This window comes from Myotis daubentonii, chromosome 3 (assembly GCF_963259705.1).
Source record: "Myotis daubentonii chromosome 3, mMyoDau2.1, whole genome shotgun sequence".
In the NCBI taxonomy this organism is placed as follows: domain Eukaryota; kingdom Metazoa; phylum Chordata; class Mammalia; order Chiroptera; family Vespertilionidae; genus Myotis; species Myotis daubentonii.
Window position 1 is genome coordinate 215,226,047 of NC_081842.1, and position 59,606 is coordinate 215,285,652.

The following is a 59,606-nucleotide window of genomic DNA, read 5'->3' on the forward strand; positions in this document are numbered from 1 at the left end:
AGGCCGCCCTGGTTTCTCAGGGCCGGTGGGCACGAGCCACGAATCTGAGGCTCTGACACGCGTGGCGCATCCACGTGGGCAATGTCTTCTCCCTTCCCCGCCCCCCATCCAGTGGCCGATCCAGAGACGGGCCCTGCTCCCATCCCCTGAAGGGCTTTGGGGGCAGGGATCTGATTAGAATAGCGATCAGGGTTCTTGCCTGGAAGCTGACGGGCAAAGCGCTGGACAAAGACGGAGATGACTGTTCACAGCTGAGAATTGGGGGGCGGGGAGGCCGGGGGGGGCAGGCGAGGACTCCCCAGGCCCCTCCCGGTGCTGCCCCCCCAGTGACCCAACCAAGTCCTCCCAGGGCGTCCCAGGCAGAGCCAGGAAACGCCCTCCCCTCCTTGGCATCTTGCCCCGTCCGGGGGCTGTGAGCCCCCTCGCAGGACAGGCACCGTCACCGGATTACACACAGGACACCAGGGAAATGTCTTTCAGAAACAACCAATGGCGTTTCAGCAGAACTATGCCCCAGATGCTGCACGGGACATGCTTCTACTTGAGTTGCATTTCTGTTCTCCGAATTTCTCTGGGCGTCCTGTAGGTGGATTTGCTAAACCTGACGACCCTCATGGCGGGGGGCAGAGCTCAGCGTCCTGGGGACGCGCCCTGGTCCCCGGAGCCAGCTCGGCGGGCGCAGCTCCAAGCCGGCCTCCGGGGAGGAGCTGAGCGTTGCCTCGTTCTTTCAGTTCCAGTTCGAGTTGGGTTTCTGTCACTTGCCACCCAAGTGCAGGGCGGCTCCCCAAGCGGTATCAGTGAGCCACCTGGCCACGTTTCCATGACAACAGCACAACCAAGGCCATCACACCACCGACTTGTCCCCGCCCCGTGTGCTTCGGGGCAGAGGCACCACCAGGGACAGGACGGGACTGCGGACTCTGGTCTCCAGCCTTCATCACCGCGGGACCTTCCTCCCCCCGTGGGCTCTGGGGGGGGGGGGGTTGTCACCTGTGCCTCTGGGTCCCTGGGGAGCCCACCCTCTGATGTGCACGCCGCTCTGGCTCTTGCCCGCCCCCCGCCCCCCCGCGGTTCTGCAGTTTTATTTGACTGCCCACAACCCTCACGTCCCTGGAACATGACACAGGTTGGGGGCGAGCACCAGGCAGAGGACATGACAAGGCCAGCAATGGCCCCGGGTCCTGCTGCTCGGAACTGCTCCCTCCTGGGCCCTCCCTCGGGGGGGCGTCTCCATCCGGGGGGCTGCTGGGAAGACGGGGAACCGTGAGATGGGTTGTCTTGGCTCCCTGGCCCGTCCAGGAGGCCCAGGGACCTCGGGCGACGGGAGTCTGCAGTGGGTCTGGAGGGAGCCCTCCCTCCAGGCTTCCCTACCCCCTCCTCCGAGGACACACAGCTCAGCGACGGGGCCACAGCCCACCACCCTCCAGCTCCCACAGAAAGAAGGAAAACATGGATTCTGGCAAAACAATTTTATTGCTTAAAAAAATAAATGTTGCATCTGACATAGAAAGTCATTTTAAAACTCTGAACGTGTCTGTTTGAGGCATCTTTAAGAGCCCAGTATTCCCACAGAAACAGGGGCAGTTCTCTTGGCAAGAAGGCACCAGTCTTGCTGCTTTGGCGGGAATGGGGGGGGGGGTGTTCTGCCCAGCATCTCCCCACCGCCAGGGGTTTCCCCCGGCTCCCTGCTCCTTGCGTCAGCCCCGTACCGTTTCCCAGCCCGGGACAGAGGACAGGGACGCGATCCAGACCCAACACCCGCTTCAGCGCCCACACTCCCTCCAGGTGTCTTGCTGGCAACTGCCCCTGAGCACCCGACAGCCGGGCCTTCCCAGGTGTAAACCAGGCACAGGTGCTGACAGCCCTTGGCCCCAGAGAGGCCCTGCTGGCATCTTCCCTCACCCAGTTCTTCCAAATGCAGACGCTGAGGGTGGAAGGAGTGCCCTCCTTCTCATGGAATTGCCACCTAACAAAGCCAGGGGCACCTCGAGGCCCAGCAGAGCACAGGGGTGTGTGTGGGGGGGGCACACTGCAGCCCCATCCTTCACTCCAGCAGTGACCGTGGGGACTGGCCGTCTGGAGTCTGTCCCGGGACGGCAGGTGCTGACCGCACTGGCCTGTCATGGGGACCTGCCCTGTCACCACTGGCCTTTCCTGGGGCTGTTCCCCGACATGCGCCAGGCGGCTTCTCTCCGTGTGGACTGGGCCTGCGGGGCCCGTTGGCTGAAGATAAAGACGCGCTGGGCAAGGCCGATGCAGGCGTGAGGCTGTGGGCATTTCCATTGAGAAAACTTGTTTCTGTGAACTAAAGTGTAGGAAAGGTCTGATGGAAGGTCTCTCCTTTCTACCACACCATCCTGGGGGGCAGGCCCGGGGGAAGGGGAGGGGAGCAGGGCAAAGCAGGCCGGAGCCCAGCCTGTGATTGTGGAATGATCTGAAACACCAGCCCCGGCAGAGTGATGAGCTGCTAGGAAGTGCTGACTGCAGAGGAACGGGGGCAGACAGGGGCAGGGGCATCCAGGAGACTAACAAGGAGGGCTCCCGCCTGCGGTTCACAGGAAACGGCTCCCAGGTCACGATCAGATTCCAGCTCCCAGCAACCTGGAAAGTCCCTCATCCTTTCCAGACACACAGGGCAACAACGCTTCTCCAGAGATGCCCATCTGACAGGCCCTCCGCTGAGGCTGACTGCGCTGCTCCAGCACCCAGGGCTCCCTGGAGGGAGGTGGCCCCGCGGGCGGGGGGGGGGGGGGCATGTCTAGAACCCCCAAGACCCGGCTTAGGAGCAACTGGCCTGTTGTCATTAGACTTCAGTTTCAAAACCCCCAGTAAACGAGGCTCCTTCCACCTCACAGGGTGTTGAAAGGATCAGAGACCACGCTGTGCAAGATGTTGAGAATCTACCCCGGGACTTAACCCCTCCGTCACCATGGCTCCCAGGCTGGGGAGGGCTTCCTCATCACCCACTGCTCTCCCCCTTGTGAAGGGCCCGGGCAGCCCCGCTGTGCTGGGTGAGCCCCCCCCTCTGGGCTCAGGCAGCCTCACTCTGGGTCCGGGCAGCCCCGCTGTGCTGGGTGGGCCCAGGTGTGAGGCTGCAGGGCTGGGAAGCCGGGTTCGAGGCCCCGCATGGGGGCAGTGTCCCCGTGGGAGCCAGGGTCCTCGGCCTGTGGGACGGGGTAACGCTGGATCCTGCAGCATGTTCTTAATGAGACAGAAAGGAGAGGGCACCATGTTCAGACAGGTCCTGACCACGCTGGGCTGGAGACAGATTTCCAGGCCTCCTGATGTGACAGGTTCCTGGCTGTGGGTCACAGTCCCAAACGTTTGGAAACCACCAGCTGAGGTGGCCTGGTTCTGAGACTCCCCTTCCTGGCACAGGGCAAGGAGGGGAAGGGGGAGGGAGGGGGAAAGTGAATGCTGACAGCGTCTCCCGGGGACTTTTAGGGCAGCAGCTGATTCTGGGAAGGAAACCTTTGGCATTTTTTGCCCCATCCCAAGCCCGTGTGCAAACTCCCCAGACAAAGGGTGCATTCGGGGCAAGGCAGCCCTCTAAGAACAGGACATCCTCGGCTCAGGCCCGCCGTGACTCACTCTTGTTCAGAAATGGTGACAGCTCACCCTTTATCCCAGACGGAGACGCGGGCTGTGGAGGTCCCTTCCGCTCTGGTGTTGCAACCACAGAGGAAGAAGTCCCTGGGGAACAGCTGGGGGAGTTGCTGGGGCCAAGGGCCCGGGGAGGCAGAGTACAAAACTGGGAGCAGGACACAGGGGGAGTTCCTGGGACACAGGGGAAATGCCTGCGAGTCAGACCGCAAGGAACACGGGCAGGGATGGTGCGCGAGCGCCCCCACGTGGACACCGGGGCACCCGACCTGCAACCACCTGTACCGCCAGCATCTCTAGAGCAAAGAGGCTAAGATGCTGACCCAGAAAGGGAGGAGACTCCCGCCCGGCACTGGTTCTGTGCTGCCGAGGTCAGCGCCCGCCTGCCAGCGGAAGCAGAATTTTAACGGGAGTGCCCCTGGCTCAGGCGCCACCTCCCAGGCTCCCATCGCACGGAAACAATATTCCTTTAAACCCGTAGCCGTGAGGGAAGTCTGAACAGCCAAAAGTAGAGAAACGGATTTCGGGGCGCCCCTCCTCACCAAGGAAAGCCCTCGCGCCACGCGGACACGTGCCTGTCTGCGGCGTGTCCGCCGCACAGTGAGGCCAGGAGGCGGGGCTCAGTCACACGAAGCATCTTATTCCCTGACAGCCACAGCTGGGGGCGCGACTAGGTGCAAAGCTGGAATACAGACTGTGCCCTGTCGCTGCTGTTTTAAAAAGCATTTCAGAGACACCCCTGGGGGTGTCAGGAGAACAGGCCCCCGAGCCCCGCTTCTCGAGAGCAGAGCACCCCCCTACTCCTGAGAAGCCGCCGCCCTGTTCCCGAGCCTCCCACCTGCAGTGGCACCGTGAGCGGCAGGAGGGACCGGCGGGCAGGGAGTCGCGGGCTGTGAGGCGGGTGCTGCAGCCCCAGCGCCACGGCCGCCCCAGCAAAAGGCCTGGCTCCTGTCTGGTCAGATCAGAGCGCCTGGATGGTGCATCGCTTGTCGTCACAGCTCTCCCCGCAGCGAGCTCTCCCCATCAGAGAGATTGACTAGGTCTTTCCTGGTAGAACAGGGAGGACACTGTTGGTTCCCTGAGATGGAAAGAGCCCTCGCAAGGAGGGAACCCGGGATGGCCTGATGGTTATGCCCAGCGGGCGGGGGGTCCCCCCATGCAGAGAAGGTCATTACTGAGGAAGGGCCCCTAACGAGTCACGAGGTGTTTGGCACCGTTGTAGCACCCAGTATTGTGGCAGTGTTCTTGTCATCTTTCTGTCTACAATGGGAGGGTCTGGGGACAGTCAGGATACCAAGGAGGGATGGGAGGCCCCCCGAGTCGGGACGAGGAGGAAGGACCGGACACACGGAGCAGGAGGCAGCCCACAGGGGCCAGGACAGCAGCCGACGGCAGAGACTCCGGAAGGAAACGGGAAGCAGGGCTGCACCGGCCGGGCTCCGGGCAGTCCCAGCACCTGCCCGGCACGGCCCTGCACCCACTGTGCCGGGCTCCCCGCTCCCTGCTGCCCGCACCCTTCTCCACGGGAGCCGTTGCAGGGTCCCCCTCCAGGACCCTCCTCGGCCCCCTGCACGCCTCCTGCTGAAGCTGGGAGCTCCCACGCTGCAGCCTGGCCGCGAGGCGGGCTGATGTGGACGTGGAACCGCCAGTCTCTCCTAACCTGGATTTGAAGCTTCTCAGGAGCCTCCATTTCTTCCTTGTTTCTGGGTCTGACCACACCTGGACAGGGACGGTCAAAGGGGTTGGGATGGGGCCTCTCCCGGGGCTGACCCTGAGGCATCCGATTCCAGAGAGCCAGGCGCCCGGGCAGGTGGCAGGACTCGGGGGAGGGGAGAGGACGGGGAGAGACAGCCTGGGAGTGAGCAGGGGGCGAGGCCCCATCACCCCAGAAACGCCTCGTAGTCCATGTACCACACCAGCTGGCCCGACACGGGCCGGACGCCCGAGATGGGCCACTTCTTGGGCTCGTGGCCGACGCGGCTCACCAGCAGGGTGATCTCGCGCTTCAGCCGGCCCATGACCAGGACCGCCACCCTCCGGGCGCGGTTGATGAGGGGCAGGCTGAGGCTCATGCGCCGGCGCGGCCCCGAGGGGCTCTCGGTCAGCACCACCAGCTGCTCGCCCTCCAGGCCGGTGGGCGACTGCGGGAAGAGGGAGGCGGTGTGCCCGTCGGCGCCCATGCCCAGCAGCACCAGGTCGAAGCTGCTGTTGGCGACCAGGGCGGAGATCTCCTCGGCGTAGGCCTGGGCGCCCTGGTCCTCCTCGGCGCAGAGCCGCTGGCGCAGGTGCACGGGCATGGGGTGGACGTTGTAGTGCGGGAGCCGGACGTGCCGCAGCAGGTGCGTCTGCAGGCCCTGGAAGTTGGACTCGGGGTCCCAGAGCGGCACGCAGCGCTCGTCCACCAGCCACAGGTGCGTGTGGGCCCAGGGGAAGGCGTAGTGGCCCATGGCCAGCTGCTGGAACAGGGCCACGGGGCTGGAGCCGCCCGAGAGCGCCAGGTGGAACTGGCCAGTGCGCCGCACGGCCTTCATGGCAGCCGCCTCGACGTCGTCGGCCAGCTTTGCGATCAGCTCCTCGGGCCAGGCAGTGACCAGCGGGCGATCTCGGTACGTGGACCTGAGAACCTGGAAGTCGCTGGGCGCGGGAGCGGAGCCGGGCCCCGGCACCAGCTGCTCCGGCTGCTGCACCGAGAAGGACAACTGGCCGCCACTGAACTCAAAGTCCAGCAGGTGCCCGTTCTCTGCCCCTCCAGGGTAGAGGCGGGGGGCCTCGTGGGCCAGGCTGTCCAGCAGGGGCGTCCAGAAGGCCCAGGAGGCCAGCAAGTTCTCCGTGGTGATGAAGGAGTCCTTGCGGCCGTGGAAGATGCGGGATATGAGGACGGAGTAGGCGTCCTGCTCCCGCACAGGACTGTAGGCATAGAAATCAGACAGTGGGCGGCCGAAAAGGTGGAGCCCGGGCGGGCCCCCCAACTCCTCCCAGCTGCTGGGCAGCGTGGGCCTGAACAGGTTCCGGCTCACCAGCACCGCGGGGCTGCCCAGCGCGCCGTGCCCGATGTAGAAGATGATCTGGCGCGGCAGACACGCGCTCTGCTCCGCGACCCAGTGCTGCTCGCTCTGCGCGCAGCACGCCCGGTTCTTGAACAAGACCCGGACGTAGCCCACTCTCTCGTCCAAGGCTTTGCCCGACATCAGGAGGAAAGGGACGCCCTCCCAGCGAAGGTTGTCCAGGTGAACGAGGATGCCTGCGGGGACAGGGACGGTGGAGGTGACACTCCAGCACGGGAAACGGACTTCCCACCCACTCACCTCCCCTTCCTGCCTCCCTGCCAGTAGCCCTCCCCCCCCCCAACCCCTCCTCTGGGCACCCACGGCCTTGCTAGGCTCACCCCCCACCTTTCACCCCTCCCATGATCTTCCCGCCAGCAGTGCTCAAAAAGCAGCCTCGCCAGGCCAGTGTGGCTCAGTGGTTGAGCAACAACCTATGAACCAGAAGGTTACAGTTCAATTCCCGGTCAAGGGCACATGCCCGGGTTGTGGGCTCAATCCCCAGTGTGGGGCATGCAGGAAGCAGCCAACTGATAATTCGCTTTCATCACTGATGTTTCTCTCTCTCTCCCTCTCCCTTCCTCTCTGAAATCAATAAAAATATATTTATAAAGAAAGAAAGAAGCTGTAACCGGTTTGGCTCAGTGGATAGAGCGTCGATCTGCGGACTGAGGGGTCCCAGGTTCGATTCCGGTCAAGGGCATGTAGCTTGGTTGTGGGCACAACCCCAGTGGGGGGTGTGCAGGAGGCGGCTGGTCGATGTTTCTCTCTCGTCGATGTTTCTAACTCTCTATCCCTCTCCCTTCCTCTCTGTAAAAAGTCAATAAAATATATTAAAAAAAAAAAAAAGAAAGAAAGAAAGAAAGAAAGAAAGAAAGAAAAGCAGCCCTAGCCAGTTTGGCTCAGTGGATAGAGTGTCAGCCTGCGGACTGAAGGGTCCCGGGTTCAATTCTGGTTAAAGGCACATGCCTCAGTTACAGGCTCGATCCTTGGCCCTGATCGGGGCCTGTGCGGGAGGCAACCAATCGTGTCTCTCTCACAGCAACGTTTCTCTCTGTCTCTCCCCCTCCCTTCTACTCTCTCTAAAAATCAATGGGAACATGCTCAGGTGAGGATTAACCAAAAAAGAAAAAAAGAGAGAAAGAAAAACAGCCTGGGGAGCATCGCAGACACCGCCTCTCCTAGACTCACCGTCCCCGAGGAAGGGGAACTGGGCTGAGGTCGGACCCAGAGCCTCTGAGAAAAGTCCCAGGATGGGGGATGCTGGCTCCTGGGGCGGGGCGGGGGGGGGGGGGGAGGGAGGACTCAGGCATGCCTGAGCAAGGTCAGGTACAGAAGGGAGGCGGGTGTGCCAGTAAGGAGGACTTTGAGGGCGGGTGGGGGCTGTGGGAAGGGCCAGGTGCTGAGCGTCCTCCTGACTCAGTTCCCTGCCCGTGTCCCCATCACTCTGCCTGCAGATCTCAGCAGGTTTTTCACCGTCACTGAACCTCACATTTCCTCCCTCTAAGTGCAGGTAATAACATGCCTGCCACGTGGGTGCATGCGTGTGAGGACTACATGAGATGACGCAGATAAAGTGCCTGGCACACAGCAGTGCTGCTCCTGTTGTGGGTATTATCTGCAGCCTGAGGGAGCACCCTCTCCCAGAAAGCTCTGAGCCTCAGGGGCGGCCCAGAGGATGGCTCTGGGGGGCCCTGCCTGACCAGCGTGGTCCTTGCCCGCGGGGGGTGCTTTGGGCAGTGGCCGGACAGGCTTGCGGCCTCATTGAGGGGGTGGGGTGGGGGCCTGGACGTCAGCCCCATGAGGGTGAGAGCCAGGCGTGAGCCGGCCCTGAAGGATCTGTGGACAGGGACTGAACTGTCACAGGGTGTCCTGCACCCTGAGGGAGCCAGCAGGGGACCTGCTGCTTTAAGCTGATGGGAGGCCCCCGAGTGCCCCTTGAAAACCCCGCTTCAAGACCCTTCTGGCCTAAACCCAAGGGCGTCTGGGCTGGGAAAGCAGCGTCCAGTGGGGAAGTCCGCGCCCGGGCCGGGGCCCACCTGCGAAGGTCGGCGTCAGGCTGAGGAAGCCGGCCGGCTTGTCCAGCTCCCTGCGCACCTGCTCGCTGTAGGCCTGGTACTGGCCCAGGACGGCGCTGCCCTTCCGGAGGCCCTGCAGCGCCCGGAAGACCTGCAGTTTGTGCCGCAGCACGTCCTCCGAGCTGCCGACGTCGGGGGGCAGCTCCATGGCCACCAGCGTGAGGATCTCCGTCAGGTGGTTCTGCAGGACGTCGCGGATGACACCGTACTCCTCGTAGAAGCTGGTGCGGCCTGGCGGGAGGAGAGGACGGGGAGGCCATAAAGGTGGGCCACAGGCCCGATGTCCGAGGTGCACCGAGACCCCAGCCCGCGTGCCTCGTCCGCACGCCAAGCCCGGTCCACAGAGCCCACAGCATGGCTTACGCAGAAACCCTCGCGAGCCGTTTAAGAGAAGGTCACTCTCCGGGCTTCTCTTGTTTGACGGAGGAAACACGAGTTCCGTTTTAGGTGAGTTTCAGGAATTGCGTGGGGCAGGCTCTGGTTCCGGCAAAGGCCAGATTGCACTTGCAGACGCCTGGCCGGCCCTGGCCCCGCCCCTCCCTGGCATCACGGAGAAGACCCAGGCTCTGGGGTCTGAGGGCCGCTTCCTAGGTGTGACTTCTGAGTGCCAGTGTCTGCCTCCCACCAATCAACGGGGCTGGCGACTGCCACCCGTTACCAAGTGCACCAAGGTGCCAGGCAACATGCAGGCGCCAAGGACACAGACAGGTCCTTGTGCTCGGCTTCCAGGGAGGGGAAATGGGAGGGAGGAAAAAGCAAGTGAACAGAGACATGCAGAGATGTGACAGAGGGACAGAGAAAGCTGCTCTGAGACTAAGGAGTCGGCCCTGCAGTGGCAGGGAGAGCAGAAGCCGAGGTAGGATGGAGCCTGGCTGGCTCCTGCGCCGGGGGAGGGGGCAGGAGGGCAGGGGCCTGGAGCCCAGGTAAGGGGCTGGACTTGCTTCTGAGTTCAGGGGGAGCGCCTGGAGGGTTTCAAGCAGGAAGGGACAAGTTCAGATGCGCCTTCGGCCTAGACCCCGCCTGCTGTGGGGAGAAGGGCTGTAGAAACGAGGAGCCCGGGGACAAGGCTGTGGTGGGAGCACAGGGGCTGGAGGGAATGGACGACTCATTCTGGAGTCGGGACTGACTGGGCTGCTGAGCAAAGAGGAGAAGCCAAAGTCACTCCTAGAATCGGGGCCTAAGCGAAGACGGCGGTGGAGGCATCTGCCAAGATGGGGAGACGGGAGGGGCAGTTTGACGGAGGAAACACAAGTTCCGTTCTAGGTGAGTTTCAGCTGGACATCCAGGTGAAGTCAGGTTGGCAGGTGGACAAGGTGAGGGCACGGCCCGCGTGACAGCCGACGCCCGCTGTGGCCTGGCACGGTGCAGAGGCTCACAACACGTGCCCTCTGGTCACACCCACAGGTCCTGCACGGCAGCCACCACGACTGTCCCTGCTCCACCAGAGCAAGAGTGTACCTGCCCATGGCGAGTACAGCAGCGCCGGGGGCGGGTTCACACACACACCCACACACACACACACCCACACACACACACACACACACACACACACACACACACACACACACACGCCTGCCCCTCTCTAGAGCTCGGCGGGAGCCGTGACTGTCAGAGTCAAGTGCAGAGGCTCCAGCTATCTGAGATCTTAGGTGCCAGCACCCAGCTCCTCGCGTGGCACGGCTCCTATCCGCACCACAGCCGACGACACACAGAGAAGGCTCACGTCACGACAGGGGGGCAGTCACGGGTGGAGGCTTCACCGCACTGTCCACGACGCAGGCTGGTTCTTACCCCGGCAACGCCACTCGTGCGCGGGTCTCGGGTCCCAGCTCCGGGAGACGTCACTGACCTCCGGCCCACCCCGCGGGCCCCTGCCTTCTGCCGGCCCCTGCCTGACTCAGTGCCCGCCTGTCACTGCCCCGCGACACCCGAAGCTCCATCGGGGCAGGGGCTGCGGCCCTGCTCACTGCGGCAGCCCTGGCACCTGAGGGCGCGCCCCCCGCAACCAAGGGACACTGTGCAGCGGAGAAAACGAACAGACGCGTCGTCACGGATCAACTGCAAAAAGCATGTCGACAGAAAGAAACGTGAATGCTCCCAAAAAATTAATTCTGAACACAGGATGGAAAATGCCCACGAAAACAGAACTTAAGACAGAGGAAAACTGCTCCTGGGACTTAGAAAGGCTTTATGTATCAGAAACAATGGAAAAGAGTCAGTTACTAGAAGTCAGACCTGAGAGATGATCCCAAATGCAGGATAAAGGGACAAAAACAGCCACCTCCATCCAACACACAGCATGAAGGGTCAAATGCCACAGCCGCTGTCAGGGGTCAGACAGCCATGGCAACAACAGGCAGGGGCCAGGGCACGGTCTACCGCAGTTTGGAGCACTGCAGGCGAGGCGGGAGGGGATTTGGGGAGGGACCCGGAGACACCAAAGCCCTGTTTTGAAGTCAGGCTGGGGGGTACGTGGTATTCGCTATACCACAGTCCTGTAGATCTTACGCGTATTTTGTAAGCATTCTTTTTTATTGCGTCAATATCTAATTCAAACAAACAACGAGGAGGGCTCCCTGTTCAGGCCGGCGTGGCCAGCACACTGCTTTCCGCGGCCACCGGGGTCCTGAGTGAGGTCCCAGCCACCTGCCTGCCCGGCTCCCGGCGCGGCTCCGGCCAGCTGGACGGCGAGCAGGACCAGGCCCGCCCTGAATTCAGCCCAACATGCCATGCCCAACGCGAGGACCAGTGCTGTGGGCCAGACAGGAAGCCGCAGCCTGCCTGCAGGAGGCACCCGTGTCCCCGGTGCCGGAGTGACTCTTCTCACCCAGAGTTCAGCGTCCCTGGCCAGAGCGGAACCCCGGGACAGCAGGCCGCCCAGGCCTGTCCAGGCCGCATGCTCAGAGCGCCCCACTGAAGACAATGGCCGAGCCCGCCCCACAGCGTTCTGACTGTCAAAGTCCTTACAATGTTGTTGAGAAGACACCAGGAAAAGCTATGACAATAACAATGCATGGATATCAGCCCACTTACTCCTCACCATACCGATATATGAGGACGTCCTGCTGTGACCTCTGGGGCTCGGAGAAGTTAGGTAACTTGCCCCAGGTCACACAGCTGGTTAAGGTTGGAAGTCAGGCAGTTGGACCCAGCACCTACAGTTCCTGCCACCAAATACCTCCCTTTCAACTTCCTGCCACCCATTGAAACGACCACAGAACATGGCACTCAGTGTGATGCTCAGTGGCCCAGGCACCAAGGACTTCAGAACAGAGCACAGTGGTCGAGGAGCAAGCTGAGCGGGGCTCCAGAGGATGGGATAGGTCAAAGGTCAGGGACCCCATGCCCGGGGGCCCAGTGCAGGTGTGAGGGGGTGGGGCAGCGCTTACATCCCTCAGGACAGTTAAATGCCTCAGCTGCCATCAGGGGGTGCCGCACTGGAGTGTGGGCTCAGGGTGACCAAATCTAATTTTTTTGGAGAACATAAACATTTGGACCAATGAGTGTAATCTCAGGATTTTTAAATGTGCACACGTAATTCAGATTGCTTAAAATGCTGCATGTCTCAAAGACATGTATGTTGGGCTGACTGTCCCTGGGCCACATCCCAGTTGGGGTGGACAGCACGCGCCAGAGGGCAGAGGCCCCAGCACACAGCTCAGATGGCAACGCCTGGCCCGGCAGAAGCAGCTGGTTTGTGGCTGGGAGTAGCAGGAACCCGGGACAGACGGAAAGGGCCTTGGGCACTAGACTGAGGCGTGTGAGGAGCTATTAAGTTCTTGACCTCCACTAGTTAAGGAGCTACCATGTGACCCAGCAATTCTACTGTCACGTAGACACAAGAGAAAGGAAGGCGTATGTCCACACAAAAACTTGTACACGGATGCTCATAGCCACATTACTCACAACAGCCACAAAAGAGCAGCATCCTGCATGTCCAGCAGCTGATGAATGCATGAGGAGCACGTGGTCCACCCACACAACGGAATATTAGGCAGCAACGAAAGAGGTCGCTCTGACAAACGCTACAACATGGGTGAACTGTGACCACATCATGCTAAGTGAAATAAGCCAAACACAAAAGGCCACAAATCGTATCATTCCATTGATGTGAAATGCTCAGAACAGGCAAATCCAGAGAGGCAGAAAGACCAGAGGTTGGGGGGGGGGGGGGCTGGGGAGAGGGGGGCATCAGAGGGGCAGCCACGGGGCACAAGGATGAGAATGCTCTAACGTGGGCCGTGGGGATGGCTGCCCAACTCCGTGAACACACCCGAGCCGCTGAACTGCACGCCTCGAACGGGTGAGCTGTGTGGCATGTGATTACCTCCCAGCAGAGCTGTGTTTTACCGAGTGTTAGAGCAGGAAGTAGAGACAGGAAAGAGGCGCTGTGGGAAGATCGCGGCCGGGGCCTGCCAGGTGGCCTGCCAGAGGGGCAGCGGCATGACATCAGGCAGGGCGGGGCGCGTGGAGCCGCAGCGACGCGGACATTCCGTGGGTGAGTGAGCACTGGGCGGAGACGGGCTGTTCAGGGTCGGGACCTGGAGTGGGGTCTCCAGCCAGGCCGCCTGCCCGGCCACGTCTTAGCCCTGTGGCCCCGGGGAGTGGCTGTCTCACACGTAAGAGAGGAATCGGCGCGTGCCTCCCAGCGGGGCTGCTGCGAGGTTAATGAGTCCACACACACGCAGGCCTGGCGCACAAGAAGCACCATGAACACTGGCTGGTGTTTGTGTCGTTACAGGGGCGGCATGAGAGGGCCCCCAGCCAGGCAGCTCGGACAGCAGTCACCATGTGGAAATAAAAAGAGTTAGAAAAAGTAGTTCTATTTCATGAGAAAAATGCAAGGATGGTTTTAGCCCTAACTCCGCTGAGTCTGAAGAGGTGGTGTGGCGTCCAGTGAAAAAAATCTAAAAGGTGCCTGGCCAGTGTGGCTCAGCGGTTGAGCATCAACCTATGAACCCAGGAGGTCATGGTTCGATTCCCGGGCAGGGCACATGCCCCGGTTGTGGGCTCAATCCCAGGTGTGGAGCGTGTAGGAGGCAACTGATCAATGATTCTCTCTCATCGTTGATGTTTCTATCTCTCTATCGCTCTCCCATCCTCTACAAAAAAAAAAAATCCTAAAAGGTAGCTGGTGGTCTGAGACGGGCCTGGGGAGGTAATGACTGGGGGGATATGCTGGATTTTGTCAAATCAAAAATGCCATCGATGGTGAAAATCATTTTTTTATAACCTTGAAGAAAAGGGGTGCCAATTCAACTGTCACTTCGCCAGTGGGAAACCCAACTTCAGAGATGGGGAAAATGTGTCTTAGAATCGATGAATCGCAGCAGATTTAAGAGTATAAAGAGAATAAAGCTTTGCAAACAGAGGAATTTTTGATGGCGAGAACACAGCAGAGTCCTTAAAGGCCCTGTTATCTGCTTACTATTCATTAGTTTAGCAAATCCCTCAGTGGCCCTTTTCCTATTTTTATCCCCTCTTGATCCGTGGGGAGAAGCACTTCCTAGGCTTGCTGCCCGCTGCGTAAAAGAGAGCTTTCTTTCTTCCTAATTTCAAGCTTCAGGGGGTGCCGCGTGCAGCACAGCCCACAGATTGCAGGCTTTGATCCTTTCCTGGCTGGCTCTGTCTTTTCCGAGTTCAAGTGCAGTGACCTGAACCTGTGCCTCTCGGGGGGAGGCCTGCAGCTAAGCCCAGGCGCAGGGAAGGGAGGGGCGAGGCCTCCTGAAGATGCCCGCCAAGCTGGGTTTTGCTAGTTGCCACCAGCTGTTGTGGACTGTTCTTTGGTGGCTGTTTTTTTCTGAAAATGATCTATATTGACCCCTAGCATCCTTGCCTGGGTTGAAAGGTGAGGGTCAAAGTCCATCAATGTGAACAGGATGGAACACAGCACAGTGGCATGGACGATGGAAGGAAGGCCCATACACTGGCTTCCATCCTGCCCGAGTCCAGGGCTCGTCCATGCTCACAAGCCGCTTTGCCCCCCAGCTGCGCTGCCCCTCAAAACCTCAAGGGGTGGCATCCCAGGGAAGGCAGGAGAAGTCTGGGGAGATGTCATAACAAAGTAGACTTCCTCCTTTGGCCTATCAATTCCACTTCAGAAGTATACTTAGAGGAAAAATAAATTTAATGCTCATAAGTGTTCTAGAATTAGATAGTGGTTGTACAACTCTGAATATATTAAGAATTAGTGAATTGTACATTTTAAAAGGGTAAATTTTTTTTAAAAATCCATTTTTATTGATTTCAGAGAGGAAGGGAGAGGGAGAGATAGAAACATCAATGATGAGAGAGAATCACTGATCAGCTTCCTCCTGCACACCCCCAACTGGGGATGGAGCCCGCAACCCAGGCATGTGCCCTTGGCCGGAATTGAACCTGGGACTCTTCAGTCCACAGTCCAATGCTCTATCCACTGAACCAAACCCGCTAGGGCTAAGAGGGTAAATTTTATGACATGTGAATTATATCTTAATTTTTTTTTGAAAGCTCACAAAGGACTATTTAAAATGGCAAAAACGGAAATAACCAAAATGCCTAATAATAGAACAATCCATACTCTGTGGCATAAACAGAACTGAACAGAAATATAGAGCTACTAAAAGGTATATATTAGCCCAGCTGTGCTCAGTGGTTGAGCATCGCCCTACGAACCAGGAGGTCACAGTTCAATTCCCATTCAGGGCACATGCCCAGGTTGCAGGCTCGGTCCCCAGTAGGGGCAGTGCAGGAGGCAGCCAATCAGTGATTCTCTCTCATCATTGATGTTTCTCTCTCTCACTCCCTCTCCCTCTCTGAAATCAATAAAAATATATTTAAAAAATAAAAATAAATAAGTCAGGTGGAGCCCAGGGCCTGAGGCCACGCCCACTTCCTGTCCTTGCCAACGTATAGAAAGAGCAGCATTTCCAGTTGTAAAGTATTCCCACGTACATACATCTCCAGATTTAGCCCTCAAGACACCCTAAGAGAGACAGAGAGAGAGACGGAGACAGACAGACACTGGGTCACCGTCACTACGTAACAGAGACTGCTGGGACCTGAAACCAGTCCTGCTGCCTCCACTTTACGGGAGATCCCAATTTCCTGGTAAAAACAGGGCTTTAAAAGCACAAGAAACTAAAAGCCAGCTGAGATCCGCACCAATGCCTTCTGGGATCACTGAAAATAAAAGGGGGCTGGGCCCAGGAGTGAGCGGTCCACTGGTCAGGACGCCTGGCACTGCCCTGCGCTCATCTTGGCAGCTCTGCAGATGGAGGCGGGGGGGGGGGGGGACGACGACTGCACTGCTGAGTGCGCTCCGGCCCCTCTGGCACACGGGGCGGCCCCTCTGGCACACCAGGCGGAAGGCAGGCCAGCTGGTACCTGGGAGGACCCTGGCTGCCCGTCCCTCAGTGAGAGGCACTGAGGGGTCACTCCGCCCTCAGAAGTGAACATGCATCATGCTCCCCCGCAAGGTCAGGACAGGGACCCTCCCTAGCCGGGCCTCAGTCCATCAGCGGCCCAGCCCTCCTTCCACAGAGCCTTTGCCAGTGGCCAGGAGCCGGACCAGCAGGCGTCATCTCCACAGAAGCCAAGTGGCCCAGCCGAGGTCACTTCTTGCCCGGCCCATGGGGCTGTTTCAGGAACCCAGGTCCCAGGTTCCCGTGACTCTCAGGGGCTCACTGGATGGGGACCCCTCAGGAGGGCGCCCAGATGAGAAGAGGGAGCTGCACTGGCAGCTGGGGGAGGACTGCTTCTTCCTTCCCTCCTCCCAAGTCTCTCTCTGTCTCACTCTGTCTCTCTCTCTCTCTCCCTCTCTCCACCCCCTCCCTGCTGTCTATGCAGTGGCCTTGATGCTGCAGCAAACTCCTCTGGGCCAGAGGCTGAGACAGAAAAGGAGGAAAAACAACCACTGGCGGCCGTGGAGGGAGGGAGCTGGGGCAGCCAAGCCCGCCCCTGTGGGTGCGAGTGAGTGGGGGCGGGGACACCCTGATGACCTTGCAGCTCACAAGTCCCTCCCCGGGGCCTGCAGCAGCTCAGACCGTGTCCCAGCCTGGCTCAAACCTGCCCCTGCCAGCACCCGGGGTGGTGGTCCAGGCTGCCACCAGGGACCCAGCCCTGCCTCCCTGCACAGGACTCAGCGAGGGGTGCACACCTGCAGGAGAAAAGCCAGGGGCTGAGTGCTGGGGGAGCGGGAGGGAGAAGGCCCCAGTTGCCCTGTGGCTTCATGGTCAGAGCAGAGCGCCGGGCTGAGCCTGCCTGCTGGCCACACGCAGTCCCCCTGCGGCGGGGGAAAGACTGCCCTGCCTGTTTCCTACCCAACCCCGGAGAAGGCGAGCCGAGGCCCTGACATGCTGGACACAGGGCTTCCTGGCCATGGGGGGGGGGGGGGAGGGCTGCAGGTCAGTGCTCGGGCACCAGAGCTGCACAGGCCACTTCCTGGATGTGAAGAATGTGTGTCCTAAGTCCCATGGGGTTGGGGGGGAGAGAGAGACAGAGAAAGACACAGAGAGAGACACAAGGAGGGAGAGACACAGAGAGAGAGAGAGACAGAGACAGAGACAGAGAACTCACTTCCTCCAAAATGCTGCACTTTGTCTAGCCCCTGGCTCCATGGGGATCCTGCAAAGAAACCCACAAATGACAACGGGTCCCAGAACTAAGAGGCCATGGCGCCCACTGGGACCTCCAGATAGTGCGGCTCTTCCCCAACCTGCGCGGGTGCAGAAGGAGCTGCAGTCAGGGGGGGAGGAGGGGGGCACCCTGCGTCCTAGCCCTGCGGTGAGCAGGCCAAGTCCAGGCAGAGCAGGTGCTGGCTCCCACAGCAGTGCAGCAGGCTCCCCACCCTGCCTGCCCTCGGCCTGCCCGCCTGCCCTCGGTGCAGGGCCTGAGCGCACCCTCTGCAGACAGAGCACGCGGAGGCCCAGCGCTCATGCTGCCGGGACATCAGACACACACAGGCCCCAGCGGGAGCCCCGGCCTGAGCCCTCGCCAGGACAGCAGGGGCCTCTGGCAGGGCTGGGGGGATCCTGAGGCCTCGGAAAGCTCACTGCGCGGGGACCTCTCTTCTGATGTGGGTCCAGGCTGGAGAAACCCAGCTCCTCTGAAGGACAGCAGTGCCCTTCGGGCCTGGCTCCCAAGGGCTGCCTGACGCCCCAGCCCACCTCCCTCCCTCCCCTGCCCCACAGCACCCTGCCTGCCTCATCCACTTGGCAGTCTGTCCCGATATCCTCTCCCCCCACGAATCTGTGAGGTATTGGGGGACAAAGGCTGCATCTCACTGCTCCCTGTGTCACCAGGGCTTCTAGCTCTACATACACATCCCAAGAGGAGGGACAGCAAGCTGGAGAGAGCAACCAGGGGAAGAGAAAGAAAAAGAGGAAGAGGCAAAGAACAAGAGGCAGACCTCCTGTCCCCCACCGGGCCCGAGGGTCCGGTCCGCTCCGCCCAGGCACACAGTGTGGGGCAGGGACGGGCCCTGGGCTCCGGTCCGGGCTGAGAAGCGGTCTCAGCGTGAGCTGGAAGCCGGTGCGGGAGCCAGACCGCCTGCCCAGGACCCGGGCCCACCACTTCCAGAGTGATCTCGGGCACATCCCGAACCTCACCCGTCAGTGGAGGTAACCACAGTACCCACCTCATTTGGCTAATGAAGGGTTTGGGACACAACAAGCATGAGCTTTTATTATTTTAGGTAAGAACCAAGGCTTTGAACATATCCATGCTCAAAACACTTGATGAAATCCCAGAATGCCAGAGCTCAAAGGGGCCTGAGCCATGGTCACCTCCGCAACCTGCTCATCTCCCAGGTGAGGGGAGAGTGTGCTGAGGTCACCAGGGGAGGCAGAGACAGGCCCTAGGCAGGTCTCCTCTCCCAGCTCAACCTGCTCACTCACGGGGGATTCACCAGCACCTCCCAGGAGTGTGCCAGGTGCCAGCGCAGGGATGGCCTGGGCCCTGTGGTCTGCAGGGACAGGAATATGACGAGGAAAAGATGGGAGGGCAGCCCGCCCGTGGCTCAGTTGACTGGAACGTTGTCCCAAACACCAAAGGGCTGAGGGTTTGATCCCTGGTCGGGGCGCATGAGGGAGGCAACTGATTGATGTTTCTCTCTCACATTGATGTTTCTCTTTCTCTCACATCAATGTTCCTCCCTCCCTCCCTCCCTCCCTCCCTTCCTCTAGAAGGGCAGTGAAGGGAGGGGCGGCGAGGGGAGGCGGTGGCGCTGTGCCAGGGGAGTGGATCTGGTTAAGATGCTTAGCAGAGGCTTCCTAAGAAGGTGACACCTGAGGTGAGGACCAGGCACGGGAGGGGCCGGAAGGCGAGGAGATAACGAGAAGCCTTCCAGGCAGAGGTCGCCACTTGGACGAGGACAAAAGTCTGAGGACGCCTCATGCGACCTGATGGTCCCCCACACCCCCAGAGAACTCGGGGTACCTTCCAGCATCAAAGCCACATTTACTTGAGGAGACCCCACGCTCTGAGGGCAGCGCTGACCCCTCAGGTCTGCCTGCAGGGCCCTGGGGGCTAGCGGTTCACACACCAGCAACAACACCCTCTGGGAGGCACTGGGGAGGCATGGGGTCAGCCAGCGCGCAGCAGACACAGGGCAGGACCAGGAGGCGTGAGCGGGACCATTCACGCACCTTCTGCATCCACCGTCTCCTTCATCACGATCTCCACCCGCTCCACGTGGTGCCGGTTCCACAGGCCGTCCAGGGCCTTGCGGTTCTGGTCTCGGAAAGGCAGGATCTGAGCCACGGCCTGGCGGGGAAGCGGACGGGTGTGCTGTGGGTCCGGGGGCGAAGGAGGAGCCTGACTCCCAGGAGGGGCCCCACCCTCTCTCCGACTCCGAGAGACGCTCAGAGCGATGGCCCCTGGGCGTCAGGCTTCCCGGCCCAGGAAGGACTCCAGACCTTTAGGTGCCCTCCACGGGGCCGCCAGCTCTTCATTTTGCCAGGAAAGGAAATAGGTAAGATTATCTTTTGCCTATTAGCATCAACATTAAATAACAGAAAGCTACTGTAACACCAAAAATGGAATAAGGAAAGCTTCAAGTTGACATTCAGTGCTATTTTTTTCATTTTCTCATAAACAAGTGAAATCTCCCCGGGACAGGCCCTGGTCTGAGGACCACTCTGGGAATATTGCAACTCAAATGGGGCCTGAGGGTTGGCGTTTCCGGGGGGAAGTGTCCTAACGGGGCTCCGAGGGCGCAGTCAGCTGAGGTGCGCCCCCGGGCCAGCCCCACGCTCTGCCACGGCCCAACTGAGAGCATGGCCTTGGGGTCCTATTCAGTTTTAAGATCTTGCTGCCAGCCTTCTGGCTCAAAACAGAACCCAGCAAGAAAAAATACTGAAAACCAGGCCAATGGGTGTGGAATAAGGTGATCAATTCTAATTCCCACAGCATACCCAGCCAGAAGCCGGGCTCACCCCAGTGTCTCGGGGCCACCTCCGGGGGGGGACACAGGGCACCGCTGAGCGATCAGAGCCTGGCCCCTGCTGGGAAACAGGACAGGACACGTGGACAAGGGCCACACAGACCTGCTCACCATCTGCCCTTCACCCCCTCACCTCCTGCCCCCCTTCACAATGACCACGGAGCGCAGGTTTCACACGCCTTCATGCCCAATCCCACAGTCGGTGGTGTGGCCCCGTCCACGGGTCGACCTGTGCCCAGCTCGCTCGGCCCGGCAGGCTCACCTGCTTGCCCAGGTAGTGGTCCACCCGGTACATCTCCTCCTCGTGGAAAAAGCTCCCAAGGTCCGTGGCCAGCTGCTGCGCTGACAGGTGGTTGTGGCCGAAGGGCTTCTCCAGGACGACGCGCAGCCAGGCGCCGGGGCCCGGGCGGCAGCTGCTGTTGATGCTGCGGGCGATGTCCGTGTAGGCGAAAGGTGGCACGGAGAAGTAGAAAATGCGGCCCGCCTCCCAGAGGCCCCCGCGCTGCACCTGCGCCTCGATGTCCTTGCTCAGGGCCGCGTAGTCCTCCGTGGTCTTCAGCTGGCGGTACTGGCTCAGCCGCTGGAACTGGTCCTTGAGTTCAGCACAGCGAGCGGGTGCCACATCCTTGGGGCAGGAAAGGGACTCCAGGACCTTGGCCACGACCTCCTGGCCCTGCTCGGTGGCCGTCAGAGCAGTCCCGTGGAAGCTGAAATTGTGGCCCTTCCCCACCTCCTCCAGGTACAGCTGGAACAGTCCCTGCCACAGGTACTTCTTGGCCAGGTCCCCAGTGGCTCCCAGCAGGACTATGGAGACGTGTCCCCGCAGCTCCTGGGCCCGCAGGCAGCCCAGAAGGGCCACGAACACGGCCACCGCCAGCATCCTCCCCAAGCCCGGGCGCCTGGGAGAGACACACAAGGAACAAGGAAGGATCAGACACGCTCAGGTGGCATAATGGGGGGCGAACACGATTCCAGGCTATCGAACATTTCCTGCCTGGCAAGAAACTGCCACGTGTTTCTCAGGAAACTGCTAGTCCCCGAGCTTCCCCCCTCCTCACAGCTTGTGTTAATGCCAGGAAGCCGGCGGGTAGGCAGCGTGCTCTGTAAACAGGACTCTGCCCGCGAAGGTGGCAGGCCACTGGCGGAGGCGGAACATTTTGCTACAGGAGCATGGGAAGGTGGCACAAGCCATGAGGGAGGCCCCAGGGCTGCCATGGGATTGGAGCTGTCCACCTCATGACCATGGCCCGTCTCTGCCCGGCGCACAGGCTGCCTGGACCATCAGGGCAGCTCAGGGATGGTGGCGGGTCCTTAGCTGGTAGCTGGAGCTGTGAGAGACGCTCACACCTCTCCCATCTCCCCTGGCTTCTCCCACGTGCACTGGCTCCAAGCACACAGTGAATACAGGTCATTGCTACCCATGGTGGTAAAAAGCACAGACTGGAACCAGAGGACGGAGTTTGAATCCCAGCTCAAGCCCTCACCTTGGACAATTATACAACCTCTCTGTTCCTCGGTTTCCTCACTTGAAATGGGAGTGTTAGAGGTACCTACATCGCATGGTTGTTACAAGATTACAGTGAGTTAATATTTATTTTTTTTTTAAATATATTTTATTGATTTTTTTACAGAGAAGAAGGGAGAGGGATAGAGAGCTAGGAACATCAATGAGAGAGATCGATCAGCTGCCTCCTGCACACCTCCTACTGGGGATGTGCCCGCAACCAAGGTACATGCCCTTGACCGGAATCGAACCTGGGACCCTTCAGTCCGCAGGCTGACGCTCTATCCACTGAGCCAAACCGGTTCGGCGTGAGTTAATATTTAGATTGTGCTTGGGACAGTGCTGTATAATCATCGTGGTATACTAATTAATAAGAGCAGCAAACACTGAATGCTAACACGTTCCAAGCATGAACCTGATGCGCGTGAGCATTAGATCTCACGGAATGCAGACAGGAACCTGAGAAGACCCAGTGGTGAGTCCCACCTCGTCACCCTCCTGCAGGTAGAGGAGCCGAGGCCCGGGCAGCTGAAGGTCCCCAGGTGAGAGGTGGGGGAGCTGGGCAGGCACCAGCCCCCTGGCTCCTGAGCTGACTGCACAGCCACGGCACGCTGCGGCCTCCCCCGGGCAGGCCTACCACCTGGCTGGTATCAGCCTCGTTTGGAGCAGCTGACATGTATGAACGGAGAGAGGCCTCGGACCTGCCACAAACGCACCAGAGGATTCGACTTCCCTGGCCTCTGTTAGAGCTGAGGGTGTAAAGGTCATTGGGCTCAATTTTACTCCGAGGCTCCCCCATCCCCCCATTCCCGCCCAGGCCGCGCTCTGAGGGACAGGCCCCCCATCCCCCCATTCCCGCCCAGGCCGCGCTCTGAGGGACAGGCCCCCCATCCCCCCATTCCCGCCCAGGCCGCGCTCTGAGGGACAGGCCCCCCATCCCCCCATTCCCGCCCAGGCCGCGCTCTGAGGGACAGGCCCCCCATCCCCCCATTCCCGCCCAGGCCGCGCTCTGAGGGACAGGCAGAAGTGAGGAAGGAAGGAAAGAATCCGGCCAGCAGCTGGGTCTCAGAAACAGGTGAGGGAATGGGCCCAGCCTGGCTGTGCTAATGAGGAAGGAACTAGGCTCGGCCGGTGTGGCTCAGTGGTTGAGCGTCGACCTATGAACTAGGAGGTCACAGTTCGATTCCCAGTAGGGGCACATGCCCAGGTTGTGGGCTCGATCACTGGTGGGTGCCCTGTGGGAGGTAGCTGATGAATGATTCTCTCTCATCGACGTTTCTCTCCCCCCTCGCCCTTCCTCTCTGAAATCAATGCCATGTACTAGTATATTTATTTTTTATTTTACTTATTCATTTTATTTTTTAAGTAGGAACTAGAATGACTAATTAGCACCTATTATATGGCAGGCAGATAAAGGATGAACAAAATCCTCCACCATGAGTCTGTAATCTGGTCTACAGATAGCGAAACTGAGGTTTAAAGAAATCACAGGAAGTGACAGAAGCCCCGCAGCCCGGCTGGCCGACCTCCGCAGGCCTGCCTCGTCCCTGGATCGAGGCCCGAGGCCCGAGGCCCGGATCTGCCTCCTGACTCAGGCATCTGACCCCTCCTCCACTTTCCCTACCTCGCCCTCATCTCTCTCGGGACCCATCCCCAACGGCACCCGTTAGCAGCCAAACCAAGAGGAGGGTCCAACCAGTGTGGGCACCAGCATGCCCAGGACACGGGCATTTCCCTATGGCAGCTTTAGCTAGGATCAAGGGCTCTACTCTCCTCTACCTGCACTCACCCCCAGCGCAGAGGAGCCACAGTCCCCTTCTACTTCCTTCTCCTGCTCTCCAATCCCTGGCCCTGGCCCTGCAAGCACTTCCTTCGTCAGTGGCAATCCCCTGTGGGGAGGGAGGAAGAGCTGCAAGGTCAGAGCAGGAGAAAGGTGAAGCCTGGAGCCGCCAGCTGGCAGGCTTCGACTCAGGGCTCCTGATCCGAGTGGCGGCCAGGGTTCTGGACGTGCCGGTACAAGCCGGGGAAGGAGCTCCAGAACCTCCAGGGCTGGGGGGGCAGGTGAGGGGGCCCACGGGCCGGGAGGACTGCAGAAAGCGGCGATGGGTGGCCCGGGCCTGCCCGCCTCCCAGGCCCCTCTGTAACGCGGTTCTGACTCAGAGCTCTTGCTGCAGCCTCCCCTGACCAGCCCAGCTCTCAGGTTTGCCCCCTTACCTCTTGTGTATGTCCCCAGAACTCCTTGAAACAAGCACAAATCAGAACTACCAGTGATTACAGCAAGTCGCTTACTCTGTGGTTGCTAAACACCCGGGAACCGCTCCTCCCCGAACCAGTGTGGGTGGTGTGTGTGTGTGTGTGTGTGTGTGTGTGTGTGTGTGTGTGTTTGGATTGGTTTCTTGCCATGTTTGCTTAACCTTAACAGTGTTTCTCAAACTTTAATGTGCATTTGAGTCTCTTGAGGATCTTTTTAAAATGCAGGTTCTGAAGCAGAGGATCCAGGGAGGGGCCTGAGATGCTGGTCCAAGGAGCACACTTAGAATAGCGCGACTGGAATACGAAGCACTGAGTCTAGACCAGTGATGGCGAACCTTCTGAGCTCGGCGTGTCAGCATTTTGAAAAATCCTAACTTAACTCTGGTGCCGTGTCACATATAGAAATTTTTTGATCTTTGCAACCATAGTAAAACAAAGACTTATATTTTTGATATTTATTTTATATATTTAAATGCCATTTAACAAAGAAAAATCAACCAAAAAAATGAGTTCGCGTGTCACCTGTGCCATGCGTGTCTTAAGTTCGCCATCACTGGTCTAGACTCTAGAGCAGTGGTTCTCAACCTTGTGGCCCTTTCAATACAGTTCCTCATGTTGTGACCCAACCATAAAATTATTTTCGTTGCTACTTCATAACTGTCATGTTGCTACTGTTATGAATCGTAATGTAAATATCTGATATGCAGGATGGTCTTAGGCGACCCAAAGGGTCACGACTCACAGGTTGAGAACCGCTGCTCTAGCGCGACAGCTCGAATCAGAGGCACCTCAGATCAACACACACTCTCCTGCCTCCTGCTCCCTTCACCATGGCAGTGGGATGACCCGCTGCAGCATGCACGGCAGGCTTGGATTTGCCGTCCCCCGGCAGAAGCTGGCTGCTGGCCGAGAGCCTAATGCTAACGCCGGAGGTGCCTGAGCAGGCAGGGTGTGCAGAGGGTTAAGTGCACCGTCTCAACCTTCCCCCAGACGCCTGGGGAGGAGGCTCTGCACAGAGGCTCATTTACAGCGGAGAAAACTGTAGGTGAGGCAGCTGTTGGGCTAGCCCAGTGGTCGGCAAACTGCGGCTCGCAAGCCACATGCGGCTCTTTGGCCCCTTGAGTGTGGCTGTTCCACAAAATACCACGTGCGGGCGCACACATACAGTGTGATTGAAACTCCGTGGCCCATGCACAGAAGTCGGTTTCGGCTGGGGCGAGTCTATTTTGAAGAAGGGGCATTAGAAGAAGTGGGGGGTGTCGGTCGGTCGGGCGACTGGAGACGAGGCGCAGGCGGGCCGCGGGATATGCAGCGCGGGGAGGTACATTGTTTTGAGGTACGTTCGCTGAGGTCAACCCCTTCCAACTCTCCCATCCACACTTGTCTATCTGAAACAAGTATACAAGACGAGTGTGGATGGGAGAGTTGGAAGGGGTTGACCTCAGCGAACGTACCTCAATCAGATTGAGGACGTTTTTAGCAAAGGCCAGCTTAGGAGTACTCTAATTAAGTTAATAACAATGTGCCTACCTATATAGTTTAAGTTTAAAAAATTTGGCTCTCAAAAGAAATTTCAATCGTTGTACTGTCGATATTTGGCTCTGTTGACTAATGAGTTTGCCGACCACTGGGCTATACAGCCTGAGCCATGCTCCTGTGTAGACGGAGCGAACATTTCAATCAGAGGACCTGGCGTGGCCGCACACCCTGGCTTGGCAGACAGTAAGTCAGCTCATCAGTTAGGGTCCCCGTCTCCTCACTGAAAAACAGGGTCCCCCGGAGGCCCCAACATGTGCCTCTGGCCTGAGCCCCCTCCGCTCAAGGCTCTCCTTCGGGAGGTTTCGCAGAAGCTCGCCCTCCTGCCTCCTCGCCTGCTCTGAGAGGAACGGGCTGGGGAAGAAATCCCCTAAAGTTACATCCCTGAAGCTCACCCGAAAGATGGAGGTGGCATTCTGACCGCTGACCCTGCTACGAGTCTCTTCTCTTTATCATCAACGAACAAGAAAACCCTTAGTGAAAAGTTCGAGAAGCTGCAGGGCAGGCCGGACGGAGCAGGGGACTGAGCTGGAACATGTGGTGATTCTCGCCCGGGTCCCGCTGCTAAACGACCACACCACCTTGAACGAGACTCCTACCCGGGCTGGGCCGCAGCGTCCCGTCCAGGAAATGAGGTCTGAGCTACAGGACTCAACACACTCTCCTGTCCCCAAGTTCTAGCTCTCCAAGGAAAGGCGGTAACCATCTATTAGCAGAGAGACACAGCCCGAGGCCGAAGCAGCAGGTGGAAATGCAGGACTAAAATATGAAGCAATAAAAAGATAATAATAATAAAATATGAAGCAATGAGTGTCATTCAGAAGTTAAGACAAAACTCTTTGAAGCTGTAAGTTACATGCGCAGAACAATTATTATTCAAGACACTCGCCAGAAACACGCTGCACAGCACAGGGCAGGCCCGAGGCCGCCTGGGGGAGGGGCAGCAGGTGGTCTTCTGACGTCGGGGCTTTGGGGCTGACCGGGCACATGCACAGGGTCCAGGCACCCCAGCTCCAGACTGAGGGGTCTACAGGCATCCTGGGGACTCACCTTTCACAGCACAGCTCTGCTAACATCACAAAGTGTGACCATTGGCCGGCCAAAGGGTTTGGATCAGAATCGGGGTTCCAGTCTTTGCTTCTCCCAAGCAAAAGAGGCAGCTATGGGGCCCGCACAGCCGTGCCTGCCCAGGCCGCACAGACCGGCGCGTGCTGTGCTCGGCGGTTCCAGCAAAGCCCAGGAGGAAGCAGCTCTGGTCCTCTGGGCCCAGCAGCCGCGGGCGGGAGAGGAGCAGGGGGTAAAGGTCAGAGGCTGCTGCTGCCCTGCCCCTTCCCAGCACGGCATGGCATCCACACCTTTGCTGGTACCCACACCTTGGGCGCCCGCTTTCCGTGTGCCAGGCAGGAAGGAGGAAGGTTTTCTCAAACCACAACTTTGGAATTTTTAAAAGGATGTGTAGAAGGAAAACAAGTGAAACTAAAGATCCTTTTCAACTAGAGTACAAGGGGCCGTGCCCAGTCCCTTCTGTAAGTGCCAACTCGAGTTTTTCCTGCACTCTTCCTACTTGGGGGGCCGTCTGCGCCACCTCCCCCAACCCTCGCACATGCACGTTAAACTCTGGGCCATTTTTCCTAATCCCAGAGAGTCTATTCCCATCATCTCTTTAGGAACCAATCTTGGGTCGCCATGACCCAAATGCTGTGCTGGAGCCCCCTTACACCTCCCCACAAGATTCAAGTGCTAAACCTCCAGGAATTTTTCAAGCCAGTTGTTCAACACAGCCATTGTTAATAACTGGATGATGCAAATTTAGAACTAAACCAAGTATATTAAAAACACAGTTAAGACTACATTTTACTATTATCTATGCTCTTGACAGTAGCTATCTCTGTTGTATCTGTAAGGGAAGATATTCCGTAACAAGTGCTTGAAGCTGGCCAGCTAGGAGTGTTTACACAGCAGATACTGGCCAACACTACACACCAGGCTCCCCACCAGCCTGCACCCCTGCGGGGGAGGTTGTTACACATTTACCAGCATGCCTGGCCTGCTCTGCCAAGTCTGCATTCCCAGTCTGGACTTTCTCCCCTAAACGGCACACTCAGACAACCAACTGCTACTCTGACACCATTGGCTGGTTGTCTACAAGACTTTCCACGCTTAAAATCAAACTGACTGACTCCCAACCTGCTCCAAATGCAGATTTCCCCATTCTCAGTAAAAGACAACTAGCTAGCCGTTCCTTGGCATTTTCAGCCGTGAGGTGGTTAATTGGTCTTGTAGCCTGCGCCCGGGGAAGGATCGAGTTGTCATCAATGCGTCAGCAAATCCGACAGTTTTGTAAAAACACCCACCTCTCTTCACCGTCCACCTCCACTCTGGTCCTGGCTGCCCCATCACCTGTCTGGGCTGCTGCAGAAACCCGCTAATTGGCCTCCCGTTTCTCTCTTCCACTGAACACGGCAGTCAGAAGTGATCTTTTACAGGCGGCTCAGATCATGTTGTTCCTCTGTTCAAGGGCCTGTAGGGTCTACACATTCTGGCCTCCCAGCTATTAGCTCTTTGATCTCTTCCCCGGCTCCCCTGCCCCTCTCTAGGCTCCAGCCACCCATTCTCCTGCCCCAGGGCCTTTGTCCTTGCTGTTCCCTCTGCCTGACCTACTTCTTCCTGCAGACAGTCCACTTGGTTCACCCCTCATCAACTTCAATTCTCTGCTGAAATGTCACCTTCTCACTGAGGCTTTCTCGGCCGACTATGTAAAACCTGCCCGCCCCCAAGTCCACCCGTTTCATTTTTCCCCTTGGTACATGTCACTTTTTAATGTGTGATTAAGTGTGTTTATTTTGTTACTAGAGGCCTGGTGCACGAAATTCGTGCACTGCGGGGGGGGGGGGTCCTCTCAGCCTGGCCTGTGCCCTCTCGCAGTCCAGGAGCCCTCGGGGGATGTCCTGTGGGGGGAGCGGGCCTAAGCCAGCAGTTGGACATCCTTAGTGCTGCCACAGAAGCCTGGCTCAGGGCTTCTGGCTGAGCGGCGTTCCCCCTGTGGGAGTGCACTGACCACCAGGGGCAGCTCCTGCATTGAGCATCTGCCCCCTGGTGGTCAGTGAGCGTCACAGCGACCGGTCGTTCCACCATTTGGTCATTTTGCATATTAGCCTTTCATTATATAGGAGGATTGTCTGTCACCGCTCCCCTCAAGAACATACGTGCCAATAGGGACAGAGGTTTTCGTGGTGGTTCAATGCATGTCTCCAGTATCCAAAACAGGGCCTGGCACACAGAGGGTGAGCCAAAAACATCTGCTGAATGAACAAATAAATTCCACTGGCAGGAGACCACCATCCCCTGTGTCTGAGCTCTCTGCGTGTGAGTGCCGGCACACAGGAACAAGTCTCTAGCGGTGATGTCAAGCTCCATGGCACGGCAGCACACATTAGCTGTAACTTACCACTTGTACCAATACTATGAATAATAAAAGAGACCTTTATAGAGTATTTAATCATGTGTCAGAGGCTAGGCTAAGAGCTCGACATGCATCACGCCACAACCTAAGAAGAAATGCTATGACTGTCCCCATTTCTAGAATGAGCAGAGAGGAAGCTAAGGTGGGGAGAGGAGAAGTAACTTACTGAAGGTCAGGCAGCTTAGAGGTGATAGGATCTGAATCAGGCAGACTGGCTCCAGCCCTACCTCCCCCCACAACCTGTAAAAATGCGTGACTCCAACCCCAAACGGCGACACGTATACACTGTATTAGTGTGGACACGATCCTGCTCCTCTAACAGCCGGGACACCAGTGGTTTGAACGACAGGCCATTTCTCTAGCATCCGCTGCCCATTCAGGGAGGCAGCTCTACACCCTGAGGTCAAGTGGCCCTGAACACTGGCCGCTGTAATCAGCCTCGGCCCACTCTGCCTGCCTGACAGTGATTCACTCTCCTCCTTCCTCCTGACGTCAGGAGAACACTGTGTGTTTAAGCCTGAGTGGCTCTGTTAAAACCAGGAAGGTCCTCACAGTTTCTGAAGCGTGAGAACTCTGGGTTCCAACCCTGGCTCGGCCACACAACAGCTGTGTGACCTGACACATCACTTAACCTTTGTGTACTTCACCGCAGAGAGGGAACACAAGTCGATAAGAACAAAACGAGACGATCGGTATAAAGAACTTGGCACGATGCTTGGCATACAGTAAGCACCCAAGAAACGTCAGCCCCACCATTACGCAACCAACGGCACCGTGAGCAAAGGGGCTTATTATGAAACCAACGGCGTCACGAGTAAAGGGACTTTTTCTTGCTGGCTTCCTGGAACGGCTACAAGACCAATTAACCACCTCACGGCTGAAAATGCCAAGGAACGGCTAGCTAGCTCATCGACAGCTTCCTGACCGTCCGACCACACAGATGAAAAAAATCAACGGGAAATGATGCTGAGATGGTTAAAAGTCCCCACCCAGCCCGCGAAGGGGTTAAAACTGGGCCCAAAGAACACAGGAGAGTAAGCCTCTAACTCCATAGCCCTAAGCTTTCACTTCACTGCTGAGGGCCTTTTCTCCAGCTGCAAACTGGGGATCATCACCTCGCTTTAACCCCTGGCCCCAACCCTCAGAAATACGATGGGAGGCAACAGTGGTGAGAACTCTCCCAAAGAGCCTCCTGGCTCCCAACTGGGGGCAGCACGAGGCAAAACCAGACTCCCTGCTCCGCCCCGGGTGAGGGTCGGACACACTCCAGGTGCAGCTTGCCAACCAGGGATGACATCTGTCTGGTTCAAATTCCATCGACAGTGAGAAGTGGCCGGGCCACAGGTGGCCAGAGTGCCTCGCGGCTTCCCTTTCCTTGCCCACAGATGTAACTGTTTCCCCTGTAAATGGCCTAAAACCATCTGACAGTAATTTAGCAGCCCTGGCTGGGTAGTCAGCTGGTTAGAGCATAATCCCGAAACACCAAGATACACCGAGGTTGTGGGTTTGGTCCCGTCGGGGCACATGTGAGAATCAACCAATGAATGCATAAATAAGTGGAACAACGTATCCACGTTCCTCTCTCTATTTCTCTCTCACACATCATTGTTTAAAAACAATTTTTTAAAAGAGTAACTTAGTCAACTCCAGCCTTTGGATACAAATGACTTGAGTGTTTGCCTGGAGCGATTACTGATGGGCGGTCATGTACCTCAAAGAAAAGTTATGCAAAAAGCCCCCAGGAAAATGAGTTCTGTTCATGCCAAACACGGGGCATTTTTACCTTAGGTGCTCCTAAAACTCACAGACGGAGCCTCATACGCTCAAATATTCAATCAACCATCCACTGCTGCAGAGAGAGCAGAGCATGGCTTAAAATGTGCCCACGCTACACCAGCGTTCCCTCATCGGCTACCTTCCCTCCTGGGGGGCAGGGAACCGAGGCTTATGATTTCTCCATAAGTTCTCAATTCTGGCAAAACTTTCAAATTTGAGCGAGCTGATTTTCAGAGCTCTGGGCAGGTTTACTTCTGGAAAACTATTCATTGTCCATGTTCTGGAAACGCTGCTTGTAACCCGAAGGCTAATGCCAAAGATAAAGCAGATCCCAGGAAAAAAGCACTGAGTTCCTCCTCTCATCGAACTGCATCCCAGGGAGGCTCGGAAGGGACCGATGGTTCCCGAGACTACCCTCGCGGGGGCCAGGCTGCCGGCTGCAGCGCCCCCATCAGACAGAGCCTATGCCCAGGGTCAGGGCGCGAACAAGGACTTTATTTTGCTGAGCGGGTGGGAGAGGAATTCCTGAAGCTCTGGCCCCGCCTGCTCCCCAGCGGCTGCAGGCAGGCGCGGGGTGGCGAAGGTGACTTCCCAGCAAAATGCCCGAGGGTTTTACAGCCGCGCGTGGCCGGCGGCCGACCCACCGACCTCGGGTTCGGCCCCGCGCGCGCGCGCAGCCGCCGTCGGGCCAGAAGGCGCGCCTGCGGCCCAAGGGGCCGAGAGAAAGCGGGGGAGGAGCTTACTTCGTCTCGCCCAGCCGAGCCGGCCGCTGCTCCGGGGACGTCGCGACGCGCGGGGCGCTGTAGACCCGGCTCAGGCTGGGGCCCCGCGCATCCCTTTCCGCGGCCCGGGCTGCCCGGCAGGTGTGCGTCACGGCCCCGCGCCTGCTGCGCGCTCGGGTTCCGCCAGCGGAGCCGGGGCGGCGAGCAGGGAGGGCGCGAGGCCAGGTTCAGCCCGGCCGCCCTTGCCCTGCCCGGGAGCGCGGAGACCCAGGCGTCCTCGGCGCGCGCGCCAGGGGTCCCCGCGTCAGGGCCGCGCGCGCAAGGGGTCCCCGGGTCAGGGGCGCGCGCACGCGCAGTGGGACCGAGCCAGTGGCGCGCGTGGGGGGCGGAGGCGCAGGCGAGGCCACGCCCCCTGGCTCGGGGTCAGGGGGCGGGAGGGGGCGGGGCCTCCGGGACGATTTCCTGGTTCGCGTGGAGGCGCCGCACTTCGGAGCGCACGGCGCGCGGGCAGGTGGCCCGTCCTCCCTCCCGTTCGCAGCGCCGGGCCCCGCGGGGCGACGGAGGGGCTGCCTCTGAGACGCACGGGGGCCGCGGGAGAGGTTGTGTCCTGGGAGCCTGCTGGCTGGCTCTTCCCCAGAGTCTGACACGCGCTGTGGGAACGGGGTTCCTGACACAGCCCCTCCCCCCCCCAGGCCTCGCTTTTCTCGATCCGGGTGGATTGAATGGGTGGCTGGGCTCCTCCCATGTTCAGTATCCAGCGGTAATGATGTCGGGGTCGGAGAGAGCCCGCTGTTGCCAGGCCTCCACCAGGCAGCTTTATTCTCTGCTTCTCCCCGCGTGACCTTGAAGACGGTAATCTGGGCCTCCGTTTCCTCACCTGCGCCCGCCATGGGGGCCAATGAGAGCGCACCGGCCCCAGGGTTCCCCGGCCTGTGACCCGTGCTCAGTAAATGGTAGCCTGCCCCTGGGCGGCTCTATTAGGGAGACAGTGAGTGGGAAGAATGCCCTGCCCCCTGTGGGGTGACCTGAGGGGTATGGTGCATCCAGGGAATGGAATGCGGTCCTCCACCCGACTCCTCACCGTCATCCTGGGGCACCCTGACCCTCAACCTGCAGCAGCCCTGAGCCCACTTTTCTCCCAGCCCCACCTGCTGTGAGTGCACCCCGGTGAGGGGGCCCCCAGGCATTTCAGAGGCAGCTGGTCCTCCCTGCTTCTCAGCAGGCCCTGGTGACCTTGGGCTAAGGAAGGCAGGGACCCTGCCACAGCGGCCAGCCAGAGGCCCTGGGACCAGCTCTTGGACATAGATCCCCCCCGCCCCCCGTCCCTCCTCCAGACCCGCCTTCCCCCCATCCCTGAGACAGGAGAATGCATGGCCATCTCGCTGAAGGACGCCAGACCCCCTGAGAGCGGGCGTCTGACCCGAGCGGGGAAACTGGAAGCAGCTTTTTATTTCTTGAAGGGTCCGGTGGAGGTCGAGGGTCGGGAACGAGCAGAGGGAACTTGGCAGGGGCCAGCAGGACTAAGTAGGGCCAACGGGCGTAATTACCACACAGGATGTTGGGCAAGAGGGTTCCAGGAAGGCTGGGGAGGCAAGGGGGGCTGGGCCCTCTGGGGGCCTGCAGTGGGCTGCTGGAACTCAGGAGGGATTTCACCATCCTGGGTGGGACTTGTGCAGAGGGTCAAGGAGCCAGGAACCCACTGGCTGCCTCCACAACTGGACATGGGCCGTAGGGTCTGGGCAGGGACCAGCCAAACCGGACTGGGTGATACCGGGACTCTGGGTAGGAGCCTTTCCCATGCTCTGTAACCCGGGGTGCTCCGTGCACCCGCACAGCTATGTAAACCCGGGCCAAGGGAGGCACAGGTAGGAGAAGCCAGGTGCCCAGAGACAGGTGAGCGGAGGGGACCTTTCCCAGACCCCTCTGCAGCCATCACAAGGGTGATCGTCGGGGACCTTGAAGGCATCTTTAAACATACCCCAAAGCCCGTCAGTTGTAACCTGTTTATTAAGAAAATGTGTGTCGAGTTGCACGTGGCGGGGTGGGGTCTGAGGGGTGATGGCAGTGAGCCTAGGTGTCACCGCTGGTTTCCCGATTGTGTTTCCACTCCCACCTCACGGAGGCCTTTCCGTTTGTCCGCCCTCCTCGCTCACCTTCAGTGCTTATCTCAGTCTCCCCCGCTCGGCACCTTCTCGTCTGATCTGGATCATGGCTTTGCTTTCTTTCCATCTGCAAACAGTTTGGTCTCATCCAGACGTGAGAGTACGGCCCCCAAACCAAACATCTAAAACCTCCTCCCTGGGCTGGTCACCGGCGTCGTCAGCACAGTTGTCGACCTGAAGCCTTTCTCATCTCTGTACGCACAGCAGACACTCCAGGCCGCTGGCGACCAGGTGTTCCCCGAACACTCTGGAGGGAGCCTGAGAGAGGGTGATGCCCCCCCGCCCCCCGCAGGGGTCCCAGGACCTGAACTGGGCCTGTCCGGGAGCGCCCTGGGGCTCGGTCAGCAGATTTTGTCTGTCTTCCTCAATCGCAGGGTAGGCAGAAGTCAGGGTCACAGGCTGCTTCGCAGATGCAGACGCAGATGCAGACGGACAGTGAGACCCAGGGTGATGAGTGACTCACGAGGATGTCTGTGGAGTTTCTATTTTCAGGCAGCGCTCCCTAGTCAGCCTGCCTGTTCACTCTTGGCTTTCGCTGGGTGGGGGGAGGGGGGGGGAGGCAAACAGGTGTCCTGGGTTTTCAGCCGCAGTAGATCTTTCCCTCCCCGGGCGTGAGAACGCTCAGCACTCTGCTCTTTAAAGGATGGCTTCACAGAGTCTCCCTGAAGTAGCTGTGTCGGCTCCCTGTTGCTGCCGTAACAAGTTGCCACCATTTAGTGGCTTAAACAACACCAACAGACTCTTACAGTGCTTTCGGTCAGAAGTCCCACGTGGGTCTCCATGGGCTGCGTTCCTTCCTCGGGGAACCCTTCTCTTGCTCAGTTGGGTGCTGGCAGAATTTAGTTCCTTGTGGTTTGGGACTGAGATCCATGCGTCCTTGCTGGCTGTCAGCAGAAAGCCGCTCCCAGCATCCAGGGACACCATATTCCCAGGCTTGTGCCCCCAAGCTCCATCGTCAAAGTCAGCAACAGACGGTCACGTGCTTTGAATCTCCCCATGTCAGAGTCTTCACCTTTAGTCACACCTGCAAAGTCCTGTTTGCCAGGTAAGTGACATACAGGTTCCGGACATTAAAGCCTGGACATCTTTAGAGAGTCATTATTCTGTGCACCCCAGGTCATAGGTTTCCAGATTCTCAAACCCTCTGGGTTGTCCAGGACCTTTATCACACGGTTTATTTTTTTTTTTAATGTTTTTATTGATTTCAGAGAGGGAAAAAGGGATCAAAAACACCAATGATGTGAGAGAATCATTGATCGGCTACCTCCTACACGCCTCACACTGGGGATCGAGCCCGCAACCCGGGCATGTGCCCTGACCGGGAATCGAACCATGACCTCCTGGTTCATAGGTCGATGCTCAACCACTGAGCCACACCAGCCGGGCACATGATTTTTTTAAACAGCTTTACTGAGATATAATTCACATACTATGCCATTCACCCATTTAAAGCGTATAATTCGTTGGTTTCTAGTGTCATCACAGAGTTGTGCAGCCATCACCATAATCAATTTGGTACATTTTTTATGACCCCAACAATGAACCCTGTCCACATTAGCAGTCACTCCCCATTCCCCCTAAGCCACTGATTTGCTCTCTGTGAATTTGCCTACACTGGACTTTTCATTAAAAAGGAATCATACAGTATGTGGCCTTGTCTACATATATGTTATATAGACACATATATGTGTATCTACATCATGTCTTTGTCATCCATGTTGTAGCATGTACCAGTGCTTCATTCCTTTTCATTGCTAACTAATGTTTGATTGTATGGATTCGCCACATTTTATTCATCCATTCATTAGTTCACGGACATTTCCACACTTTAGCTACCATAAATAATGCTATGAACTTGTGTGGACGTATGTTTTTATTCGTAGGAACGAAACTGCTAGGTCATGTGATTACTCTATGTTTGTTTGTTTTTTGTTTTTTTTTATATTTTATTGATTTTTTACAGAGAGGAAGGGAGAGAGATAGAGAGTTAGAAACATCGATCAGCTGCCTCCTGCACATCTCCTACTGGGGATATGCCCGCAACCCAGGTACATGCCCCTGACCGGAATCGAACCTGGGACCTTTCAGTCCGCAGGCCGACGCTCTATCCACTGAGCCAAACCGGTTTCGGCTATTTTTGTTTTTCTTAGAAACTGCCAGACTTTTTTCCCAGCAGCTGCGCCATTCTACATCCCCAACAGCAATCTGCCAGGGGTTCTGTTTCTCCACTTCCCCGCCCGCACTTGCTGTTATCTGACTTTTTTACTCTAGCCACCCTCGTGGGGGTGAAGTGGGACCTGACTGTGGTTTTGATGTGCATTTTCCTGGTGCCCGGTGACCTTGAGCATCCTTTCACGCACTTCCTGGCCGTCTGCGTGTCTTTGGAGAAATCAAGTCAGAGTCTTGGTCCACTTTTCACTTGGGTTGTCTTTTTGTTATTGAGTTGTTAGAATTCCTTATATATTCCAGATGCAAGTCCCTTCCCAGATACGTATATGTGTGATTTGCAGAGATTTTCTCCTGCTCTGTGAGTTTTCTTTCCACTGTCTCAATGGCGTCCTTTGGGGCATATGAGTTTTTAATTCTGTTGATGTGCAACTTATCTCTTTTTCCTTTTGTTCGGCTTGTGCTTTTGGTGTCATATCTACGAAGGTTTTGCCGAATCCAGTGTCATTGAAAATTGACGCTTGAATTTTCTTATGAGCGTTCAATAGGTGTAGCTCTTACACTTAGACTTTTAATCCATTTTTAGTTTTTATATATGAAGGGAGAGGTAGTGGGTTCCAGTTCATTCTCTTGCATCTGGGTATCCAGTTGTCCCAGGATGCTCTGTAGAACTGTCACAGAATGAGCTCCAGAAACATCTGCTTGCATAGCTACACCACACTGACGTGGCCACGGTCCCCACCTGGTCCAGGGAGGCAGGCCCTGGCTGACCACTGTCTGGCAAGTGACAGCCCCTCCAAAAGTGCTTGTCAGATGAATGTGATGCAAGGCGGGGAGCCAGAGCCACCGAGACCGGGTGCCGAGTCCCCTTTGCTCTGCACGTGGCTGAGTGACTCTGGGACCTTGAGTGGCCACTGGGCCCCAGTCTACAGAGGTGCCCCAGTGCCCTTGGGGGAAAAGAGAAATGCTACTACTGCCTGAGCTAGATCTCAGGGTGGGAAATCCCAAATTTTGCTTTGAGGCTGCCTGGGGGGTGTGTGTGTTGGGGGGTGGGGAGGTGTCAAGGGAAAAAAGAAGACTGGGGAGCAGCTGGCCCAGATGTGAACCAGGACAGGGGGCCTTGAATAAGAAAGCAAGAGGCACCTGTACTCAAGGTCAACATTTCTTGTTTTAAGCTTTCAGAGGCAGAAGCAGGGGAAAGCTCTTGGCTGGCAGATGAAATGAAAAGATAAAGCGCTGGCAGCCACCCCAGACGTCTCTGCACCAGCAACGCTGCATTGCACCCTGCGGGCCAAGCGGAGGTGTGGCCCGGGGCAGCCCAGCTGTGGAGCAGGCGGCCGATGAGCCGGGGTCTGGGGAAGGACCGGGCACGCTTGCAGGGGAAATGCCATGGTCAGCAGGCCCTCACGCGACAGGCGCTTCCCGTCGGCTGGGCCAGGAAGCAGGCCTGTCTGCCTTTCCCGGCCCTGGCACTGCGGCAGCCTGGTCCCGGGCCAGGAGTGTGGGAGCCTCCGGTGAGCCCGTCACTCCCTAGTGGCTGCAGGGCCACAGCCTGGGACAACTCTGCACCCCTCAGCTCCTTCCACCCCTCCCCTCTCCGGTCCTGGAATACAGGTAAGGTCCCCCGCATGGGTCTGTCCAGTGCTACACGCCAGGCTGTGTAGACTTGGGGGACACAGCTGTGAACAAGGCCCCTGTTCTCAAGGAGCTTATGTTCGACTCCAAGAGGGGGTGTGGGGGGTGGGGAGACGGACAATAAACAAGTAAAGGACTTGGCGGAGTGCCAAGTGCGATGAAGAAAATACAGCAGGAACGGGAGTGGGGTGTCTGACTGCCTAGGTAAGGAAGCCCACTCCTGGAGGTGACCTTTGACTGAGAGCAGAGGGGAGAGGCCGGCCCTGCACAGCTGGGGAAAGTGTTCCAGGCAGAGAGCACGGCGCGTGCAAAGGCCCTGAGGCAGGAAACAGCTTGACGTCTCTGAAGAACTGAAGGGAAGCCAGCGTGGCCGGGATACTGAGCAAGAGGTAGGAGCCGGGCACACAGGCTCAGGGGCCACGGAGGAAAGTGGGTTTTCTCCTCGTGTGCAGTGGAGGGCTCTGGAGGATGGTAAATAATCGTTTTCATTGGGAAAAAGTCCCCGGTTCCCGGGCCTCGGGCCTCAAGGAGAAGCACACCAAGTGGGTGGGAAGTTTTCGAAGGGTCCACACAGGCAGAGACACAACTCCAGGGTGTTTGGCAAGGCCAGCCGATCAGGAGGTGACGGCCACTGGGAAAATGGTTTGTTACGGTCCCCAAGAGAAGGGGGCAGGCCATGTCACCCACACGGCCACGTGGGGCAGGACCAGGGTTGGTCCGAAGGCAGAGGGAGCAGGGGAACGCGGGCAAGAGCCTGCATTGTGGTTTCTGCGGGAAGACGGGGTGAGCAGGCTCAGGCCCGGCCAGTTTGAATAGCTTCAGTGGTTCTGGGACTTAAGGGCTGCCCGGGTTGTCTGGTACCTGCCCCGGGTGATTAGGGCAGGGGGACAGCCGCCCTGGATGTGAGCGCCCCCTAGAGGAGGAGGTCGGAGGTGTGGGCTCCCTATATGTTGGTCTGCAAGTGAAAGGTGCCCTCCAGGGTGAATCATTTGCTATTTCTAGGCACTGGCTGTCCTTGAGGGGTCACCTCCTTCAGGGTCAGCCAGGCCCCAATGCCAAAGCCTCAGAAACACCTGGTAACACACAGGAGGCACCTGTGTTCCGCAGGGAGCGGCTCAAGGAAGGAAATCGACAGGGTTTGCCAATGTGTTAGATGTAGTGACGAGGGAAGAGGAAGAATCAAAGATACAGTCTGGGCTTTCGGCGTAAGCAAGTGGGGCGCCTCACCCTCAGAGCAAGTCTGTGGGGCCAGGAGACGTCGCTGCCCACAGGGTGCGTAGACTGTCATGGGAGAGCCCAGCTTCAAGTAGGGAAAGCTGGCCACCCTCGTCGGCAAGGCTCCCTGAGGCACGCGTATACTTGGCCTTAAAAGCCAGAAATGTCGCTAAACAGCAATACACAGTGCAAACACTGGCATCAACCATTTGGGAGTCATACTGTTTTGGAGGATTGCACGGGGGAACTCTGTGGTTAGTGGGAGTGGGGTTCTTGCGATATCTGGAGAAAAAGATTTTCTAAGCCTCTCACGGGATGATGAATGGGTTTTATTTGCGTGGAATTATATTTCTCTGGTTCCAAAGTCCCATTTCCCTTCATCCAGTTCTGGAAAATGTGCAGCTGGGGCTTTAATAACGCTGGAAGCAAAGCCAGTGTCCGGACTTTCCACGTCACGTGGAGCGGGATCCGATCAGCAGTTCAAGTCCACGAGCCCATGGTGTGGAGTCCAGGGCCGTGGGCATGTGTGCGAGTGCAGAGCATGTGAGTTCCACAGCCACGAGTGCCGGAGAGAGCGCCCTTTGTCTGGGACCGTGGTCGGCAAACTTCGGCCCCTTGAGGGTGGCTCTTCCACAAAATACCACGTGCCGGCGCGCACGTACAGTGTGATTGAAACTTCGTGGCCACACTCAAGGGGCCAAAGAGCCGCATGTGGCTCGAGAGCTGCGGTTTGCCGAGCCGCAAGTTTGCCGACCACTGGTCTAGGAGCTTATGTATCTCAGGTTCCTGACCCTTGCCGTGGCCACACTGTTCTGGCCAATGAGCTGCTGCCAGGTGTGACTGACAGATAAGCAGCTTCCCTGTGCTCCTTTCCAGTTATTAATTAATAACCGGGTTATTAGAACGGTAACAGTGTGTCCCACGTGTACGTTCATTCGTCTCCAACTGTGATTTCTGACTCGCTTTCCCTTGCCCAAGGCTCAGGACCCTCCCATGATGAGGGCCTCTGCTGCCCTGGTCCAGGAATTTAGTGCTACAAACCCATCTTCTCTGTGCGAGGACACCTTTCATGGGCATCAGGATGAAGCCTTTCAGAAAGACTCCTTTGCTCATGCAAAGAATTGTCCTTTAACGCCTTCGTTTTGTAAGATCTAATCTAATTAAGTCCCATGTCCTGTAACAGTAAATAACTTTTCTATTTTTATTTTAAAATCAAGTTAAAGAAACAGCAGACCTATGACATAAAATAGGTGCGCACTAAAAAACTTCCTGTGACTTGATTTGATGGCGTAGCCTCCACCAAAGGCGGGACTGGAGATGTAGCTACAAAGAAGCAAGCGGTCATACCCTCGGCCTGGTAAGGGGCTAAATGAGCTGCAGATGTTACAACACCGGGAGTCGTGGTTCTCGAGTTCTTGCTGATTTATCACAGAGCGTCTGCCATGAGTTCGGAAGTATCGATTGCTGGTGATGGTGTGGTTTGGGGCAGCTGGTGAAGGGCTTGTGCGGCTTGCCCTGACCCACCTCCCGTGACGGCGGATCTCTCTGGTCACGTGACCGTAGTTCACCGGCTTGAAATGCTCGGATGGCGCTGGCTAACGTTCGTTGTCGTTGTTTTCCAGCCTCTCTGGTTTATGTGTCTTGGCAGCTAGACTGTACACTTTGAAGGTGAGCGGTCTGGTGGCTTCTATGTGTTATGAACATAACCCTCCCCAGCATCGGGCACGAGGCCCCCCATAATTTATGCGTGTGGGTTTAAATGGGTGAATTCGTTAATACAGCATAGCTGTCAGCTGGCAGATTTCTATCAGATGAATTTTTTTCACATGTGTAAAAAGTTGCATTCGGTTGTGCACCAAAGGACACTACCGAGAGAGTGGAAAGAGCCCTGGCCGGTGCGGCTCAGTTGCTTGAGCATCATCCCATGCACTGAAGGGTGACTGGTTCAATTCCTGGTCAGGGCATGTGCACAGGTTGTGGGTTCAATCCCCAGTTAGGATGCGTACGGAAGGCAATTGGTCAATGTTTCTCTCTCGCATCACTGTTTCTCTCCCTCTCCCTCTCTCTCTAAAAATCAATAAAAACATTTTTTAAGGAGAGTGAAAAAACAACCTACAGAATAGGAGAAAATATTTGAAAATCATGTGTCTGATAAGGGATTCATACATAAAATATCCTACAACTAATATCTAATATCCTACAACTCAACAACAAGAAAACCGAACAACCCCATTTGAAAATGGGCAAAAGACACGGATAGATGCTTTTCCCAAAGAAGACACAATGACCAATAAGCACATGGAAAGATGCTCGACATCATTAGTCCTTAGGGACAAGCAAATCAAAGCCACAGTGAGGCACCACTTCACACCCACTAGGATGGCTGGGGCCACACACACACAAGAGGAAGCCAGGGCTGTGATGTGTGGAGAAATCAGGTCCCGTGCGTGGCTGGTGGGGTGCCGCTGCTTGGAAAGTGGTCTCGAGGCTCCTCCAGCGGTTACACCGAAGTCCTGTAGGACCCAGCAATTCCCCGTCTCGGTTTACACACAAAGAGCTGAAAGCTGGAACTCAGAAGCGTGTGCCCGAGTGCTCAATAGCAGCATATCCACACCCTTCAAAAGATGAAACAACCCAAGTATCAGTAGACAGACAACGTGTGGACGTCCGCACAGTGAGAGATTATCCCGCCACAGAAGGAAGGCAATTCGGATCCACGCTGCAACATGGAGGGGCCTGGAAGACATTATACTGAGTGAAGGGAGCCGGACCCAAAAGGACAATGTTTGTGATTCCATTTACTTGGGCGCCTCAGAGAGAGAAAGCAGGAAGGTGGGTGCCAGGGGCCGGGGGAGGCCGGGGGAGGTGGTATTGTTTGGGTGCGGAGTTTCTGTTTGTATATGTGCTGCCGAAGCGAGCACGCGGAGTTTCTGTTTGGAAAGATGAGCGGAGTTCTGGAGATGGACGCTGGCGATGGTTACATGGCGTTGTGACTACGCAATGCTATTGAACTGAACACTTCAAATGATTAAAATGGTAAACTCTATGTGATGAGTACTTCCTCACAATTTTTTTAAAAAATCACTGAAAAGCGAGACACACAGAGGGTTATCCCCAAGACTGACACTGTCAGGGCTGGGACTGCAGCCAGGGTCCACACAGCAAAGGCCTTCCCAAGGCCCAGCTCTTCCTCCGCGCCCCCCGAGGCCGCCCCTGTCCCACTGCAATTTGATTGTGTAGGCTGGTCCTGTGTTGGCCTACACCAGACCCTTTGCCTGAGCACCGGTCCATGATGGGAGAAGGTTCAGTCCATGCGAGTCCCTGCTCCAAAGTCAACGGCGTAGGAAATTCCAACGTCCACCAAGGTCTCCGGAACCTTCCCTTCCCAGAACCCGCCCACTTGGGTCATGCGACCATGACGTCTCCCTGGCGCTTCTAGAAGTGAGCGCCACGTGGACGAGGCACCAAGTGTGTATCTTATCGAGTTCCAGGACGTCAGGCAATGTCAGAGCGAGGCTCCCGGGTCCTCGAAGAAACATGAGTTACAAACAGCACACTAGAGAGCAAGCCCTGAGAGCCGCTGCACAGAAGCAGGTGCTGAGAGGTGAGGCCGGGAGTGCAAACGGAGCCCTAATTAGTGCACGTGCCAACCGCGCCCCCCTGCAGTGGGGAGACGAACCCTGACTCCTTAGAGCTTCTGTGTGCGGCCACCGGGACTCATTGGCTGCGAAAGAGAACTCATCTTCCTCCCGCTGGGGGTGCAGGCCTGCTGGGATGCTCTCGCTCCACCTGGGAGGAAACCTAAGGGTGAAATCCACCTCCCTGGCCTCTCTCTCCAGCCAGGACTTCAAAAGCCTAGTCCCATGTAACAGTCACAACTCCGGTTACAGCTTCTGCCTGCCCCCAGCTCCTGGGGTGGTAGTGAGGGGGGCGGGCGGATCCTGTGTACACACACACACACACACACACACACACACACACAGGTGAGTGTCTCCCTTGCGAGTTGTGGTCTCTGCCTCAGGATTCAGCCGGGCAGGAAGGAGACGAAGGAAGGGGACAGGTGAGGTCTGCCGGCTCCCTGGTTCCGAGGTGTTTAAAGGGTCTTCGGGGACTCCTTCCACAGGGAGCCTTCCTGTGCTCCTTGGATTCCAGCTGCTCTTCTGTTGTTTTTCGTGCCACCCTCAGCCCCTGGAGCTCACCCTTCCTCTGGCCTCCTTTCCCCTCCAGGTGGTCCACGCGGAGATCTAAGACTCTCCCAGACCCACACCCCGTCCCCAGAAGCTTTCTCGCGTGCGAGTGCCATGTCGGGGTCCTGGGGGACGGGGGCCTGACCTCTGGATCCTCTCCCTACAGATCCCCTGGGTCAGCGGGAGGCGATGGAAGCAAGCCCCCGCTCCTCCACGTGGGGGTGCTCCTGCCAGGCACTGGCTCCGGGAAACTGTCTTCAGTTGCAGACGTGCTGCCTCCCTTTTCTTGCTCAAAGTCGTTCCTGAGCTAAGGATGCGGAACAGCCGCCTGCCCCTTCCTGGGCATGCTTGTCCGGTTGTCCCCACCTCACTCTGGAGCCGGGAATGGTGGCCTCAAGCCTGGGCCTGCGGCGGACCTGGAGCCCGAGTCCCATCCTGTTAAATGACAACTGGATTGACGAAAAGCAAGGCTTTCTTCCCTGCCCCCCCTCGGTTAAGAGAAGCGCTTAATACTAAATCTAAAAGGTGAAGTGTTCCCAGCAGAACTCAAGGGACCCATGTGAATCATTGAGTGACTTCAGGAGGCTCAGAGAATTGCCCCCAAACACGAGTCCCAGTAGGTAGGAGTGCTCACAGTCAGTGAGGTCTTTATATGTGTATGTTTTTATTGATTTCAGAGGGGCAGGGAGAGGGAGAGAGAGAGAGAAGCATCAATGATGACAGAGAATCATGGGTCGGCTGCCTCCTGCACGCCCCCTACAGAGGACTGAGCCTGCAACCCCAGGCATGTGTCCTGACCGGGAATTGAGTTGCGACCTCCTGGTTCATAGATTGACACTCGAGTGGTTGAGCTACGCCAGCCGGGCATCAGTGAGGGTCATTATGTCCCAGACGGAGGGAGCCTCAGCGAACGGGAATTCTCATTGGATGAGTTTGGCCAGAAATATGAAAGATGTCTCCAGTGCCGTCTCCTTCCTCACCTCACCCACCTGGGAAGGAACCCAGGCACCTACTCAGGCCGCCCCACACACATTTATCCCGGCCTTGGGCAACCACCCCGTTGGCGGGCCCCCCCACCCATCGTTTTGTCCCCTGGTCCCACGCCGTGCCCATGAACAGTGGGGTCTAGACAAAGCCGGAATTGAGTTACAATCTCTACAGAGATCCACAGACACCAGGAATTTATTCTTCAAGGAGTTTCCTCTTCTCCTTAAAAACATTCTTTTTCTATTAGATCTTAGGTATAAAAAAAAACAAAACAAAAACAATCTGCTGCTTTATTTGATTACTCTTTTATTATATTAAATTGTGCCCTTGGTGGCTTAGCACCATAACAAGTGAAGTCTATAAAACTAAATAGCAGGCACATTAAACTGCCTATATTTTTTAAAAGTGGGCTCTTAACATCCCCCTGCAGAAAAGGCCAGGTGTCCTGATATACAAAGAAGACAGTGTTCTGTTGGGTCTCTCTGCTTACCCAGTGCCCAGTCTCCTGGTCACGGACCCTTGACTTTATTCAATGTGGCGACGTACAGTTATGACACTACATTTCCGAGCTTCTCTTGCAGCTACGTGTGGCCACATGGTCGAGCTCTGGCCAATGAGATGAAAGGGGGGAGAGACAGCAGGCCATGCTTTTGTCATATTTGTTCCCTGTCTGCTCCTGGCTTCTTGCCTGGAACGCTGATGTGACAGCTGGGGCTCCAGCAACTCTCTTGGCTCATGAGGCAACCGTGAGACTGGAAGTCGGATGCTGAGGACGACAGAAGAGAAAGGTAGAAGGAGCCCAGGTTCCTGCTGGTACTGTGGCGCCACCGTGACATCCCGGGACCTCTAACCTCTGGAATTTTCTTTTCACGTGAAGGAGAAGTAAACTTTTATTTGTGTAAGTCTCTTTATTTATAGCTTATGTCATTTACCCCGTTCTTACCTGCTACATCCGTTACAAGGGGTCGCTTAAGCACCGATCTCTCTGTTACCCATTTTGGAAGGAATCTCCCCGGAGTGCATTGCGTCCTCTCTTGCCTTTTTAAACCGAGCATGCGAGGAACCTGGGGTTGCCAGATAACCTAGATGACACCCAGTGCATTTGCATTTCAGATAAGCAGCCAATAAATTTTTCATGTACCAAATATTGCACGGGACATACTGATATTAAAAAATAATTGGTTGTTTCTCTGAAATTCAAATGTAACGAGGAGCCCTGTGTTTCATTTCCTAACCCCGCCAGCCCTGACTCGGCACTCGCCTCCGGCTGCTCGCTGGAACGAGGTGAGCAGTGGCCGGTGGGCCTGTCGGAGCAGGGGAGCCGGACTCCCACTGCCGTGCTCTTTATTGCTCTCCTGCAGCCCAGAAGGTTTCTGTCTCATTGGCGGTGAGTCTATCAGTGGCCCTGCCTGTTGCTCTCTAAGCAGCTTGTCTGTCTGTCTGTCCCTGCCCCCGCCCTGTTGGCGATGTGCCCTCAGGATCTGGGGGCACACACAGTGTTCAGCGCACATGCCCGGGAGCTGCTAGGCTGGGTCCCCCTCCAAGACCCCCACTCTCAGCTCCATGACCTCAGGCAACTCCCGTGACCCGTGAGCCTGGATCCCCCCCTACAGTCATGTGGGGGCAGTCAGAGCTGCCTCCGGGAGATGCGGGCGGAGTGAGGGACGCGCTGGGGCAGTGCCCGGCCCTCGCCAAGCACCGAGCCCCGCGGGCAGTTGCTGTTTGGAGGGCTCAGCAGTCGGATAACTGGCCAGAGCAACAAGGGCCCAGGAGTAAGACATGAGCTCTGGGACGCGCAGGTCCCTGGGAGGGGGCAGAGAGAGCAAGGGCTTGGCTGGTGACAAGGGGGGGCGGGGCTTTGGTGGCCAGTGTAGGTGTTGTTATGTGTCCCCCAAGTTCACATGCCAAAGCCCGAGCCCCCAGCACCTCAGAATGACTGCATGCAGCTCAAGTGAGCTCATCGGGTGGGCCCGCAGCCAGTCCTGACGGGTGTCCTTATAACTAGAGGCGATAGGACACCGGGAGGGCTGGCCATGTGAGGACACAGCGGGGGACGGGACAGGCCGAGAGGCCTCGGAGGAACCGTCCCTGCCGACACCCTGGTCGCAGGCGCCAGCCTCGCACTGGGAAAGCGCTTCTGCTTGGTGCCAAGGCGGCTGCAGTGCTTTGTCACGGCAGCTCGAGCAGATTAATGCAGGTGTCAGGACAGAAGGCTCTGGAAGGACCGTCTGGAGGCAGCCGTTCGTCCCTTCCCCGCAGTCACTGTTGTTGTTGTTGTTGTTATTGATGTGAGGGGCTCTTCCGGGCACAGGCAGCTCAGTGACGGACGCCATCGTCCCGAGAACAGGCAGAATCGTACGTGACGGGATGCGGGAACCAGAGGATGGAAGGCAGAGCGGATGCTGGGCTCGGGGGCTGTCTGGGAACCGGAGGCGGGAGGGGCATGGAGACAGGGAGCTGCCAAAGAGGCTTCCAGAGGCGGGACCAGCTGACCTGCAGGTGAGCAGCCCGATGGGGAGTCTCCAGGGGCAGGGAATGGAGGGGGGCATTTCAGAGACACCCCCCGCCCAAGGAGGCCAGAACTGCAGGGCTGAGCAGGGAGAGGAGAGAGTGGCCAGGGGAGCCTGAGGGGATGGACGAGGGAGGTGGGACCCCACAGCCTCCCAGGCCTGAGCATTTGCATTTTATTCCAAGCGAGGGCCAGCCCCCAGGTTGCAGCTGCAGAGGGACAGTCTCAGCCGTTCCCCGCCAGCCCACGGCCAGGCCTGGCAGCGCGACCTCCCCAGGTGGCCTGCGGAGCCGCGGGGGGCTGTGGGAAGCCGGCTGTCCCTTACCCGGGGATTAGAAGTCCCTAAGGATGGAGGTCGGAGGTCTGCCCGGAACTGAGGGAGATTTCCACCAGGCACAGGTGGGAAAGAAGGGAATGTGCTCATTCACTCATTCTTTCTTTTACAAATATTTCTGGGGTCCTACTGTGTGCTGAGCACTGCTCTGACGCTAGGGACACGCCGTGAATGAAACAGCCAACTTCTCTGCGCTGGGGAAGCCACACTCCCTGCAGGGGGCCAAGTGTGACAAATCCGCAAAAAACTGTACATGGGCAGGTGCTGACACCCCCGCGCAGAAGAGAAGTACGGCCTCGGCGATCAGGAGGAGAGCGAGGGGCGCTGGGTGCTGTTTGGGAGGCAGGAAGGACTCTGATGAGGCGACAGCCCAGAAGAGGTGGATCCCACAGTCAAGGCGGCCATTTCCAGGGCCCCAGGCAGGGGGCCTCCTCGTAGGGCACCACCTGTCATGGAGCAGCTGGGCTTGGAGGGCGGCCTCTGCCCTGGCAGTGTCTTCATTTGTCTAAACACTGGGGCGGGGCCCCCTGGGGAAGAATGCCAGCACCTTAGAGAGATGAACAGTCTAGGGAGCGTAGGCCCACCGTTGGCCCAGTGTGGACACGTGTGTATCTCCCCACTGCCTGCACGTAGTAGGTGCTCAATAAACACTCCTTAAATGAACAAGGGAGAAAGCCCACGGCACGCACCCAGCGGCTGGCGGGTCTGGCATCTGTGCGGGAAGGGCTCTGTGTAAATGCACCGAGAGGCAGATGGGGGGGGGGGGGGCTGCCACCCGTGGCAGGTGATGGAGCAGAAGCAGCGCGGCTGCCTGGGTGGAAGGGTTCTTGCTAATCGTGAAGCGTGTTTGGCTTTGTCATCCGGTGCCCCGCAGGGCATTGCGCAGAGCAAAATGGGTGCGGCGCAGTTACCCACACAGGCCACGCAGGGTGTCAGGACGGACGGGAAGCCTTCCTCTCCCGGTGGTTTTGTGTTGGTGGAGAAATGGCCAGCCGACCCTGAAGGTCATCGCAGAGGCCTGGCTCCGGAAAGAGGGGCCACTGCGGCCACCCCCAAGCTCCCCAGCCCCAGCCCGGAGGTCCTGCCCTCCCCCTCTCCTGAGTCAGGCGGCCACCTCGAGCTTTTCCCGGGGCTCCTGCCTCACCCCAAAGAGGGAAAACCCTGACCTCCCCTCTGAGTAGCCCTGTAGAGCAACATCAGGTAGGACGCTTTCCCGAGGCTCACCTGGTCCTCTACGCTGTTACCCACAGAAACGGGGCAGTGCGGCTATTGCACATTAACCCACATCCGGCCGCCAATGGGAAAAATGGAACCCCGCCCGCCTCCCACCCCGTGTGGGCAACCTGCTCACTGCCCGTGGTGGAGAACCGAAAAGGAGCTGGGATGCACGCATTACTTGTCAAGGTCTACGTCACAGGGCCACTTGGGTGGCAGAGCTCTGAGGACTCAGGGCTAAAGGGAAATCCAACACGGGCTAGAACTTGTTCTCAAAACAGCATGGGGAGAGAAGGTGGAACTCAAGGACCCATAGCGTGGGTGGGTCCTAAAAGATGACCATTGTTCTCAAGTTCTTTTTTTTTTCTTTTTTAAATATAGTTTTATTGATGTCAGAGAGGCAGAGAGAGGGAAAGGGAGAGAGAGATAGAAACATCAATGATGAGAGAGAACCATGGATCGGCTGCCTCCTGCACGCTCCACACTGGGGGGAATTGAGCCCGCAATTCCCTGCCCCCGCCCCCGCCCTGCTGTTTGGAGGGCTCAGCAGTCGGACATGAGCTCTGGGACATGAGACCTGGTTCACAGGTCGACACTCAACCACTGAGCCACGCCAACCGGGCCCTTCTTTCTTACTGATTTCAAAATGAATGCTCGTTTTGAAATCAATACTGGGTGCATAACTGTTGGCCTGGCAGGTGTCTCGCTAACCCCTGGTGACAGTGAGGGCTGCTGTGCCATCGCCCCCCATGCTTAGGATGACCCCGTGCGCGTATCTGCACAGCGAGCTTTGCCGAGTCCCTCCGGTGCATCACGGACGGCACTGGAAGTGAGATCCACACGGAGCACAGGTCACACGTGCCCCGTGAACGTCTGCCAGAGAAGCACATGGGGCTGTGGGTTGGATAGCAAACCAGTTGTCAGGCTGAGAGAGAGAAGAAACCCCTGCCCGTCTCGATGGCTGAGAGCACAGACTCCCGAGCCAGGGCCCCGGTCCTGCCCCCGAGCCGTGCCGCCCAAACCTCCGTGTGCCTTAGTTTCCCCGGCTGTGAAGTGGCGGAGGTCACGCAGCACCTGCCTCCGAGGGCTGCGGGAAGGATTCAATAAGCCAACGCAACTGAAACACTAGAAAGATGCTGAGCAGCCTTTTTTTTGTTTTTAATCTTTACCCGAGGATATGGGTATTGATTTTTTTTTTTTTTTTAGGGAGAGAGAGAAACATTAATATGAAAGAGAATATGGATAGGTTGCCTCCTATATGCGCCCCAAAACCCGCAACCTAGGTATGTGCCCTGACCAGGAATCAAACCTGTGACCTTTTGGTGTATGGGGTGACGCTCCAACCAACTGAGCCACCCCAGCCAGGGCAGGTGTCTGCGGTTTTAAGCCACCAGGTGTGTGGCCGTCTGTGGCAGCAGGTGATGATCTGAGTCTCCACACTGTAGGGGACAGAAGAACCTGCTCTGGTCCCCGAGCCTGCGTGTGTGGTCTGGCCTTCGCCCACAAGAAAACTACTTGGTATCCTTTCTGCTTTCAGAGAGTTGAAATTCCTCGGCCCAAGACTTGAGATCATCTGCAGGGGGGAGACTGAGTCGCAACGCAGAGAGGTCATCCTCAAGGTCACGCGAGGAGGTGGCGAGGAAGGTTGCTCATGTCACAGGGGCGATGACAGGTACAGAGAAATCACAGGACGGAGGATCCGAAGGCCCACGTTCTAATCGAAGCTGTGCCTCTCACTGGCCGGGTGACCTTGGGCGAGGCCCTGCCGTGTCCCGGGTCTTGGTTTTTCTGTCTGTGAAATGGAGGGATTTGGCTGCGTGCCCTGCAAGGTCCCTTTCCCTGGGACACCCCGTGGGTGCGGGGCCACCCCTTGCCACAGCGAGGGGTGCAGCATGGCCTGTCCTTGGCTCCATCCCCCAGCACAGCCTGGCAGGCCGCTGGGTGCAGTGCTGGCGCGGTGCCGGCCACGCTGGCCCTGGTGCACTGCAGCGCCGGGCCTGTCCGTCCCCGGCAGGTGCAGAGCCTCCCCTCCCGGTCCTGCTCAGAGGCAAGTCGCACACCAGCTCTCGCTTCAGTGATGAGAGGCACATGCAGCTGGTGCAGTGGGTCCTCCTGAACCATGGACTAAGGAGCCTCCGTCGCCTGCCTGTGCCCCCCCTTCTCCCTGGTTGTCCTTCTCAGACTCCGAGTTTGCATTCCATTCAGAGTCTGGGGACTCCTGCCTTTCCCGCACCCACTCCTGCCTCTGGACTTCCCTATTCCGCACCCTCTCCTGGGCATTAGGTTAGGAGGCACTGTTTTAACCAGTTCTGCATTTAAAGGGTGTCTCTCTCTCTCTCTCTCTCTCTCTCTCTCAGAATGTTCCCACGAAACCCCTGTCTCAACCTGAGACGATGCTACCTCAGTGGAGGCAGGAGCCAGAACTTCCAGAATCCCAGACACACGGGGACAAAACTCACTTTGTGGCCATCTTGTATGTGTCACACCCGTACCACATTTCTAAGGGGCATTTTCCTGAAGGAAAGCGAAAAAGACCGATTTCCCAAACTGTCGAAAGGGCGGACAGAGAGGAAGTGTCCTATTCTCTTTACCCCGGGTCAACCGACCGCTGTCCTTGGTAAGGAAAGTGATGGTGTGGACTTGCCTAAAGCAAATCAGACCATCAGCCTTTGCCTTTCCCCTCTCCGTCCCTTCCCCGGGCGCCAGGCTGCAATCCTCAAACTTCGAACAAGTGGCACCTTCTCCAAATGTGGGCTCCGAAGGGACGGAATTAAGAATTCTGCAGTCCCAGTCTCCCTCCCTCTCTCTCTCTCTCTCTCTCTCTCTCTCTCTCTCTCTCTCTCTCCCCCCCCCCCTTCCTGCCAGAAAAGCATCTTAGGTGAACCGATGTGGGAGGTGGAGCCAGCCTTGGACCTGGTTGTGAGGAAGTGCGGGAGGGAGGAGATGCGTCTCAGGCGGAGCAGGCGTCTTGCAGTGTCAGGGGTTTAAATTAAGCAGGGGGGCGGGGGAGAGACCATCCCGCACCGCACCGCACCGCGGGCTGCAGCCAGACTCCGGCATCCTCCGTGCAGCACCAGCTGACACTCCGGTCGGCTGCCTCCCCGGCTGCAGTCTGCAACTTGCCGGCAGGCGGGCAGGACGCGGCGCGGAGCGAGGAGAGAGGTAACTTTCGGGGAGGCGTGCGGGTTCCCCGAGGCCGGGCTGCTCGCCCTCCGCGCCTCGGCCGGCCGGACAGAAGGATGCCTGTTCCTTGGGGTTTTAAGCCGCGTTCACTGAGACTTTGCACAAACTCTGGGCTCCGTGAACTTCCTCCGGGTCCTTCCCCGCCGGCTTCCCGGCCGCGCAGCGTGGGGAGAGCTGAGTCAGTTCACGGGAGTCAGATTCTCGAAATGATTGTCAAATGCTGCCCAAATGATTCTTTTCAAATGGGTCTCTTTCTCGTGTTGGTCTGCACCTTGCATTTGAATTAAGCTGCAAAGAATCCAAGTTTGTGGCAGAAATTTGAGGGCGGGGGGTGGTGGTGAGGATGGAAAAAATTCCTTCTCCATTGCAGCCGGCTGCGGGCCGGCCACCTGGTCCACCGCAGAGGCTGCCGCGGTGCGGGCGGCCTGGCGTCACCCTGGCGGGAGCCTGGGCCTCCGATCCCCCCCGCCCTGGCTTCTCCAAGCCCCCCACCCCGTCCTCCGTCTGCTCGCCCACCCAACCCACCCTCTGCAAAGGACCCTGGTAAGCGAGAGGGTGTCCGTGACACTCGGGGTTTGAAGGAGAATTTGGACACTGCAGCTTTAAGAATGCCGTACTGCGAAATCTTTCTCCTTCAAGTGACTGCAGAACCGCAGCAGCGGCGGCAGCCGAGGGGGGGGGAGGGGGGAGGAGGGTGGGGGGAGGGGGGAGGGATACCCACTCTCGGTCAGCCGTTGGGTGCCTGGGACTGGGGAGCGTGAGCCCCCTGCAAGCCAGGACCTTCCTTAGTGGACGTCCCTCCCCTAGGCTCGGGTCGGGGACCCCACAGACTTACGATGAGTTTGCGCGAGTCCTGGCCTCGGTGCGAGCGTTCCGCCTGGCGGATGGGGTGGCTCTCTGAGCGGTTCCCCAGGCGATCGGCAGTCTCTGCGGCCTGGCTGAGCCCCGGGGACACAGAGGCGGCCTGGCGGCCTTGTTACCTGGGGGTGGAGCTTTCATTCTCTGGGGTTTAGCGAGGTGAGCTTTGGAGGGAAACTCGAAACGGTGATTGCGACTGCAGGGGCGCAGGCTGCAGCACGGAAGAGGGATGAGCCCCCTCTGCGTCTGTGGGTGTCGAGTGATGCTGGGGTGAGGGTGGGGGCGCCGGCAGTCGTGTGGGCTCCAGAAGGGGTTCACCCAGGCGAGGACCCCACAGAAGCAGCGGACAGCGCTCTGGGGGCCAGGGCTCTGGCTGGGGAAACGCACAGGCAGCCCTGGGCACCTAAGCCCTGGGCTCCGTGGTCTCGGACCGGACTCTTCCCCACCAGCCAAGGGCAGCCGGCAGCCCGCTGCTGCCTCAGTGGGCGCCGGCGGGGTCTCCCAGGCTGGCACCGCTCACATGGCGTCCCCAGACAGACGGTGCTTGGACCGGGGTCTGCACTGGGGGTGACGCCAGGCAGGGCCGATGGTGACATCTGCCCAGGTGGTCCCGGGCAGAGGGAGCGCTGAGCTCCTCCAAACTCCACCTGCAGCACAAGGTGTCTTTTTACAGCAATAACAACAAAAATTAAAACAAAACAAACAAAGCTCTAGGTCTCACAATAAATCAGCTCTACCTCTCGGGGGCAGCAAACCTCTTGGATATAAATGGTCCAGGCAGCCCCCCAGCAGCCAGGGACTGAGGCTGCCCCGCGCCCTGACCCCGAGGGCTCCTGCCTTGGGCTCTGTTCTTGCACAGACAGGAGCCGGCGGGAGGGAAGGTTCATGGTGAGAAAGCCCTGCTCCCCCCCACACCCCCACTGCAGGGGCCGCTGGCATGAGGCTGCTGGGGGTGAGGGGTTCCGGTCAAACCTCCTGTCACCTAGACAACTGTGTCAGAGGGTCTAGCCTGCTCGGCTGCCGAGATTGGACAGTGCTCTGCGGGTGAAAGCAGCCCCTCCCCCACACTGAGGTGCCTTCCTGGTCGCCCCCCCCCCCATGTCTTTAAAGCCATCTCTGACCTCTGCTCCCAATCCTGGTGTGTTTGCCGGACCCCTTGAGCGATAGGCAGTTGCTTGATGTCTCTGGACTAGCACCCTTGAAGGTGAAAGATTCAGAGCCCGATGAGCTGTTGGGTGCCGCAGGCCGGGGTCCCCTGAGGTCAGCAGCCCGTGGGGCTGGAGTGGAGCCTCGTTTGTGCATCAGGTGGCACTTGCCCGTGGCCCCCACTCCAAATGACTGGACCAAGGGGAGGGCTGTGCAGGTGGCCTCCCCCCCCCCCAGGAGTGAGAGAGGGACTGCCCAGCCCCGATGTCAGAGGCGCACCCTCTGTTCCTGGAATCAACTCCTTTGTATCTGGAATCGGCCGGGAGATGGGCCTCTTGTCAGTGACCGAAAAGCAATGGAGCCATTGGCCCCCAGCACCCCGCCAGGTCCCCTAGTCTCGGCTTCCCTGTGGGCGGTCAGGTGAGGCAGAAACTTCACAGATGTGCTCCATCCGAGAGGGAGCAGGCGACACCGAGCCCAGGGCTCTGGCCTCGCGGGGGCTGTGACATGAGCCACCAGCCCGAGCAGAAAGATGGGCTTCCAGTGGCTTCTCACGGCCAGGCCTCAGGCCGTCGGGGCCACAGGGACCACATCAGGGCGGTTGGGGATGGAGCAGCCAAGGTGACACCAGCCCCTCAGGGGTGGCCGGAGGGGAGGTCCCTGGACGCCCCCATCCCTGGGGCAGGACGGGAAGCCAGCTGCACTGAGGGGCCAGCACTTCCCAGGCTCTGTCAGGAGAGAAATCCCAGGCACCTGTGACAGCCGCCACGTGTCCCCAGTGTCCCCGTGTCCGGCCCACTCGCCGGGGCTGCAGGGGGATGGGAGTGAGGCCAACACTCTCCCCTCCTGGCCCCCAGATCAGCTCCCCAGGGCCGGTGCTGACCCCGCAGTAACCCCCAGAGCGGGACAGGGGTCTGGGCTGGGCTTTAAAAAGAATCCCCCAGGTCTCCATCCCCCAGAGGACCCAGGGCAGGTGCATTATGGTGCAGGAATGGTGGGGGAGATGGGGCTGGAGCTGGTCCCTGAGTGAGGTGGGGATGCCTGCAGTTAGGCATGTGTGTGTGGGGGGGAGGGGACGGGGGGGGGTGCCTGCAGGAGCTCATTGGACGGGGGCGGGGGGATTGTGTCTTGGTCCGAGGCTCAGGGCGCCTGGCAATGCAGCCCTGCTGACTCAGGGCCTCTCCGCTCTCCCCCCTCCCACCCCACCAACTGCCCCAGCCCTGGCGGCCCTGCCTGGCTCTCCAGGTCTCCTTGCGCAGGGGCAGAGGGAGCCCTGGCTGCTGCAGGCCCTCCCCCCGCCCGGGGCCAAGTCAGCAGAGCTGGCTGCGGCTGCAGCGGGCGGTGCAGAGGCCCTGCACCATTGCTCGGCTGGCGCCCGGCCGCTGTCCCCACGGCGCCCCCTGGCGGCTGCGCACAGCCGGCCTGAGCCAGGACGGGTCCCTGATTGGTGCAGGGAGTGAGCCTCTGGTTTGACTGATACAACCTTTCTTCCCGACTCTACTCCCTGGGAGTTGAGGACCAGGAGCGGAGGCAGCCTTCCCCGAGGGAGGGAAGGATGGTGAACAAGGCCCTTGTGCCACCCGGCTCGGCTGGTGCATCGTCTCACAGGCACTTCGGGGAGGAGCGCCCACCAAGCCTGGGACCCGTCGGGAAGCCTCCATAGCAGACGGGGGTGCAGCCCCGAGAGGTGGAAGCCGAGATGGGCCGGGGGCTGTGCCCGGGCTGTGTGTCCCCACCTGGCTCCACTCTCATTTGGATCACGGACGTCAGTTTGGGAAGTGAGGCTGCCTTCCCAGTTGGCGGGTAAGGAAGGGACCCCCCCCCCCCCCCCGCACAGGCACCCTCTGGGGTGAGGGCAAAGGGGCCTTCTTGGGCCCCACTCTTGAACGCTTTCCCTCGGGGTTCCTGGGACAGCCTGGAGACGGCTAAGGCACAGAGGCGGGAGGAGGGGTCCCCCTTGTCATGGAATTGGTGGCAGAGGTTAAAGTTGGACGTGGAGGGCGCCCAGCTTCCCCTGCAGAGGGCAGCGGAGCAGCAAACGTGGGCGGGGTCCTGCCGCAGCCCCCCCCCTCCCGGATGAGGTGAGAGCCGTGTGGCAGGAGCCAGGGGTTTGGGGACAGAGAGGACAGTCCCAGGGCGTCTGCCCAGACAGCACCGTCTCTGCCCAGAATAGCAGGCTGTGGCGCGGGCTTCATTTATGCCAGCGTCATGAAAACGCTGCCCGCCTTGTCCCCGGGGGCCTGTTCCTGGCAAAGCCTTGTCTCCTGGCGCGATGGGAAGTGATGTCACGCTGTGCCCAGGAGCCTGCTCTTCTGGGGCCGCTCACGGGTGCGAGGCGGTTCAGAGCCTGATGCCTCTCCTGCCTGGACCCGGACTTCTGTGGGGAGAGCCTCGGCTCTGGGACCGCTTCTCCCCATCCCTCGCCCGAGTGTGTCCACCGTGGAGGCTGCCCTTGGGGCCTGCGTTGCCCCGGTGGGAGGTGGGAGGTGGGGCAGAGAGGGCAGGCATCCCGGGGACTGCAGACCCTGCTCTGAGCTGATGTCATCAGCTGTGGGGCCTGCCCAGGCCTGCGGCTGCCCCAGAACGGGCAGCAGGGCCTCCTGCTCAGCCCAGGACAGTCACAGCACTGCAGACTCCCTGCCAAGGACACAGGGACAGGCGGCTCCAGAGGATGCCTGCACCCTCCAGGCAGAGCCAACTGGCAGCCCTGGAGGACAGGGGTCGAAGGAAAAGGGGGGTCAGGAGAACAGATGGTGGGCTTGGTCTGCAGCGGGAGACGGGACGCTGATGGTGCCCACCCGGGAACCCACCGGGAAGGCACGGACCCAGAGCCCCGAAGTGGGGGGCTACCAGGGATGCAGGTGGGGGGCAGCAGGAAGAGGTCCCGGTGCCGCTGGGGTCCTAGGGCGCCAGGGCCAGACCCCAAGCCCTGGCCCTTCCCTGCTGACTGGTGTTGCTTGGCACACACGCAGCGTCAGCGTTTCTCACTGCTCTCCTCGCAGGTCTGAGGAAGGCCTCTCCCCGGTGCGGGAGCTTCTGCCCCGAGAATGGAAGCTACTCAGGGACGATCTGGTCTCAGGGAGGAGCACAGTGAGGCCCAGAGACGGCAGAGTTGCCCAAGGACACGGGAAGCCCAGGGCAGACCTGGGAGTCCCTGCGACCCGATCCGACCTGGCAGGTGGAGGGAGTCGTCAGCGCTGCACCCGTCGGGCACCCTGACTCGGGCGAAACAGAACCAGGTGAGGAAATGGGGGACCGGGAGGTGACACAGACCTGGGGCCCCAAGAGCCATGGGCAGATCTTCCTGAGCGTCAGGCCGTGCTGCTCCGGGGACGGGACGCTGCCTCCGAGCAGGTCTCAGAGCCTCCGATTTACAACTCTCAGCAGGCAAAGTGCCAGGGGATACAGAGGGGCATAGAGGGGACGGGGCGGCGGGGTGGAGGGGAACTCGGGCTTTTGTGGTTCCTCCTCCTCCACTGCTGGGAAATTAGGGCCACTGGAGTCTGGCGGCTCCCGGTCAGGTTGCCGGAGTTGCAATTCCGGCTTCCTCCAGCAGAGGGCTCCTGAGGACGCGGGAAGGAAACAGCCCGGCAGGGAGGGGCGATTTTGAGGGTGTGGGGGGGTAGTTTTATATGATCGCATGCATGCAGGCAGGAGAGGTTTTCAAGATTTTGTGTGGACGAATAAAAACTAGGAAGTCTGCTTAGAAATTCCCTGCCGTTCAGGACCCGTGACTTCTCCTGGGTCACCCACGTTCGCTGGGGCTTCTTACGGAGCTCCGTCCAGCACACCTCGCTTGCCTTTGCTCTCCTTTCTGAGCAGGCTGGGCTAGATGCTCATGCATCTGTTCCCTGAGGACATTAGCATGTTCCCGGGGAGGGCTGCCCGTCTTTGAATGGGTGGGGGGGGGCGCAAAGGTCAGATGGGACAACCCACCAGCGACACTAAACTGAGCTCTCTGGCCACCCCTGGCTCAGGAGACGTTACAGAGCGACAGTAGCAAGTCCGGCCGCGAGTCCATGTGGACCAGCCACGGGTTTTGACTCATTCTTTCCCCCAGCGCCAGGCCCTTGAAAGGCCCGCCCCTTTGGTCTGCAGGCCCCCGTGCCCCGCAGCCCAAATGCTGTCAGTTGTCCTCAGAGATCAGGCTTCCTTCTGGGTCATAAATGGGTTTATTTTGAAACCTTGGACCAGGCATGGGTGGTTTCAGTGGGGAAAGTACAGATTTGGGTTTTTTTCCAAACAGGAGGGTTCGGATCAAGTTGATGAAATTGTGAAATGGGCCGAGCTCGTCTTTGATGCGCCCCCACTGTGGTCACCTCACTGGCCTCTGGGGTCTCCCCCAGGCTCCAAGGGCCTGCAGGTCCCCTCTTGTAGCGCCTAGGCTCAGCCTGGCGGTCTGTGTTGTGCCTGACCCGTCTCTCTCCCCCACCTTAGAAGTTTATAAATTCTTTTTATAAAAAAAATATATTTTATCGATTTTTTACAGAGAAGAAGGGAGAGGGATAGAGAGAAACATTGATGAGAAAGAAACATTGATCAGCTGCCTCCTGCACACTCCCTACAGGGGATGGGTACATGCCCTTGACTAAATTCGAACCTGAGACCCTTCAGTCCGCAGGCTGACGCTCTATCCACTGAGCCACACCGGTCAGGGCTATAAATTCTGTTTGGGATTCCAGTGCCCACAGGCCTCTGGAAGACGCCGCTCTCCCAGGCACTTCCCGGGGACTGCAATGCCTTAGCTCAAAGGAGGGGTCCCTACCGGCAAAGTCACCCTTGGGAGAGAAGGCTGGTGCGGGACACCTGGGCGCGCCTGCTGGCAGTTCGCACCCTGCACCCGCCGGGAGGTGGTCTGGTGTTCGTAACTGCTTCCCCTCTTTGCCTCTCTAGGTCTCCACAGGCCTGAAGTGACGGCTCCCCCCGCACTCCTCCCTGCCCAGCCCATCAGAGGGACGGGGCTCCGGCAGAGAAGTCCTGTGAGAGGTGAGTGCCTTGGCCTCTCCCGGCCAGCAATCCGGATGCTGCGAGCAGTGTGGTCTTCTGGGGGCCGTGCCCCACGTGCGTCCATTTATAGAAAGATCTGGGCGATGTTGGTCTGCGGCTACCGACACCGAAAGGGGCGGTGACTGCAAACCTGTACCTCGGTGTCTGCCCAGAAGGTACGGGACAGCGTGCGTGTGGCTGGACAGAGAGAAAAGGGTCCACTAGGCCAAGGGGTCATCATTGGTGAGAGTCAGCCCCATGGCCACAGCCGGTCCGATCTGTAGAGCGAGGGTCTGGGTGCCCTTCTCTGTTGACCTCACCTGTCCTTTAGCGTGGACTTACTGGAGGCGGGCACTCATCCCACCAATCACTGTGTCTCTTTGACACGTGTCCCGTTTCACCAGGGCCCCACCTGCCCTTAGCATTTCCGCCGTATATGCCACCCTGCGTACTCAAAGCCCAGGGGTGGAATGCTCTCTCTCCCATAGAACAATCCGCGTTTCCTACGGCGGTGTGGGGTTACTTTTCCTCCCTCCCTCCCTCCCTCCCTCCCTCCCTCCCTCCCTCCCTTCCTTGCTGTCTGATGAATCAATAGCCTGTAGGTTCTGAAGACCTCACAGGCCAGGGGAGGCTGTGGTGAGCAGGAACAATGTGCTGAGTCAGCACTTTCCGAATTCGGAGACAGTGTCCCTTTCCCTCAGGGCCCCTTGGCTGTAGGAGTGAGCACGGTGACCATGGGCCTAAGGACCGGCCTCCTTGGTGCTGTTCCCCCTGATGCCGCCCTGGGGCCCAGGCTGGGGAGAGGCTCTGTGGGTACGGCCTCTGGCTCTCCCTGCCCGTTGGTGCCGAGGATGGTGGTGCCGAGGACGGTGGCTGATGGCCCAGCACCTGGTCTGGTTTTCGGGGAGCAGGAGAGAACGCCTCGCTGTTCCCGCAGCAGCAGGGGGCGCAGCATAAGTGGGGTCCAGAGCGGTGGGGGCTGGTTCACTTGAGCTTTTAGGCTGCGGAAGGGCCTCTGGCTTTGACTCGGGGGGAGGGGGGGAGCCCCTGGAAGGGTGTGAGCAGCAGTGGTGTGATCAGACCTCTCGGGGTGCCCTGAGGACAGGCTGTGGGGAGCAGGGCCAGGAGGAAGCAGCCGGGTGAGCCATGAGAGCGGCCTGGACGAGGGAGTGGAAGCAGCGCGTGCTGATGGGAAAGCAGAGGAGGGTCTGGATTTGGCTGTTCTGAAGGCGGAGCCTGCAGGCTGTGCCTACGGCCAAGGTCAGGCGGCAGGGACTGTGGCCAGCACGCGGGGAGGATGCCGGGAGGACGGGGTTGCATGTGTGGAGATGGGGGGACTTCAGAAGAGCGGTCGGGGGGGTCACTGCAACCAGGACTTTAGTTGGGGGTCGATCACGTGCGCAGACTCCCGTTACATGTGTGAGACTTGGAGTTGGCACTTGGCTGTCGTCACTGTGCAGGCTTGATTGACAAGCCGTGAGGCTGGATGGGATCACCCAGGGAGGGGGTGCAGGTGGGCTGGGCCCTGGGGTCCCCCAACACAGAGAGTGGGGCCTGGAGGAGGCGCCGGCAGAGGAGGCTGAGAGGGAGAGGTCGGTGACGGAGGCGAGGACCAAGAGAGG

General features: G+C 58.5%; 1 protein-coding gene across 3 annotated transcripts; it reads right to left on the bottom strand.

Annotated features, from left to right (window-relative positions):
* Positions 1–1,457: 1,457 nt before the first annotated feature.
* On the bottom strand, positions 1,458–31,777 carry H6PD (hexose-6-phosphate dehydrogenase/glucose 1-dehydrogenase). Of its 3 annotated transcripts, none has more exons than XM_059691355.1 (5): positions 31,423–31,777; positions 20,410–21,046; positions 19,351–19,468; positions 8,687–8,956; positions 1,458–6,844 (listed from the first exon to the last, which is right to left on the bottom strand). In XM_059691355.1, the coding sequence occupies exons 2-5, from the start codon at positions 21,025–21,027 to the stop codon at positions 5,484–5,486; spliced, it is 2,367 nt and encodes a 788-aa protein (XP_059547338.1). In that variant the 5' UTR covers positions 21,028–21,046; positions 31,423–31,777; the 3' UTR covers positions 1,458–5,483. The 3 variants fall into 3 exon arrangements, with proteins under 3 accessions (XP_059547338.1, XP_059547337.1, XP_059547339.1); XM_059691354.1 differs by lacking the exon at positions 31,423–31,777 and adding an exon at positions 26,491–26,622; XM_059691356.1 differs by lacking the exon at positions 31,423–31,777 and adding an exon at positions 23,866–23,975.
* Positions 31,778–59,606: the final 27,829 nt, after the last annotated feature.

Excerpts from the sequence above, each read along its gene's own strand:
- H6PD (XM_059691354.1), bottom strand. The coding sequence starts at position 26,516 with ATGTTAGCAGAGCTGTGCTGTGAAAG. Across the intron at positions 8,957-19,350 it reads GGAGACGGTGGATGCAGAAG|GCCGCACCAGCTTCTACGAG; the intron begins GTGCGTGAATGG and ends TCCTCCCGCCAG. Across the intron at positions 6,845-8,686 it reads CCTGACGCCGACCTTCGCAG|GCATCCTCGTTCACCTGGAC; the intron begins GTGGGCCCCGGC and ends CTGTCCCCGCAG.